Consider the following 71,139-nt stretch of genomic DNA (forward strand, 5'->3'; position numbering starts at 1 on the left):
GGTAGAGTACTTGCCTTGCATGCATGAGGCCCTGTGTTCGATTCCTCAGCACCACATAAGCAGGAAAAAAAAGTCAGAAGTGGTGCTGTGGCTCAAGTGGTAGAGCGCTAGCCTTGAGCTAAAGAGCTGAGGGACAGTGCCCAGGCCCTTAGTTCAGGCCCCACGACTGGACCCCCCCCCCCCCAAAATAAAAAAGTCTCATGGACTTTCCTGCCTAGGTTAGCTTTGAACCATGATTCTTAGGCCTCAGCTTCCTTAGGAGCTAGGATTACAAGTATGAGCCATCAGCACCTGGCTCACAGGGTTCTTTTTAGAACTGCCTGCCTCAAGGTCTATTTCCATTTTGCTAATAGATTACTCATTGCTATCCATCTACTTTCTAGAGTTCTTTTGCTATAGCTGGGGCAACATCCTAACTGTTGTCCTCAAGAATCGAGGAGCATCTGGAATACCACATCTACTGGTAACAGCTCCCATATCTTATCCCTAAAGCTGATCTCAGGAGGTAAAAGTGACTTTAAGGATTTTTAAACAGGGAAACCATCCTGGGCATTTGGGTGAGTACCACATAACCACAAGGATCCTTATAAGTGAAAGAGGGAGGTAAGAGATCAGAGTTAAAGAAATTTGAAGATGTAACTCTGTTGCTTTGAAGATGGCAGAAGGGGCAAAGAAACAAAAGGATAGAGTACCTCCAGAAACTGCAAAAGGCAAGGGCCTGTACTCCTCCACAGTCTCCAGAAGGAAGACTGTCCTACCCACACCTCAGCTGTCCTGACACCCATTTGAAGTAGTGGAAACAAAACAGGATCTGCCAAGTGTTTACATGCTCAAGGGTGCTTTAAGGGAGAAAATTCTATTTATTTTCCTCTTCTCATATTATTCACCAGCATTTTCCCTCGAAGAGCATATAAGGACAAGTAAACAAGCAACAAAAGATGTTTCTGTGAAGGTGGTAAAGAGTTTTACTAGAAGGAAGGGAGTGACAAATAAGCCTAACTAAAATTTAAAACAAAATTATTGTAAAGGTGATGTACTGAGGGGTTACAGTTACATAAGTCAAGTAGTGAGTACATTTCTTTTTTTAACAGTATCACCCCTCCCTCATTTTCTCCCAGTTTTTTTTTTCCTTCACTCCAAGTTGTATAGTTCATTTCCAACATAGTGTCTAGTGAGTATCACTGCTGAATTAGTTCATCCTTTGCCCTACTGTTTCTGTACTCCCTTCCCCAAATCAGATAAACTTAAATACAAGACAAAGGGTACAGAAATCAAAACCAGTGACAAAAGGAAATAAACTGAAGGCAAAAAAAGAAAAAAATGGGGGAGGACTGCAAATAGTATGATTTAAAAAAAAAAAACCCTCCTGTTTCCATTTCTTGGAGTTCATTGTGATAAGTATCACTTTATTCACTGTACCAATCTCCAGATAAACGCAAGGATTATAAAGAGAAGAAAACAGGCGAGGAGAGAAGAGGCTGGTTATATTAGGAGCTAGAAACTGGTTCACATGTTTATGGAGGCTAAGAATTCTCAGGATCTGTAGCCAGCCAGCTGGAGAACCAGGAGATGGGATGGTGTTAAGTTCTACTTTCTGCTGAAGTCTAAATATAAGGCAGAAAAGGAATGATGTCCCATCTCAGTCAGGCAGAGTGAGCTCCCTTTTCTCTGACTTCCTTGAATGACTGGATGAGGCCCAACCACTTTGAGGGTCCTATTGTTTTACCCAATCTACTGGTTCAAAAGTGATGTTTGGGGGCTGGGAAGGTGGCTCAGTAGTAGAGTGCTTGCCTTGCATGCATGAGGCACTGGGTTTGATTCCTCGGCACCATATAAGCAAAAAGAAAAAAAGCTGGAAGTGGCGCTGTAGCTCAAGTGGTAGAGTGCTAGCCTTGAGCTGAAGAGCTGAGGGACAGCACCCAGGCCCAGAGTTCAGGCCCCACCACTGGACCCAAAAACAAAACAAAAAAAGTGATGCTTGGTTAAGTATCTGGTCACTCAATGATTGGTTCCTTGATGACTACAGACCCTTTAGGCACAGTACAAAGGACTGGTGTGCAGTATCTGAGAACCAAACCTACTCTGATGGATGTAGGGGGAAACTTTTGTTATTCATTAAAAAGAACAAAGTGAGTGCTGAGGGAGAAAATTCTTTTAAGATACTTCAGTGAGCAAAGCAAGTCTCAGAATAATTATGTGGGATACCACGCCACCTGTTGTTGGTTGTGGGGCCTGAATTATGGGCCTGGGCGCTGTCCCTCGGCTCTTCAGCTCAAGGCTGGCGCTCTACCACTTGAGCCAAGCACCACTTCCAGCTTTTTCTGTTTATGTGGTGCTGAGGAATCGAACCCAGGGCTTTGTGCATACGAGGCAAGCACTCCACCGCGGAGCCACCTTCCCAGTCTGCCTGCACCTTATGTTGGAATTACATGTATTTGTAATTATGCACCCATGCGAAGTTCAGAGAGGAAGCACGAGATGCACCGCTGCACATACGTCGTGTTGAGAAGACGAGGCGGGGAACTTGCCCGCCTCCTCCGTTGTTGGAGTAGCGGGTGTTCGTGGGGAAGCCCAGGATTTAGATCTACACTATGTGAATGATTTTACAGGTATATCAAATGAAGAGAAGCAGTCGAAAACTTGGCTTAAAGCATGCTTTGTCTGTCCCAAGAAAAATGCACACTTTGATCTGCACCTGATCCATAAGAAGAGTGGGGGGGGGGGGTCGTGTAAGACACGCCCCCAGAGGCTTGCCCAGTCAGACCTGAGCGCGCAGCCCAGGGCGGCCGCGGCCCGCGGAGCGCGAGGGGCGCCCTTCGCGGAGCCGCCGCCCCTGCGGGCCAGGCCTTTATACTGGCAGCGGTCACATTTACTTTAAAAGAGAAAACGTGCGTGCAACGAAGACAGCGCAGAAGGAAGCGTGCCTGACACGGGCTCCTGCCGGCTCGCGGCCCAGGTACCCGGCTCGCACGCGGCGGCGCCTGCGCGCACAGGCCTGCGCCTCCTCCTCCCCCCCCGCCCCCCCCGCCGACGCGTTTTCGGGCACTTCCGGGGCGGAGCTCTAGGGAGCGGAAGTGCCGTGTGGCGGCGCGGCGGGGGCGGGAGGCGGCCGCGGCGGGCGCGGATCTTCGGCCGCCGGAGGAGCGCGGGCTGGCCGTGGAGTTTAGCGTACGCGGGCGTTCGGTTCGTCTCGCGGCCATGAACCTGGAGCCTCTGCGGAAGCGCGTCCGGCAGTATCTGGATCAGGTGCGTGGCAGACCTGGCGCGGGGTGGTCACGTCCAGCGAGCAGCTGCGAGTCCCTGAAGGGAGGCCCCCAGGTGGGGATCCGGAGACGTGGGATGCGGGTTAGCGTGGGGGCCCGGGGACGTGGAGGTCCGGGGACGTGGGGTGCGAGTCAGCGTGGGGGGCCAGGGACTTGGGGTTCCGGGGACGTGGGGTGCGGGTCAGCGTGGGGGACCAGGGGCTTGGGGATCCGGAGATGTGGGGTGCGGGTCAGTGAAGGGGGCCAGGGACTTGGGGGTCCTGGGACGTCGGGTGCGGGTCAGTGTGGGGGGCCAGGGACTTGGGGGTCTGGGACGCGGGGTGCAGGTCAGCGTGGGGTTCGAGGACATGGGGTGAGGGTCAGTGTGGGGGCCCGGGGATTTGCTGGACGGGGCCGGGTGTGGGCCCCGGAGACTATGGGACGGGTCAGGGAGGACGGGGGGGGGGACGGGGGGGTGGGCAGCCCGGAGTGTACGGGAGGGGGTGGCATGTTCAGGAACGCCGGAGAGAGCTGGGGGCCGGGGCCTCACGGGGGACCTGGGGACTGCGGAGGAGGGGGGCGGGGCCGGGGACCGCGGGGGCTGGGGCCTCGCGGAGGATCCGGGAATGTGCAGGGGGGCCGGGGCCTCACAGGGGACCTGGGACTGCGGGGGGTGGGGGGAAGCCGGGGACTGCGGGGCCTCACGGGGGACTCGGGGATGTGCGGGGGGCGGGGACCGCGGGGGCCGGGGCCTCACTGGGGACCCGGGGATGGACAGGGGGCTGGGGCCTCACAGGGAGGCGGGAAGGGGATGGGCGGGGGACCGGGGCCTCACTGGGGACTCAGGGATGTGCGGGAGGGGGGGTGGCAGGTCCAGGCGCACAGGCGAGCCCGAACTGCTCCCTCTGGTGGGCCCCACGGAGGCCACGTTGGGGAGCAGCGCTGGCTGCAGCCTTGGAATCTGCCTGGACGAACGCTTCCAAGAGATGAGGCTGTGGCTTTTATTAGCCAAATGCAGAGAATGAACTTGTCGGTACTCTGGGAGGACAGCAAGGAGGACTTCAGACAGTCACCACGGTCCAGTGTGATCCCATTTTCTCCAATCATTGAGAGTTAGAGTAGGGAGGGGAACACACAAAACAAAATGACAGATATTGGAATCAATGCCAGGTGACGTGACCAGGTGTTTGCAGCACTCTGATTTGAGGGTACTCACCAGAAGGCGCTTCACTGTTAGTTCTGAGTCTTTCTTTGACACTAAGCTGTGGAGAGACATCATGAGCTTGTTTGCCACCATCCTGGCACTTACTTGCTCTGAACGGATTTATGTGCCTATAAGCATTCCTCCGGTTCATCTGTGTGTCAGCCCTGTTCTGGGAAACGAGACAGAACTCATAGAAAGAACCCAATGTATGAACCCCAGACTGACACTGTCTGAGACCAACTTAAGAATGACTTTCATTGTCCTCTGCCTTTTTGTTGAAGTGGCTAGAGTAGGTAGCTTTCCCCTGGTCAGTGACAGTTAATAGTTGTGTACATTTTTGAGTGTTATGGAAGTTACAAGGAAGGTATTTGTTCTCCTATTAAGCAGATCTACATTGGCATGTATTAACAACTTATTGAAGGTGTCATATAAATGCCAGCACAGGAAGTGTTAATGATTAGAATTGCAAAATACTGCAAAATAATTTAAATTATCTATTGTTCAAACCCCACAACTAACCCCTAAAAAAGCTGTCTTCAAGAGTGGTACATATAAAGATCTTAGTAATTTTTTATCCTTGTGCTAAAACTTATCCAGCTGAGCTGTAAGATAAGAGATGATTAATAGACCCCCTATTACACAAAGAGGACTTATAAGGAAATGTGAAACAAAGGCAATTACCCCTTCTTTTTTTTTTTGATACAGCAACAGTATCAAAGTGCTCTTTTTTGGGCAGACAAAGTAGCTTCGCTCTCTCATGGTAAGTGATAAATGTCAATTTTTTTCCTAATCTTTAAAAATCTTTATTTCAATTTACACCTTTGACCACTTGTATAATTTTATCCTTTAGAGGAGCCCCAGGATGTTTATTGGTTGGCTCAGTGTCTCTACCTAACAGCGCAATATCACAGAGCAGCCCATGCACTTCGGTCTCGAAAATTAGACAAAGTAAGTACGGTAATTGTGTAAACTTAAGGGTATTCAATGTTGTGTGAAGAAAAAAAGTCATTAGGTTGGTATTTTAGGTGTGTGTCCTATTTATGTCAGGTTTTAAATAATTCAATTTTGGGGGGCTGGAAAGGTGGTTCAGTGATAGAGTGCTTGCCTTCCATGCATGAGGCCCTGGGTTTGAGTCCTTAGTACCACATAAACAGAAAAAAGCCTCAAGTGGTGCTGGAGCTCAAATGGTAGAAGACTAGCCTTGAGCTGAAGAGCTGAGGGACATATCTAGGCTAAGAGTTCAGGTACCACAACCAACAAAAAAAAATTCAATTTTTCTTGAATGTGAAGAGAAATTTCTTTTTTTTTTTTTTTTGGCTGGGTCTGGGGGTTGAACTCAGGGCCTGGACGCTCTCCCTGAGCTCTTTTTTTTTTGCTCAAGGCTAGCATTCTACCACTTGATCCACAGCGCCACTTCTGGCTTTTTTCTGGGTAGTTTATTGTAGATAAGAGTTCCACAGATTTTCCTACCTAAGCTGGCTTTAAACCTCAATCCTTAGATCAGGATTATAGGCAGGAGCCACTGGTGCCCAGCTGGGAAAATTTCTTTCTTATTCCTAATCTTAGTCATTTGTTTTCCTTCACTTTCTCCATCCCATCTTGTTACTAAGTTGTGGTAATTTTTTTTCTGTTGTTAGTATTTGTTTACTTGTTTCGAGATCAGATCTCACTACCTTGCATAGGATAGTCATGACTTCTGGGGCTTAAGAGATCCGGTCTGCCTCAGCTTCCTGAATAGCTGGGATTACAGGTGCCCACAACCATACCTGACTTGAAAATTCTGTGTAGCTCCAAAATTTTGGGCATTCTTTTACATTCCTTACGACTAATGCAAGCCAGGCCTTCAATCTGTCTTTTCTGTTAGAGCCTATCTCCTTGTTTCCTCTTCTCCAGTAATTTTTTCTTACTAACTTATACCCAGTTCCATCTTATTAACTATCAAAGGACTAGTTTCCTAAAACAGAGTTTTGATTATATCTACAAAATTATTCAGTGATTTAATTCTCCCTACAGGGTAATAGACACCTGAGACCCATACTGCCATTGATAGATACAGCACACGTTTCTAGTCATGTTGTACTCTAATTCCTGGACATGCAGCAAGTATTTTCACTGCAATGTCTGTCCAGCTCTGCACTGATCTGCAGATGCTTCCTTTAGCTGGCTAGTATACTACTGCTGATGCTCTTCTTTCATGATGTGTTGTGCTGTTTGTGTCTCCCCTTGCTGTGACTTGAGGCAGGTTCTTACTCCTTTTTGAGTCCTTGATGTTTGGTAAACAGTAAGTTCATGAGAATATGGACTAAAAAGAGTAGGATTTTATAGTTTTCTTTTAAAGTAAAAGTACATATTATACTAACTACTTTTTAAATAACCTCTTTCTTAGTTGTATGAAGCTTGTCGTTACCTTGCAGCTAGATGCCATGTAAGTATAATACTCACTTTTCTTTTTATTTGGCTTATGTTAGATTAACTAAATCTTGTGAATCCCTCATGTCTATGACAGGTTCTTTAGTATCATTTTGCTCTAAAAAAAATCAATTCTTGCCAGGCGCTGGCAGCTCATGACTGTAATCCTAGCTACTCAGGAGGCTGAGATCTGAGGATCACAGTTCAAAGCCAGCCTGGGCTTTGAAAACCAGAAGTGGCTCTGTGGCTCAAGTGATAGAGTGCCAGCCTTGAGCTGAAGAGCTGAGGGGACAGCGCACAGGCCCATAGTTTAAGCCACAGGATCGACAAAAAAAAAATCAATTCTTCTGACGTGCAGAAATTTGTACCTTAGATACGTAAATTTAAGAATTGGCTGTAATTGTTATTGTCACTCTATTTTTTGGTCAGGTCCTGGGGCCTGAACTCTGGGCCTGGGCGCTGTCCCTCAGCTCTTCAAGGCTAGCACTCTACCTCTTGAGCCACAGCACCACTTCTGGTTATCTGAGTGATTTATTGGAGATAAGAGTCTCATGGACTTTCCGTCCTGGGCTGGCTTTGAACTGAGATCTTTAGCTCTCAGCCTCCTAAGTAGCTAGGATTATAGGCATGAGCCACTGACGCCTGGCTAATTGTTACCTTTTTAAAATCTATAAGTCACAGGTAATGGATGCTATTTCTCTATTTTCTTCTACGTAGTATGCTGCAAAAGAACACCAGCAGGCTCTTGATATTCTTGATATGGAGGAACCAATTAACAAAAGACTTTTTGAGAAATACTTGAAGGATGAAAGTGGCTTGAAAGACCCCTCCAATGACTGGGAAATGTCACCATCCTCAGTGAGTGATGTTAGTTTGCCTCAGTAATTCAGCAGTGGGAAATGCCAAAATACATAGCAAAGACAAATTACCTTTTGTGTGTATGTTCATTAAAACAGTTATGGTTGCCATCTTATTCATCTTTCTCTCCAAGAACCAAACTGAGACATTTCTTTTTTTTTTTTTTTAATTTAATTTTATTATTATTTTTTTTGTGAACATACTGTACAGAGGGGTTACAATTACAAGGGCAGGATAATGCGTACATTTCTTATCAAGCATTGCAGCCTCCTCCTTTGTTTACCCTTCACATCCCTTCCCTACCTCCCCCCTACCACCCAATCCTCCCCTCCCCCCCCCCTCCCCCAAACTGAGACATTTCTAAGTATGCATAAGTTGTAACCTCTAAAGCTAACCTCTGAAACTGCATCACAATAGACTGATCCATGACCTTGTTTCCCAGGTTCCATGTCCCACAGATGGAACCATCTTTCTTTTTTTCTGTGTTCCTGTAGTATTCAGCCCTACCCAAAGAAACTTTGGTTAGCTTAAATTGTTTCTGGGAAATGGTCTGGTGTTACTGTTTACTAGATAGTGCATTGTTGTGTTATTTAAATGAATATACTTCATATCTCCATGAAGCTGCATTGTGTGTGTGTGTGTGTGTGTGTGTGTGTGTGTGTGTGTGTGTGTGTGTGTGTGTGTGTATGTGTATGTAACTTTATGGATTCTAAGTGTTCCTTTCCTCCTTTTCCTTCTTATTACCAATTAACTTACATACCTAAGATACACATTAATTTTTCTATTAAATGCATATTGAGTTGATGGTTCACATCAGTAGTCCTAGCTACTCAGGAGACTTGAGATTGGAAAGATAGCAGGAAAATTCTTGAGACTCCATTTCCAAAATAATCAGAAAAACCTGGACTGGACACATGGCTGAAGTGAGAGTATAAGCTGAGCAAGCAAACATGGCCCTGAGTTTAAACCCCAGTGCTAGTCAAAAAAGAAAAACAAAAATGCATCTGTGGGGAGTTTTGGTATTATTTTTTTGGACCTTTTATCCATTAACTCCATGCTATGAAATGACATAATTTACTTATTTTGCCTTGTTTGTAAATTACTAAGATTCTCATAATGTCCATTAATATATTTTATTCTGTGTGTGTGTGTAAGAGAGAGAGGGAGAGAGAGACAGAGACAGATGGAGAATTGAAGTCAGGGCCTTGTACTTATTATAAATTCTCCATTACTTGAACCATCACCTGTCATCCTGATTTTCAGGTAAGATTTCTTTTTCCCAGACTGGCATCCCAACTGCAATCCTCCTCCTTTGTCTTGAATACATGGGACTACAGGCATTTGCCACACATTTAGCTCATTTTTGAGATAGGCTCTCACATAATTTTTCTCTGTTTTATTGGTTTTGCTTCCTAGTAGCTGGGATTTTAGGTGTGCCCCACCAAGTCTTGCCAAGTTTGCAATTTTCAATTTATGAATTTTCCTTGTTTCTGTCTTAGTTTTAGCTGCCCACTCTTGAATCATCTTTGAACTTCGTTCTGGTTTCCTGAGGTTTGGGGGCTGGAATGTGTGTTGGACTCTATGTCCTGTTAGTGGTGATAGTTGGCCAGTAAGAGGTACTCAAGTTCCTGTCCTATAAGCAAGATTTAATTCCCATTTTCCAAGTGAGAAAAGGAGACTGAAGCTAAAACAGATTAAATCATCCAGAGTCACACATAAGCCTCAGGGCTGGAATTAAATTTCGGGTGTTGAGTACTAGCAGACCTTGACCCTGACCTGTGACTTAAGGCTGACTCAGACTCACTGTCAGTCTCTGTCATTGTGTTTCCTGTTATACACTCTCTTACATTTGATTTTACATAACGTGGCCTCTTGTCTCATAAGGCATTACCCTATTGTGGGCAAAATAATTAGTGTACCTAGGTGCCATTGACTTGTATACTTTCTGGAAAAGAGTGGTCAGAGTTCATTAAGAAACTTCTGCTTAGTGGGTGCTGGTGGCTCATGCCTGTAATCCTAGCTACTCAGGAGGCTGAGATCTGAGGTTGAGGTTCAAAGCCACCCTGGGCAGGAAAGTCCTTGATACTCTTATCTCTAATTAACCACCAGAAAACTAGAAATGGCGCTGTGGCTCAAGTGGTAAAGCACTCGCCTTGAAGAGCTGAGGGACAGCACCCAGGCCCAGAGTTCAAGCCCCATAACTGACCAAAAAAAAAAAAAGGGAACTTCTGCTTTACTTTAGTGTCTCTGCTAATTTATACTAAGCTTAGTTTAATAATAGTTTTATGTATACTAAAATAGTTTAATAGCAGTAAAAACTCATTTTAATAATATATAGCTTTTTTGGGGGGGGGGGGGGTCCGGTCGTGGGGCCTGAACTCTGGGCCTGGGTGCTGTCCCTCAGCTCTTCAGCTCAAGGCTAGCCCTCTACCACTTGAGCCACAGCGCCACTTCCGGCTTTTTTCTTATGTGGTGCTGAGGATTTGAACCCAGGGCCTCAGGCTTGCAAGGCAAGCACTCTATCACTGAGCCACCTTCCCAGCCCAATATATAGCTTTTAATCAAAAATTTGTTTTGACATTATATATGGTTCTCATTTTTCCAACAGATAAAGAGTTCCATTTGTCTTCTGCGAGGGAAGATATATGATGCTCTAGATAACCGAACCCTAGCTACCTACAGTTATAAAGAAGCTTTGAAGCTTGATGTCTACTGTTTTGAAGCATTTGATCTTTTAACATCACACCACATGTTAACAGCACAAGAAGGTATTTTTACATTAGCATAATTAATATTATTTGTTTTCCTGTGGAATATGTATGTATAATCAAAAGCAGGCTATCTAGAGATTTAAATAGAATTTACTTTCTATTTCTTTTCTTTTTTTTTTGGCCAGTCTTGGGGCTCAAACGCTGGGCCTAGCTTACTGTCTCTGAGTTCTGTTTTGCACAGGCTAGTGCTTTATCACTTGAGCTTCAGTGATACTTCTGGCTTTTTCTGTGATTAATTGCAGATAAAGAGTCTCATAAGGCTTTCCTGCCCAGGCTGTCTTGTAACTGCAGTCCTGAGATCTCAGTCTCCTGAGTACCTAGGATTACAACTAACCTCAGTGTTTTCAAATGTGAAACAATGTTGCAAAATACAAATTGTGTTGTGCCTTTTGCTCTCATAATCTTTAGGATTTGTGATTTCATGAAATTATCTCTGAGCTATGATTTAAACATCTGAGTTAGGGTTCAGTCTAACTATACTTTAAGTCACCAAGGTCTTAAAGTCTAGAACCCAACTTGAGATTGGTTCTGTCAGAATCTCAGGAAGCAGGACTCTAATAACAAATGATTGAAAGCCCCCAAATGATTCTCATATACAATAAGAACTAAGTGTCACTGACTACTAGGTATGGTAGTAGCAAGGTGAAGTGAGTTATCAAGAGAATAGCAGGAACTGGGCTTGTTGAATGATACTCAAAACTATTTTAACCTCCTGTAGTAGTTCTGGACCACGTGGTTATTGTCAGTATCTGGAGACTTTGGTTGTCGTAACTTTAGGGTGGAAAAGAAGGATGGGAATTTGCTGCTTTCATATAGCAGGTAGAGGTAGAAGGTACTCCTAAATACTGCTATGTGCCCAGGACACTCCAGCCTATACAGCATTGGTGCATACATCATCAGTGTTGAGGACCATGGTTTTCAGTATGGCTGATGACAGGGACCTGGAAGTTTTTCTTGACTCAATCCTCCCACTGGTAGCCACAGTATCAGCTTTTCCTAGTACATTTTCATGTCTTATTTCCTTTTGAATAGATTTGTTTTGACCAAGAACTATTAAAGAAGTATTTTCAGTTGCTGGTTTTTCTCATAAATAAGACTTTCTTTTCTCACCATTTTTAAGAAAAAGAACTTCTTGAGTCACTTCCTCTTAGCAAGCTTTGTACTGAAGAACAGGAATTACTACGATTTCTATTTGAGAACAAGCTTAAAAAGGTAAGGAGAAACTTTTTTCTTTATGTAAATATTTCTTCCATTAAATTTGGTCCTTATTTGTTTATTAGATTGGGTTTGGGGTTTTTATTTTTTTAACTTAATGAAGATCGAACTCAGTGGCTTTTTTCTTGTTAGACAGGCTTTCTACCACTTGAGCCATGGCTCCAGCCCCCTTTTACCTTTGTTTTCTTATTTTCTGTTTTTTGTTTTAGACATTAGACTTTTTACTCTACATACCTAAGGATTTCGGCCTAAGGTGGGTCAACAAATAGTTCTGAAACAGTAGATCTTTAATTTACCTACCCAGGCTGGTAGATTATGTCCTAGAGGTACCTTGGTTATTTTCAAGGTAGAGTCTCACCATATGTCGGCTTGGTCAGAGCTATAATCCTACTTAGGGTATTTCCTGTGGCTCTGAGGATAACAAGTACACACTAATGTGCCAGTTATTGTGCTTCCTCTATAGCTGGAATACCAGATATTTGCCAGCAGGCCCTGCTATTGATGAGGTCTTATAAACATTTATGGTTGGGCTGGCCTTGAACACAATCTGCCTCCTGAGTAACTAGGATAACAGTTTGATTCACTGAGCCCAGCTTACTAAGTTAAAAACAAAATAATTTAGTATGTTTGCAAGAATATATTACTTAAAATTTATGGTAAGATTCCTAAAAAGGTTCCCAAGAACTCCTAATGGTAAAAAGTTTATTCTTAGATAAGCAGGTTGACATTGCATGAAAATGAGGGTTTTACTTTGTTTTTTATATACATCCTTCTTGTGAAAGAACTTCCTGCTTTGGAATTTTGTGATGAAATTGAAATGACAGTTAAATTTGAAAAGAGTATTGATGGAATTGGAAGTAAAGCAAGTTTTCAGGGACTTACATATGCCCTATGAGCTCCTGAGACTTGGTATACATTGAGTCTACCTTTTGATTTGCCCATTGAGTTTATGTTTAAATTTTTCTGTTTCAGTATAATAAGCCTAGTGAAACTGTCATCCCTGAGTCTGTAAATGGCTTGCAAGAAAATCTGGATATGGTAGTGTCTTTAGCTGAAAGACACTATTATAATTGTGATTTTAAGATGTGCTACAAACTTACTTCTGCGTAAGTATAATCATTGTTTTTTCTGTAGTCAGGTCAAACCTGTGAGATTCACGGATATATTCTCTGAGTAATCTTTAGCTGGTGATAGTTTAAGTTACTTTTACCATTGACAGATCATCAGACTAGTCAGCTATATTAGGCAGTTTACAGGCACATGTACTCACATATATAGGGTTACTGATTTGAGAGGGATATATATCCCTCTTCCCAGTCGAGATAATTTTGAGAATTTGAAAATACTGTTTTGGCACTATTTTATAAAATTCAGCATTTATTTTATTGATTGATCCATTTGTGTGTATGTGTCGATATTGGGCTTTGAACTCAAGGCCTTATGTTCTTGTTCAGCTTTTTTGCTTATGGCTGGTACTTTACCATCTGAACCACATCTGTCACTTCCAGTTTTTTCTGATCAATTGAAGCTACAAATATCTTGCATTTGTTTACCTAGCCTGGCTTCAGACCACACTTCTCAGATCTCAGCCTCCCGAGTAGTCAGGACTATAGATGTAAGTCACTGGCACCTGCCAAAATTTATCTTTTTTTTTTTTTTGAGGTCCGGTCGTGGGGCCTAAATTCTGGGCCTGGGCACTGTCCCTCAGCTCTTCAGCTCAAGGCTAGCGCTCTACCACTTGAGCCACAGCACCACTTCCGGCTTTTTTCTTTTTGTGTATGTGGTGCTAAGGAATCGAACCCAGGGCCTCATGCATGCAAGGCAAGCGCTCTACCACTGAGCCACCTTCCCAGCCCCATAATTTATCATTTTTTAATGTGGAAAATAATATAGTCCTGGGGACTCTGGATGCTTGGTCTGGCATACCCATTAGTATCTTCTGGATACTTCATCAAAGTATGGTGCCGGGGTCGGGAGGATAGGGGGTGGAAGAGAGTCTTGGTCATTAAAAATGTTTGAAATCACAAAAATTTAACAGGCAAGTACTTAATGACCTATTTAATATTTTATCCTTTTAAATAGGCTATTTTATGTATTAAAATTGTTTTGATTTAAAGTTAAGTTACAAAAAAAACCTAGTGCTTACTTTTTATTCCTTCCAAATAAGCAAATTTCCTCATCCTTTATTTTGTTGCTTTTTAACTGAAAGTAGTTATATTGTGTGTATAGCTGGCTGTCATGTGTGTTATCTTCTGTTGCTTTTAGGTGGTAATATGTTGCTTTCATTTTCAGTGTAATGGAAAAAGATCCTTTCCATGCAAATTGTTTGCCTGTACATATAGGGACCCTTGTGGAATTGAATAAGGCAAATGGTAAGAATTTCTTATAAAACAATTTATAAGACAAAAAGAAAATTCCATAACTTTGTTATAGTAATTCTGAAACTTTGTTCCCTAAGTCCTAGATAGGACTTGAAATTGCAGTTAACAGCATGATAGAGCTCTGTATTGCAAGTAACAGCTAGGGAAGGAAAGTTTCATCAAAGAACCAGCAACCTATATCCCGACAGATAGCATATTTCTGTAGCCCTGCTTCCTGTTTCCTTTTCTTAAGTGTAATTTGTAGATCAAATGTGTGAGCTTTAGCTGGGTGCCGGTGGCGCACACCTATGATCCTAGTTACTCAGGAAGCTGAGATCTGAGGATCACTGTTCAAAACCAGACCAGGCAAGGAAGTCCATGAGACTCTTATCTCCAGTAAAACACCAGAAAACTGGAAGTGGCACTGTGGTTCAAGTGGTAGAGCACTAGCCTTGAGTTGAAGAGCTGAGGCCAAGTTCAAGCCCCATGACCTATAAAAAAAAAAAAGAAAATAGAAAAAGGATGTGAACTTTAGTGACTGTCAGTTTTTAACCTATCCCTCTACCCATTTGTAAATCCCTTAGGAAAGTGGATATATCAGGTGTCACACTATTTGAAGATTTTTAAGGAAACAGTTTGATGATCTTGTTGTTTTGTGCCAGCTTTCGGGCTTGAACTCAAGGCCTGGGCACTGTCCCTGAGCTTTTTTGTTCAAAGCTAGCACACTGCCACTTGGAACAACAATTGCATTTCCAGCTATTTGGTAGTTAATTGGAGTAAGGGTCTCACCGAGTTTCCTGCCTGGATTGGCTTTTTGTTGTTGTTGGTCAGTTGTAGGGCTTGAACTCTGGGGCTGGGCCCTGTCCCTCAGCTCTTCAGCTAAAGGCAAGTGCTCTACCACTTGAGCCACAGTTCCCCTTCCTGTTTTCTGAGTGGTTTATTGGAGATAAGAGTCTCTTGGACTTTCCTGCCTGAGCTGGCTTTGAACCGTGATCCTCACATATTAGCCTTCTGAGTAGGATTACCGATCTGAGCCACCGTCAGCTTTCTGGATTGGCTTTGAACCATGATTCTCATATTTTAGCCTTCTGAGAAGCTAGGATTACATACATGAGCCACTGGTGCCTAGTTAGGAACAGATTTTTTAAAGAACTACTGCTCCACATCTTAACATTTCATAACATTTAGTTGTACCCTTCAATCTTTAAAAACCCGAACAGTAAGTTCTGTCATGGAGGGGAGAAAATCCAAATACCCCAACTCCAGATTCCTGCTTCTCCCTGGTCTGAATCATCAGCATTGGGACTCTTAGAAGATTGGTGGAAATGTAGACTCTCCACTGAATCCAGTGTCTATATGTAGGACATGTGCTCATGAAATGCTAGAGCTTACATAGTTCCTTTTTATTTTTTATTTTATTTTTTATGTGGTACTGAGGAATTGAACCCAAGGCCTCATGCATGCTAGGCAAGCACTCTACCACTAAGCCACATTCCTCCTTTACATATTGCTTAAGAAGAAATAATCTCACTCACTTGATTAACTGGAAGTACTTTGGCTAGTTTGGTAGTGAGTAACTAAAAAGCTACATTCCTAGCCCTTTACATATTGCTTAAGAAGAAATAAATCTTCTTGATAAACTGGAAGTACTTTGGCTAGTTTGGTAGTGAGTGACTAAAATGCTTTAGTCCTTGCCTGTGGCATAAGAGACATGAAATTTATAGATTGGTACTTAGCGAGAATATTTGTTGCACCTTAAGTACTCCGTTGGGGTCATTTCTTCCCATGTGGCCTACCACATGCCCTTCATTCAGTTTTCTAGTTACTCACAAAATGCTTAGAGCCACTATTAGTCTAGGGAGAAGTGTCTGCCAGGTAAGATTTCTTTATTTCATGAAGTAAATGAGTTTTGTACCTAGAAGGGAAAGAATGTATTGGATTATTGCCATGAGAAAAATTTTGCTTGATTGAATAGAGTTATAACTAGCTCAGACTTTAAATTGCATTTGATAAGAATATTTTTTCTTTTTTCCCTAATACAGAACTTTTCTATCTTTCTCACAAACTGGTGGATTTATATCCTAGTAATCCTGTAAGTAATAAAATCTTTTTTCTTAGGTAAACTTTAAGAAAAGCCTTAGTGTTTAGACAGTTTATGTTTAAGTTCAAGCAAATAAGATTTTATTTGAGGGGCTGGGAAGGTGGCTCAGTGGTAGAGTGCTTGCCTTGTATGCATGAGGCCCTGGGTTCGATTCCTCAGCACCACATAAGCAGAAAAAAGCCAGAAGTGGTGCTGTGGCTCAAGTGGTAGAGCACTAGCCTTGAGCCGAAGAGCTGAGGGACAGCGCCCAGGCCCAGAGTTCAGCCCCCACAACTGGCAAAAAAAAAAAAGAAGATTTTATTTGAAAGTATTGGGGCAAAAATTTCCTAGTGCTTAAGATTATAGAAAACAGCATTTTTTTTTCATTACATTATGATAGTTTTTTATTGTGCCAAAGTAATAACACAGACAAAATCTTTTTATGATTACAGATATTATTCATGCTTTTTATTTTAAAATACTTAATGTATAGAAATACAAAATTCTGAATAAAATTCTCACTATGACAGTCACATGCCAATCTCTCCTAAAGAATGTAATTATTGAGTAGGCTCTTGGGTGGCCTGTGTAAGACCCTATGAAATTGTACATTGACTGGACCAATGGATTTTCCAAACTGCTAGATAAGAATGGACAACTCAGAATGGACAGGAAGATTGAGGACTATGTTTTCAAAGACAGAAGCTATGAAATGGGATCTACATCGCAGACAAGACAAAAGTCTGACCCTATCTCAACTAGAAACTAGTTTAAGAGAGCTAGCTGAGAATCAGAAACTGGGTACAGAGAGGGTCAAGCTGAGATCACAGGCAAGGTATACTTAGGAATCTTACCTTCTGTGGAAACCACCTTGAGAAAGAGCCAAGAAAGATTTATTTTTATTTTGGACCTTACTAGGTAGACTTTCTCAGAGAAAATTCTCTAATCTGAACTAAAATCTATACCTGGGAACACCTGGTCCACGTAGTCTAAGCCTAGATTGTTAGAGATTCCATTCAAGGTTAAATATCTCTAGTGCTGATAAAATACTCAATTTTTTAGGTGTCTTGGTTTGCAGTGGGATGTTACTATCTCATGGTTGGTCATAAAAATGAACATGCCAGAAGATATCTCAGGTATGAATTTACTTTTCTGCTTCTGTGGTGAAACTCTATGGAAAGAGATTTGTTGCTTGTAAGTAGTAAATGCAGTAAGTAGTAAATAGTTTGAAAGTGTGAAAGAATAAATACTTTTAACAGATTCAGTTAAAGGTGCATTATCTATGTACCTGACTATAAATGAAAACAAGTAGTAAGTAGAATATTGTTTTTGAAAGGTCCATTTACAGAGCTATTATTATTAACCTTTACCTTGAGGACTTTTACTAATAGCTATTAAGTTACACCAGACTTAAGTCACTTGGTATGTCTGTTAAACAGAGTTTGTGACAGACCGATTCATTTTCTGTACAGAGATGTTGATTTTTAGGTTGTCTTGCAAGTTAGGATGAGATAATAAACCTAAATTGTCCAGCATGGTTCCTAGCATAGAATAAGCTTTCATCAGATGGCCACTGCTGGTACTACTGTTACTTCTGGGGTCACTCTGTGGATTCCTGGGCTAATAGTATTTGTAAGTTTTATGTAAAATGCTGATGGGTTTGGCCTAAGAGTTAAGACCTGTTTTTACCTAGGAATTACAATCCTTTTTCTTAAAATTTACTCATTGATTATTTTTCAGCATTTGAGGGTTTAAATTCAGGGCCTTCTCATGCTTAGTAGGCTGGTGTGATACCACTGAGCTTTACCAGTAAAATTTGTTAAAATTAGTTACTGTTTTAATTCAGATGCATAAATGTAAATGTCACATTAGTGTTCAATATTGGTAATTCATTTATCTATTAATGTCTTTGAGGTCATCTACTAATTTAAAATGAATAGTTTAAATATATCACTTGAATGAATGTTTTATTTCAGCAAAGCTACTACACTTGAGAAGACCTATGGGCCTGCCTGGATAGCCTATGGACATTCATTTGCTGTTGAGAGCGAGCATGACCAAGCAATGGCTGCTTACTTCACAGCAGCACAGCTGATGAAAGGGTACGATAGCAGAACAAACCGGTAAAACTCTGGAATGGAGACTTTTGCAAACAGAATGAGATGAAACTTCTGTTATAGCGATTGATACCATTTTGCCACTAAACAGAAACATGTTTTCTTAGCTACTAGCATGTGATTGTAAAATAAGTATTGAAATGGCAAGGTGCTAATGGTCATGCCTATAATCCTAACTACTCAGGGGGCTCAGATCTCAACCCCCTGAGGATCATTATTTGAAGCCAGCCTGGGCAGGAAAGTCCCTGAGACTTTTATCTCCAATAAAGTACTCAAGAAAATGCTGTAAGTGGCACTGTGGCTCAAGTGGTAGAGCACTGTCCTTGAGTACAAAGAAGCTCAGGAACAGTGCCCAGGCCCTAAATTCAAGCCCCAGAACCAGCAAAAAAAGACTTAGATGCTTATGGCTCATGCTTGTAATCCTAGCTACTTAGGAGGCTGAGATCTGAAGATCATGGTTCGAAGCCAGCCTGGATAGCAATGTCTGACTTTTGTCTCCAATCAACCACCAGAAAACCAGAAGTAGAGCTGTGGCTCAAAGTGGTAGAGTGCTAGCCTTGAGCAAAAGAGCTCAGGGACAGCACCTAGTCCGTGAGTTCAAGCCCGTGACCCATAAAAAAGGGTTTTGGTGTCTAATACATAAAAATTTCCAATGTTTTTAGGTGTCATTTGCCAATGCTGTATATTGGATTAGAATATGGTTTGACCAATAACTCCAAACTTGCTGAAAGATTCTTTGGCCAAGCTCTGAGCATCGCACCAGAAGACCCCTTTGTCATACATGAGGTTGGGGTAGTTGCATTTCAGAACGGCGAGTAAGTATTGGAAGGCCTTAGTCTTGGGAGTTCAACTGGCCGGACTAAGTGATCAATGTATTTTTGCTTCTAGATGTACTTTCTTAGGAGACAGTGGTTGACAGTTAAGGAAAGAAAGTAGAAACTTTCTATGGAAAAGCTTGGGTTTCTGTGTAATACCACATCCATATTTTGATTCTCCTTTGATCTGAACTGCCATAAATTCTGGTGTCCACAGTATATTCTGAAGGATCTCTACAGGATTCTTAGTCATCTGTGTCAGAGTTTGGTTTCACACATTTGAGACAGTCTTTCCATAATGTTTGAAACACAAATGTTTTCTGTTGTTACTAACAAATTTAAAATGTTTAGAACGGCTCAATCTCTAGTTTCCTGGTTAATTGAGGCTTTTCTGTAGCGTTGGCTATTTGTAGAATAAATGAATTTATGTCATAATCTGCATAAGATTATATATAAATTTTAAAGCAGTAGAGCTTCAGAGTTGTTGGTGATGTTTCTCTTTTAAAAGTTGAATTACCGGGCTGGGAAGGTGGCTCAGTGGTAGAGAGCTTGACTTGCATGCTCGAGGCCCTGGGTTCGATTCCTCAGCAACACATAAGCAAAAAGAAAAAAGCCGGAAGTGGCTCTGTGGCTCAAGTGGTAGAGCGCTAGTCTTGAGCTGAAGAGCTGAAGGACAGTGCCCAAGCCCAGAGTTCAGGCCCCATGACCGGACCCCCCCCCCCCCAACAAAAAAAAAAAAAAGTTGAATTACCTATATATTTAAAAGAATATTTGAAGCTTTTAAAATGCATACACATTTTAATTTAGTACAATCCATTCCCAGAATTTATGAAAATTTACATATAACCCCAAACTAGTAAGTGAACTACTTTCAGTCTTCTGAAACACACAATGTGGGGAAAGACTGACATGCTAAAACTCAGTACTCAGCTGGTCTTGCGAAAGACCATGTTGAGTTCATACTCTAAAAAAGTGATCCTCTTCTGTGGTCTGTTTAATGCCAGGGTTTTCACATTTTTTTGCCTTTTTTTGTGATTTTCTGTTTAAAATAATCCCCAAACTTGGTGCTGCCTGTGGTTGAAGCAAAAGAAGCCATGGTGTGCCTCACAGGAGAATTCATGCCTGAATGATAGTACTATTAGCCATGAATTCTGGGTTGTAGGCCAGTGTGAGTTGGGCAAGGTTAGCCATTTTGATCTGTTGATAAAATGTTGTTACCAGTGGTTTTCAGGAGCCTAAAGATGACAAATCATGAGAATTGAATGTGTCTCCCAAACTTGAGTTTATGATAATAATGCTGAAAGATTAACCGTTGACTTAAATTTTAATTTGAAATGTTTATTTCCAGCAGTTTACCCCATTTCATTTTAGGGGTACTCAAATATACTTATTTTATACTTTCTAATTTTAACCTCCAACTTTTTCCTCTCTATTTTAGATGGAAAACTGCAGAAAAATGGTTTCTTGATGCCTTGGAAAAAATAAAAGCAATTGGGAATGAGGTATTCTTTTTAACATCTGCCCATGCACACACAAACATACACAGTCCTGAGCACAATTTACTATGGAATGAAGAAAATACAGACACCAGTCCTCTTCCTAGAAGAGAAAGTAGCCCAACATGTTATAACAAATAATTTGGTAATGTTAGGGTTGTCAGTTGAGTGTTTCAAGGGAAGAAGTTGAATATTTGCCTCCTATCTGTGACAGGAGATAGCAACCAGAATATATGAGATGACTGTTTGGAACAGGATTGTGTGTATGTGTGCTGGTTTGGGGGCTTGAATTTAAGACCTTGCGCACTCTCTCTCTCTTTGAGCTTTTTTTTTTTTTTTTTTGGGTCCGGTCGTGGGGCCTGAACTCTAGGCCTGGGCGCTGTCCCTCAGCTCTTCAGCTCAAAGCTAGCGCTCTACCACTTGAGCCACAGTGCCACTTCCGGCTTTTTTCTTTTTGCTTATGTGGTGCTGAGGAATCGAACCCATGGCCTCAGGCATGCAAGGCAAGCACTCTACCACTGAGCCACCTTCCCAGCACCTCTTTGAGCTTTTTTTTTTTGCCAGTGCTGGGGCTTGAATTGAGAGCCTGTACACTATCCCTGAGCTGCTTTGTTCAAGGCTAGCATTCTACCACTTGAGCTACAGCGCACTTCTGACTTTTTCTACTTATGTGGTTCTGAGAAATTGAACCCAGGACTTCATATATGCTAGGCAAGCACTTTACCACTAAGCCAAATTCCCAGCCACTGAGCTGCTGCTTCTTTTTGTTTTGTTTGTTTGTTTTTTAATGCTCAAGGCTAGCAGTCTACCTAACACTTGAGGCACAACTTCACTTTAGGCTTTTTGGAGTTAATTCCCTGCTCTGTGCTGGCTTGGAGTGCCTGCAGTCCTCAGATCTCAGCTTCCTGAATAGCTGGGATTACAGGTATGAGCCACCAGCACCTAGTTCTGAAACAGGGTTTTTTCTTTTTCGGTTGTGGAGCTTGAACTCTGGGCCTGGGCTCTGTCCCTTAGCTCTTCAGCTTGAGGGTAGCATTCAACCACTTGAGCCACAGTGCCACTTCCAGTTTTCTGGTGGCTTATTGGAGATAAGAGTCTCATGGACTTTCCTGTCCAGGCTGGCTTTCAACTGTGGTCCTCAGATCTTAGCCTTCTGAGTAGCTAGGATTACAAGTGTAAGCCACTGGCACTGGCTGAAATGGGATTTTTGATGATTAAAGACACTGTGAGGGCTGGGAATGTGGCATAGTGGTAGAGTGCTTGCCTAGCATGCATGAAGCCCTGGGTTCGATTCCTCAGTGCCACATAAACAGAAAAGGCCAGAAGTGGTGCTGTGGCTCAAGTGGTAGAGTCCTAGGCTTGAGCAAAAGAAGCTCAGGAACATTGCCCAGGCCCTGAGTTCAAGCCCCAAGACTGGCCAAAAAAGAAAAAAGAACAACTGTGAAGCATTGTAACATCTAGCAGACAGTGCTCCTCTAGAGTGTGAGAGAGGCTGGCCTTTAACTGTAGGAACATAGGTTAGCAGCAGATCCATTTCTATAGGATTAGGTACCATTGAAATTCAGATCTTTGTAATGTTTCTTTTTATTTAGACCTTTGAATATTTGAAATATTTGACTAAGTTCTAGTGTGTGAAAGATATATATCATGAATTGGTATTAGTCAACGAATGCTCCCAACTAGCAAGGATACTGTGATAATTAAAAGTAGTAACAATAGCCAGGTGCTGGTGGCTCCCACCTGTAATCCTAGCTACTCGGGAGGCTGAGATCTGAGGATTGTGGTTCAAAGCCAGCCCAGGCAGGAAAGTCCATGAGACTCTTCTCTCCAATTAGACACAGAAAAAGCTAGAAATGGTGCTTTGGATCAAGTGTTAAAGTGCTAGTCTTGAGGAAAAGGAAATCAGGGACAGCACCTAGACTCTGAATTGAACCAACAAAAATAAATAAAAGTAGTAACAGTTCTAGATGTTAAGACACCTACTGATTTCTAGTTGTTTTAATCATACCTATCTTACTTTGTTCTGAGTCTTCCATCTCAGTTTTATTCTGTTTGTGCTTATATGTATGTATCAAGGGTCCTCTCTCCCTTATATTTGCTCCTGTCTCCTGTGACATACACAGCCCACAGGACTACAGTAGCAGTCTGCCTATCCCCATAGACTCAGTTTTACTTATTTTGGTCTTATATTGCCATCTGAATTTACAAATTTATATTGTATTTCTGTTTGTTATCTGTGTATAGCATGTATGTATATTTATGTCTACATATAAGCAGGCTTTTCTTCAGCTGAGTTTTGGGTGGTTCTGGAAATCCTACTGTGTTTAAATAGGGTTGTCATTCAACACAGTGAAATTTTCAAAGAATTGAACATCTTGCTATTCAGACTGGCCTGCCTGGAAGCCGGCAGCCACAAGTACAGAATTTCATGTTTACTGACTCAAAATTGCAATTTAGCAATATCCCCATATGATTTTCATTCACAAAAAGGTTTGAAAAGTGTGTTCCAGAGCAACACATAAAGTTGCAACTATTTTTATTTCAGAGATACTTCACAGTCTTAAACATCATGCTTTCTGTGTAAAAGCACAATTAACGTATCAGAGTGCCCATTAAAAGTTATATAAAGGAGGGCTGGGAATATGGCTCAGTGGTAGAGTGCTTGCCTAGCATGAATGAAGCCCTGGGTCCGATTCCTCAATACCACATACATAGAAAAAGCTGGAAGTGGTGCTGTGGCTCAAATGGTACCATGCTAGCCTTGAGCAAAAGCAACTCAGGGACAACACCCAGGCCCTGAGTTCACAAGACCCAAGACTGGCAAAACAAAAACAAAAAAAGTTACATAAAGGAGGACTGGTAATGTGACTTACTGGTAGAGTGATTGTCTAGCATGCATGAAGCCCTGGGTTCAATTCCTCAGTACTATATACACAGAAAAAGCCAGAAATGGTGCTGTGGCTCACTTGGTAGTGTGCTAGCCTTGAGCAAAAGAAGCTTAGAGACTGCCCAGGCCCTGAGTTCAAGCCCCAGGACTGACAAAAAAAAAAAGTTACATAAAGGACCACCAGGTGCTGGTGGCTCACACCTGTACTCCTAGCTACTCAGGCTAAGTCTGAGGATTATGGACTGAAGCCAGTCCAAACAGGAAAGTCTATGAGACTCTTACCTCTAATAAATTACTCAGAAAAAGCCAGAAGTGGTGCTGTGGCTCAAGTTGTAGAGCACTAGCCTTGAGCAAAAGAAGCTTGGGACAGCACTGAGGCCCAGAATTTAAGCCCCAGGACTGGCAAAAAAAAAAAAAAAGGGGGGGGGGAGTGAGAAAATACTGTTTGCCTTTAGTTATAAACCATACCAAATGTTAAGTGGGTTAAGAAGTGCTCATGTAAGACATTTGTTCACAGCAATAGAAACCCTTTTTTTAGGTGACACATGCTTACTGAGTGCCAGCCATTCTAGGGTCTAAGCTAGGCATTGGATATAGCAGGAACTAGTTTGATATTTTCTGCTCTCAGCTCTATTGGGGAATACAAGTTAATGTTGGCTACAGTGATGTTATATTATTAAGAAAATGCAGGTACCATTTAGGTTAGTTTACTCAGACATGAGGGTCATCAAGAAGGGCTTGGGGTACACTGAACACTTCATTCCTGAGTGATTACGTATCACCAAGGCAAAAGCAAGGAAGAACTAAATATTTAAGATGTAGAAAATCACTTGTGCAAAGGTGGAAACTGATTTGATATGCTTTCGGTTTTAACTTCATGAAAAAATGGCAAAAAATGAGGAGGGAAAGTTAAGTGTGGGTCATTAAGGACTCTGAAAACCATATTAGGGAATTTGAACTTATCCTGGAGAGGGAAGAGAGGGATTGTATGTAGTCATATGGCTTCTAAGGTGGAGGTCCAGAACATACTTCTGTTAATTGGAAGTGGAGGGTTACACTGTTAGACTTATGTCTAAGAGGTAGAATGAGCAAACCCTAGAGTTTTAGTGGGGTTAGGATGACTTGTTCCTGTTGACTGGCTGGTAGGGCACTCAGATGATGAGTTTAGGGAGTTGGAATGACTAAAAAGAGCTATATTGAATTAAAGTGCTATAACATTTCCAAGTAGAAATATTTTTAGTAGGCTGGCTGATAAGGAAGATGCGCTGTTTCAGAAAGGGTTCTGGGCTGCAGGCACACAATTACTCCTTTAGCATTGCATGGACTCTTGACACATTGTGCTAAATAAGTACATAGAATATTTAGCAGGTGTCATCTAGTGGGGAGGAAATGAGGGTAAGCCAGCAGATTCCCTGCTTCTGCTGTGCAGAAGCACATTACCAGCAGAGAGCCCAGCTTGCTGTTTTCAGGACATGAAAAGACTCAGGCAAACAAAGTGAACAATTATGTGTGTAACTCATGGGTTTGATGTTGCTATGTTTTAGGTAACAGTTGACAAATGGGAACCTTTGTTGAACAATTTGGGACATGTCTGCAGAAAACTTAAGTAAGTGCAATGGAGCATTTTCAGAAATAACTTTGACTAAAAGTTAACTTGAACTGAAAAAAAAAATACCAGGGTTTGAACTCAGGGCTTTGTACTTGTTAAGCAAGTATTCTTAACCACTTGAGCATGTCTCCAACATAGTTTACATGAGTGGTCTTTTTGTATTTTTATTTCATCACATTCTTCAGCCTTCTTGTACTTGATTGCTTAGAGAGAAGCAGCATCAAATTCATTGTTTTATTGTTTATCTCTGGGTACTTTTAGAAACTTTGAGAATTGTAACAGTGGCTCCCTTTTTAAGTTAAAAAATTCAGTGTTGAAAGGTGATTTAGAAAATCTTGGATAATAGGATCTAATTAAAGCTATGTTCCTATTTAGCTATTTTCCCCCCAGAGATTCCATTGTACGGTAAGCAGATAACATCTGAAGATCGTCCTGTGTGTCTTGGAAACTAGGTTAATCAAGATTTAACATGTTTAGGGGCAGAGAAAGCCTTTGTATATAGTACAAGAAGGGAATAGTTTTAAAATCATTGAATTGTATTTTCAAAAGGAAAACAATTTTTGTTGTAGGATTTCTTTGATCTTTACTATGTGTTATGAACTATAGTAATTGCTAGACTTTGAATATAATTTTTTTCCCCCATAGAAGATTTCACAGAACAAGTACTCTACAGAACTTTGGGGAATGCTGGTCTAAGTTATTTTGGGATCTTAAAACAAAACTTCTTGGCTGCTTTCACCTGTCCTGATGTAGGAGAATTATGTCATAGGAGAAGGTGGCAAGTGATGAAGCTCAGGCAGGGAGCTGGGAACAAGCTTCTGGTTGGGTCTTCTCAAAAAAAAGAATATAGCAGATCTGAGTGAGAGTGCCCACAGCTGGCTGAAGGTACATACCAGAAAAATACATTTCTTAGTGTTGTACATCCATAAAATAAGTATGGAAATAGTTACCAGTCTAGACTGCTACTCTAACAGAAAGTTTCCTCCATGTTTATATAGATGATATGCACCCTAAACCTAGAAATGTAGTACTTTTATTGTGTCCAATAATGATTTTCTCTACCCCTTTCCTTACCCTTGTCTCTATCCTTCATTTCCCTTCCCCACCCTGTCTTCTCTCAACAGAAAATATGCAGAGGCGTTGGATTACCACCGGCAAGCATTGGTATTAATTCCTCAAAATGCATCCACCTATTCTGCCATAGGATATATCCATAGCCTAATGGGCAACTTTGAAAATGCTGTGGACTATTTCCACACAGTATGTCTTCTATTTATACTCAGTTTTGAATGTGATTAATATTCGCCCTTCTTTTGAAAAGATATTTTCTAAGCAAGATTTTCTTTTTTTATAGCATTAAACTTCTTCAGGCAACATCATTCTTTTATTTGCAGAGAAAAGTATATACATGTTATGTAGTATTTGTCAATTTAGAAAGAAATGTGATGAAACTGGTCAGTATGCAGTGAGATGAGCAAGTACCCAGTGGTACTTGTCATTCAACTCTATTGGGTATCTTGTCCAGGCAGGGAGCACAGAAAAATGCATTCCCAGCTGGGCGCTGGTAGCTCATGCCTGTAATCCTAACTACTCTGGTGGCTGAGATCTGAGAATTACAGTTCAAAGCCAGTCCATGCAGGAAGTTTATGAGACTCTTATCTCCATTTAACCACCAGAAAACCAGAAGTAGTGCTGTAGCTCAAGTAGTAGAACACTGGCCTCCAGCAAAACGAGGACAAGGACAGCGCCCAGGCCTGGAGTTAAAGCCCCAGGACGGACAGAATAAAACAAACACCCACCATTCCCAGTGATGGCCTTTGGGAACTGTCTTTGTACTCAAGACTCTTAGAATTAACTTACTAAATCACTTTTATAGAATAATCTTTTCATTCATTACGAGGAAAGAATCTTTCCTTAGTCCTGAAACATATTTCATCAAAGCCAAGACACCACAAATCAGTACCAGTACCGGGACCATAAAGAAAAAGATACCACCAGTTAAAATCCAACATAATTAGCTCGGTGCTGGTGGCTCACGCCTGTAATTCTAGCTACTCAGGAGGCTGAGATCCTGAGGATCATGGTTCAAACCCAGTCTGGGCAGGAAAGTCTATAAATAGATTCTTACCTCCAATAAACCACCAGAAAATCGGAAGTGGTGCTGTGGCTCAAGTGGTAGAGCGCTGGCCTTGAGCTAAAGAGCTGAGGGACAGCACCCAGGCCAGGAGTTCAAGCCCCATGACTGACAAAAAAATAAAATAAATCCAACATAATTACTTTTCTGTCATTTAATTTTTTTTGCACTTAGAGAAAATACTCTTATATAGACATAGATTTTTTTTTTTAAACTGGGGATCACTGTAATATATCAGAAGAAAATATAAGTGAATAAATGGTTTCAGTTTTCAAGCCACAGTCAGTGTTCCTGTCTTCCCAAGAGAGTGTCTTAGTGTCACATGTCCATTATTGAGTTTGGGTCTCTTCTCAACAGTAGATTCCTGCTTTGCACATTGCTCTGAAACCCCTCTCAGCCTATTAAGGGAGGGTTTTGGACAATTACCATAATTCACATATCTCTACTTGTGTCATCTGACCACCAGGCCAACCATGCAGGAGGAAGACCCTGTTTCACAGCTGTGGCTGGTGACAGCAGCAATAAAAAGCGATTAGTTGTAAGGTATTCCAGGTTCAGAAATACAAGAATTTGAGGGAAAATATGGGCCAGAGAATCAATTAACTCATGTAGTTGCGAAGATAAAAAATATGGTACTATAATAGTTCCAAAGTAAATCATCAGTGATATGCTCATAAATCATTTTCAAGGACTAATTAGAGATTTTCAGGCTACATGGAATCTTTTAAAAAACTTAAGTGGTTGTACAAACAAGGTTTCAATTCCACAGGTCACATGATAAGTACAGTGCATCTTGATCAGTATTACTTCTTCCATTGTTCTCCCCATCTTCATTCCATCCCTAACCTCGTTACATACTTCTGTTTTTACATAATGTACATTGAATATAATGACTGTATTTGCTCACTCTTTTTCCCTCTGTACATAGAGTCTTAAAGGTGTCCCTGTGAGTATCTTGAGCTATGACAATGCAAGTTTTCTTGTCTTATATCTTTCAACTATGTATATTTTGAGTATCATATAATTTACTAAGTGTCAGAGTATACACTTGGTGGAAACACAGCATTTTAAGCTCTTGAATAGAATTCAAGTTTGCCAATGGAATAGTATGATGAACCTCTTTGACCATCACCCCCTCTCATCAATCTCAGTCTTACAGCTGTATCCCCATCAATACTGTCATCATCCCACCCTGGATCCCCTGAAATACTTTGAAATGAATCTGCGTGGGAGTATTTTTAAAGAGGAGAGAATGTACTACGTTTTTGATAATCATGCTCAATCTCTCTTGGCAGGCCCTTGGTCTTAGGCGAGATGATACCTTTTCTGTTACAATGCTTGGTCATTGCATTGAAATGTACATTGGTGATTCTGAAGCTTATATTGGTAAGATAATAATCACTCTTACTGGCATTGTATTCTTCATTTTCAATTACTGTATATCTGTTTGAGATTCTTAAGTTTTAATCCAAGATTCTAGATTTATCATTCCAACATTCTAACAGTGATGTCAAGAGGTTCTGGGTTTTCTCAGATAGCTGTCATTGGCAGATGCTCATTTGGGTTGATGATCTGTTATAGACTCACTTGTGCTAGGATGGCAGATCCTCCCATTGTAGGGCTTTCAACCCTGCCTTCTTCATATTCTGGTATACTCAGGATCATAGAGGACAAGAGCCAACGCTTCTAGAACCTTCCTGGAATCAGGTTGCATTCTTTGTTGGGGAAGTGTTAATGGAAGCTAGTGACTCATTTCATGTTGAGAACTTGGTGCACACAGAACGCTGTTAACAGAGTGTGTGTGACTCATTGTGATACAGAGGAGTTAGTCTACTTAAATAGTAAACCAATCTTGAAGATATTTTCTAAGCCAGGCGCCAGTGGCTCATATTGGTCATCCTGGCTACTCAGGAGACTTAGATCTGAGGATTGTGATTCAAAGCCAGCCCAGGTAGGAACATCTGTAAGACTCTAATCTCCAATTAACCACCTGAAACCTGGAAGTGGCACTGTGGCTCAAGTGGTAGAGCACTTGCCTTGAGCTGAAGAGCTCAGGGACAGCGCCCAGGCCCAGAGTTCAAGCCCCACAACCAACAAAAAATAGATACTTTCTAGTAAGTGAAGGGTTCTGGCCTTCCTATTTTGTAATATGTGGCACAAAATAATAGTAATCTTGACATTAGGTGCCTTGAATTTACTTTCAGTGGCATATAACCCTTATTTTTGTAACAATAATAGGGTAGGTTTGAATAGATTTGATGTATTTGTGGAGTTTCTTAAGATTCAAAAGGGCACATTGAGATGAAATCTTGAGATCTAGTGTAGGCAAAGATTTAAGAATGTAAAATATGTTCAGTGGGAAAAATGACCAATTGATATTTAATATCACTAAGAACTTTCGTTAACTAAAAATTCTGTTATAAGACATGGCATTGACAGGGAGACGTGGCTCAGGACACAGGGGATTCATGTCTGGGACACCGAATCATAGAGGTTGCTTAGAAAAGATGGAACAAAGTACCTCAGCCAGGCCAGGTGCCAGTGGCTTACCCTTGTAATCCTCTCATCATGGTTCAAAGCCAACCCAGGCAGGAAAGTCCATGATTCTTACTTTGAATTGACTGCCCCCCAAAACAAAAGTGGGACTGTGGCTCCAGTGATAGAGCAATTGCCTTGAGAAAAAGCTCAGTGATAGTGCCCATGCCCAGAGTTCAAACCCCAAGACTGGCACCAAAAAAACAACTGGCTCTGTAGCTCAGAAGGCTAAATTCTGAGGATTGTGGTTTGCAGGAAAATCCTTGAGACTTACCTCTAATTAACCACCAAAACAGCTGGAAATGGAGCTGTGGCTCAAGTGGTAGGGTGCTAGCATTGAGTAAAAGAGCTCAGAGACAACACCCAGGTCCTAAGCGCAGGAATAGTGCATGTGTGCACATGTACATGCAAGCATGCGTGTGCTTGAAGAGGAGCTTTACAAAGAGGGCATCTGATTATAGAGCATAAAGGCACTCAGCAGCAGCATTTACTTGTTTGGGAATGGAGTTGGCATTCTAGTGACAAATTGCCACACATCCTTCAGAATGCCTGAATCATACTTTGTGACAATACTTAGCATTGGGTTAACGTAGAACAACTGGAGATTCTGTGTGATTTAAGGGGCTATAAATGGGTACAATTTCACAAACACTGTTTAGCATACTACTAAAGTTATCCATTACAGTTGCTTCTTACATAACAACTCTAAAAATGTGGCTTCAAACAACAATGTGTAGTGTTTGGGTCATTGGGAGTGCTCTGCTGGTCTCTTTGGAATTTGTTTTGATTATCCATGGGGCTCTCAGGGCCAGAGCAGTTACATGTGCTGGCCAGGAAGTAGAGTGGATGTCTGAACTCCTGGCTTTTTTTCTTCTCCCTTTTATTCCATCTAGGCCCCCAGCCTATAGTGTTACTAACTTAAGTTGGTTCTTACCTAGTTAATCCTCTCTAAATCCCCTCACAAACACTTCCAGAGGTGTGCTTTACTAATCAGCCAGGCACTTCCCAGTCCAAATTATCTGTCAAGATCAGCTATCACAAGTTCCTCATTTGTTCTGGGAGACCTGTTGGGCTCAAATGTGAAGCTAAGCCAGGGCTGGAAATGCCTCCTGGAGCGGAATAGTTTTTCTCTGTCCTTGAGGAAGTGGTCCCAGATTGCCAGGTTATTGTTCACTGCGTGTTTTGCCTTCAGGAGGTTTGTAGTCATTATCTGTCAAAAGTACCTCATCCTGAAAGGATAAGTACCTCAAACCTACTAAGGTGTATTGCATGAAATTCTCAGGTAATGTCAGAAATCATTGGATGCAATGTATTGGTTCTGACCTGTCCAGAAGGTTGGCATGTGGGAAATGTATTGTGGCTTCCATGAGCAGTAGAACAGTACCATTCCAAACAGACATAGAGAGTCTTGTACTTGCTCATGTCTTCCTTGCTGATGGCTCATACATACTCTACCACTTGAGCTGGTAAGAGGTCTCAGCCTCCTGAGGATTACAGGCATGAACTACTAGAATCCAGCTCCACAGATGGTTCTTGCTTGGGACAGGGAGGAAAAGTTGCCTACATGCTTCATCCAGTATTCAGGGGGCTTTGTAAACAGGTAGCTGTGAAGCCACTTGAGAACCACACCTGCATGTGCTTCCTTTAAAATAGTAGCAAATAGCTGGGTGGTGGTGGCTCACACTGTGATCCTAGCTATTCAGGAGAATGAGATCTGAGGATTGTGGTTCAGAGCCAGCCCAGGCAGTAAAGTCCATGAGACACTTACCTCCCGTTCACCACCAGAAAACCAGAAGTGGAGTTGTGGCTGAAGTGGTAGAGTACTAGCCTTAAGCAGAAATGCTCAGGGATAGCATCAGGCCCTGAGTTTAAGCCCCATGACGGGGTTGGGAGAATGACAAAAATAGTAGCAAATGAAAGAAATGGGCATTCTTTTCCTTCTCTCTTGTAGAGAGTCCTTTTATCTACCTTAAAAGTAGTTTAAGGCCAGGCGCCGGTGGCTCGCGTCTGTAATCCTAGCTACTCAGGTGGCTGAGATCTAAGGATTGCAGTTCAAAGCCAGCCAAGGCAGGAAAGTCCGAGAGACTCTTAGCTCCAATAAACCACTAGAAAACTGGAAGTGGCACTGTGGCTCAAGTGGTAGACTACTCACTTGAGCTGAAGGACCTCAGGGACAGTGCCTAGGCCCAGAGTTCAAGCCCCATGACTGACCAAAAAAGAAAAAAAAGTAGTTTGATTTAAATGGTATAATGATGGAAATGTTAGTTCAATGATGGAATTTCTTACTTCAATTCTTTTTAGGAGCAGACATTAAAGACAAATTAAAGTGTTATGACTTTGATGTACATACAATGAAGACACTGAAAAACATTATTTCACCTCCGTGGGATTTCAGAGAATTTGAAGTAGAAAAACAGACTACAGAAGAAACAGGACTTGCACCACTGGAAAACTCCAGGAAAACTCCAGATTCCAGACCTTCCTTGGAAGAAACCTTTGAAATTGAAATGAATGAAAGTGACATGATGTTAGAGACATCTATGTCAGATCATAGCACGTGACCCAGGTACTAGTCCCGGGCTTTCACGTGCTGTGTCAGTTTTTCCTCATGTCCTTGCCACATCCCAAGGATTTCCTGCTTTTTAACGTGAATCCAAACTATATCTCCACATTTAGGACCAGGGGCCTTGCCTTAAGAGACAGGATCTACAGCAGGTGTGTTCTGATTTTTGGTTATATGTAGCTGAATAAAGAGGTAAACTGTCCATTATGTCTTTTTCTCTCCTAACCTGTATCTATTTTGGAATAATTTTGGATTTATAGAAAACATGCCTTGTTTCTCCATTAATATCTTTTGTTATAGTGATAAGTTGTTATGGCTAAGAGATTGACATTGGTATGTTGCTAACAAAACTCCATTTTTCCCCCAGATCCTTTTTTTTTTTGTCTCACTTGATTTTTTTATTATACTTTTTTTGGTACTTTTTCTTATGCTTCCTTGCACATTTTTAGGTTTTTCTTGATGGTTACCTTGTAGGGTATAACACCTTAACCTAAGTCAATTTAGTTTCAGTATTGTAAAAACTTTCTGCTGCTATTCAGATCCCTGCTATTCAGATCCCTGCCTCTACCTTTAACATGTCATGATCAAAGAGGACTTCCTGTGTGTACATTGTTTGCCCTTAACAATTATAATTGCTGTCTTATCACTTGCCTTTTAAGTCTTACAGGAAAATAGTACAGCCGGGCACCAGTGGCTCATGCCTATAATCCTACCTACCCAGGAGGCAGAGAGATCTGAGGATCGAGGTTTGAAGCCAGCCTATCTCCAATTCATCACAGAAAAAGCTGGAAGTGGCACTGTGGATCAAGGGGTAGAATGCTGGCCTTGAGCAAAAATGAGCTAAGGGACCGCATCCAAGCCTAGAGTTTGAGCTGCAGGGTTCACCGTCCACCCTCACTCCCCCTCCCCCAAAAAAGAGTACAAACCAAAAGCATACTTGTTTTCAAATTTACCTGCACAGTTACCTTTACCATTGTCCTCATATGACTCTGAATTTCTGCCTAGTAACCTTGTGTTTTATGTGAAGGAGTTGCTTTCGCATTATTTCTTTCCCTCCCCTTTTCAGTGCTGGAAATGGAGCCCAGGATCTCCCACATGGGGCAGGCACTGCAAATGAGCTGACCTCTTACCACCACCCCAGTAGTATTTCTTATTCTTGCAGAATAGGACACCTTCTTCTCTTTATCTGAGAATGGCTAATTTTGTTTTCATTCATGGTTAATTTCACTGAATATAGAATTCTCACCTGATTTTTTTTTTTTTCTTTTTATCAGCCGCTTAAATGACAGCCAGCTCTGGCCTGGCCTCCATGGCATCTGAAAAGTCAGCGCCAAATTACTGAGGATCCTTTCACACGTGAGCTGTTGCTTCTCTTATTTTAAGGTTCCTGATTTGTCTTTTGAAAATTTAAGTAACATTATTCAGTGTGGACCTTTTTTTTTTGCAGAGCCTCATACTAGTAGGCAAGCACCTCTACCTCTTGATCCTATGCCCCTGATCAATTTTTTTGTCTTAATTTTTCAGATAAGTTCTCACGTATTTGCTTGGGACCAGCTTTAGACCTAGACCTAGGGTTTCTGCATACTTGGGAACACAGGCACAAACTACCACATCTAGCTGAGATGGTATCCCACTTTTTTTTTTTGAGCTGCCTTCAGACTTCTTGATAGCTGCCTCCTTACCACAGGTGTAAGCCATCACACCTGGAAATCAGTGTGGAACTCTTCGTCTTGTTTACCCTGCTTGCAGTTGGGATTCTTGAATGTCTTTATTATATTTGGGTAGTTTTCAGCCATTATTTCTTTACATATTTTTTTCTGCCTTATCTTTCTCTTGAGATCAGTGCATTGTATATGTTGGTAAGTTTAAGGGTGTCACATGGATCTGTTTTATTTTTCCTCATTTCTACTTCTCACACTGAGTAACTTCAGTTGTCTTCATGTTTGTGGGTTCTGTTTTGTCTTCTCATTCTGCTGCTGAACTCCTCCTGTGGTTTTTATGCTTTTTAGTTCCAGAACTTGTGATGGATGAAGAGAACATAGGAACTGAAAATGAAAAGCAATTTCTATTTATATCCCACTCTTCTGGTGCCCTGAATTGTCTATGGTTTCCATGGTTTCCATAGTTTCCATGTGTATATGCCAGTTCTGGGCTTGAACTTAGGGCCTGGTCACTGTTTCTGAGCTTTTGTGCTCAAGGGTATCACTCTTACATTTGAGCCACAGCTCTACATTTGGCTTTTTGGGGTGGTTAATTGGAGATAAGAGTCTCACTGACTTTTCTAGCCTGGGATGGCTTTGAACCACAATCTTCAGATCTCTGCCATCTTAGTAGCTAGGATTACAGGCAAGAGCCACAGACTCGGGGCTTCATATCCTTATAAGTATACCTAAACTTGTAATTACAATTTCTGGCTTTCCTCAGTAATATTTTGTGTCAATTGTGTGTGTGTGTGTGTGTGTGTGTGTGTGTGTGTGTGTGTATGTGTATGTGCCAGCCATATTTCTCAGTTTGTAAGCTTTGTAGTTTTGAGATAGTCATTTTGAATATTTTATTGTAATAACTGGATACCAAATCCCCTCCTTAGGGATTTCTGCTTTTGTTATTTGTGAAGAGCTACAGTCACCCAATTAATTTCCAGATTGTTTTTGCAAAATCCATATTCTTTATGTATTTACTGAATTGCTGTTATATTATCTCTGACCAGCCTATGACCTGCCAGCTTACCTTAAATGTCTGTATCTTAAAAAAAAATGTGTGTGTGTGTGACTCAATATCCTCACAGCTATTGCTGGAAAAACCACCATTGCTTGGGGGGTTACAATTAAGTCCTGCATGTGCGATGGTCCCTTGGAACCAGTAGGGCAGGACATGGTTTCAGTTTGCTTTCTTGTTGCTGTGACAAATTACCAGAGAAAACTTGAGGGAGAAATTTTGTTTTGGTCAGTCATGGGGCTTGAACTCAGGGCCTGTATACTGTCCCTGAGCTCTTTTGCTCAAGGCTGGTACTCTGCCACTTTGAGCCACAGCTCCACTTCCGGTTTTAGAGTGGTTTAATTGGAGATAAGAGTTTCATAGGGAATTTTCTGCCTGGTCTGGCTTTGAACTGTGACCTCAGCTCTAGCCTCCTGAGCAGCTAGGATTACAGATGTGAGCCACTAGTGCCTGGCTGAGAAATTACTTCTTTTGGCTGTTTTAATGGTTTCAGTCCATTATGGCAAGGAGGGCTTGGTGGAGCATATGATGCAATGCCAGGATGCAGAGAATAAGGGTCTTGGGACCAGGCACAACCTTCAAAGGTATATTTCTAGTGACCTACTTTTCATCTCCTAAATTACCTATCTCCCCCAATGAAGGTCATTGGGTAGACCTACATTTCATAGTCAGACCATAACATGCATGGTCGGTACCAGTTGGGCAGGTATCGTGCTCACCACAGCTGCACCATCACTAGAGCTGTAGAACCACATCTGTCCAACAAAATTACAAAAGCAGGTGGTTTTGGGGGGGAAAGGAAGGGTGTTTAATTTTTAAGTTAGAAAATGCCATTTGGAATCAATCTGAGGCATTATTGAGCAATAAGCAGATTTCAAGTGGCTAAAACAAAGTTTAAACCAAAATATTTCTAGTACAAGTCCAGAAGTACCAGAAAATACTGTATAAGTACTTGGATAATATAGTTGTAGTAGTGTAACTTTAAAGTACATGTTCTTTACTGTCTGTAGTCCACATACAATTGCAGGTCTACAAACCAACCACATACTGACAGTTCCTTAAAAGAATACTTTTGAGTTTAACCAACCACATCTGTTATGCAGGAGGGTCCCTCACCTCTTCAGCTCAAGGCAAGCACTCTACCACTTGAGCCACAGCACCACTTCTGGTTTTCAGATGGTTAATTGGAAATGAGTCTCTCACCGACTTTTCTGCTCAGGCTGGCTTTGAACCGTGATCCTTAGATCTCAGCCTCCTGAATAGCTAGGATTATAGGCGTGGGCCGCTGGCACTCAGCTTCAAACAAGGTTTTTTTTGTAGTGTTTTTCACTGTGCTGTTATTTGTACAACTCTTCATAGTGTACTGGACCATTATCAGTAGCTGCTTCATTGATCATTCTCACCTCTTCTTGTGAACTATTAACACGTGATGAAGTGCAGAGCCACTAATAGTACTATTGCTACTGCTTTATCAAACACAGAGTGCTTCAATTTCTTCACTTTATTTCATTTTCTGCCATCATTGTTGAAGATTGTCTTTTATTTATTTTAGTGGCTTTTTTGGATCACAGACATCATACATGCTTTTATTTAGAGTAATCAAATAATTACACTAAAAAAAATGTTAATAGTTAAGATGAACTTATTCTATATTGTCTGCCTGAGCAATTTTCTTCATTGAGCACCTGTTATTACAGGCTTTATCACAAGCATGTTTTTAGCTATCTAATCTAGCTCAAGGGTAGAACCACTTAGGTGCTGTTTTCACCCTAACATTTTGTGTGCTTTACTGCTTTAGGTTAAAATTCTGTGCTTACGTAATACAAACCATTTGGAACAGGCTGGGTAGTAAGTGGGAAAGTAGGTCATCTATATTACACAGGATTTTTTTCTTTTTTTTGTGTGCCGGTTGTAGGGTGTGAACTCTGGGCCTAGGCACTGTCCCTCAGCTCTTTAGCTCAAGGCTAGTGTTCTATCACTTGAGCCACAGTGCCACTTCGGCTTTTTCTGTTTATGTGGTGCTGAGGAATCAAACCAAGGGCCTCATGCACGTAAGGCAAGCACTCTACCACTGAGCCACCTTCCCAGTCCTATGTTAACAGTTTTTATGTGAAGTCATAAGCATTATTAGGAGCATTTGCTGAATCTTGAAATTAAAGTTTTAAGGAATTATCATCTGAATTCTAAAATTTTATGTTTAATGGTGTGTATGTGTGTGTGTTTGCCAGCCAGTCCTGGGGCTTGAACTCAGGGCCTGGCACTGTCCCTGAGTTTCTTTTGCTTAAGGTTAGCACTACCTACCAGTTGAGTCACAGCACCACTTGCAGGTTTTTCTGTTTATGTGAGGAATTGAACCTGGGGCTTCATGCCACGCTACCACTAAAGCCACATTCCCAGTCCCCTAAAATTCATTTGTATGAAATCACTTTTCAGAACTGTTCCTTGCAGTAATCTGAAGAACTACAAATATCTTAAAACATTGCCTATTGGGGTAGCTAACTAGGCATTTTTCTGGTTTACCTCAACAAGAAATATGCATCCTATCATGCCCTTGAGCTGAGGGTGGAGGTGGTCCCAAACGAGAGACAGAACAACTTGGTTTCCAAAAGGAGAGCAGGAGATACTAGGTGACATACCTTCACAGTGGTGTGGCTAATAAAGACTGGGGACGCTATTCTTCTCTCCATTTGGTAATTTGGGAATATCTTGGCTGATTATTTAATAAAGGAATCTTTTGTTGCAAAAATGTTTCAGTGGATGTGAGATAAAGGTATCAGAATTCCACTTCCCAATCTAGAAACATTGGAACTAAAAAAATCCTGCTTCAGATTGTTCAACTTAAGTAATGGTTGGAAACTGGAAAGAGAAGGTATGCACCGTATGTACAAAAGGTGTGTACGTGTCCCATGTCTAAACACTGCTAAAACATTCCATTAAATCTAGCTTATGTTTTTATCAGGCTCAACTGCCCTTATCTCTGTCCTCGATCATGTATTAGATTTTATCTGGCAACTCCATTTTCTTTTCAAATAGATAATAAGCAATCAGAGCTTTTGTACATATGTTTTGTTTTTATCAGGCTCAACTGCCCTTATCTCTGTCCTCGATCATGTATTAGATTTTATCTGGCAACTCCATTTTCTTTTCAAATAGATAATAAGCAATCAGAGCTTTTGTACATAACTGATCACTCTGAAGTAGTGAGCTCATATAAACTGGATATTTCTACTAGCTTCCTAACAATAACTGGACACCTTTCTGAGATTTTAGAGAATCTGCTGTTGGGTCATTTGAGAATTGGCTTTGATTCTTTCAGCTCATTTAAAATGTCACATTTCAACTGCAAGGATGAACACTGATGGAGCTATCAAGCCTGGATTTCCAGATTATGAGTCTCTTAAGGCCTCAGTTATTTCTAGTTTCTTTTGTGCTTAAGAGCTCATAGGAGCTGAGTGTTGGTGGCTCAAGCCTGTAAACTTAGCCACTTAGAAGGCTGAGATATGAGGACTGCAGTTTGAAGCCAGTACAGGCAGGAAATCCAAGACACTACTATTTTCCAGTTAACAAAAAAAAAAAAACAGGCTGAGATGGTCACCGATGGCTCATTTCCTATAATTTTAGCTACTCAGGAGGCTGAGATCTGAGGATGGTGGTTTGAAGCTAGCTAGGGCAGGAAAGTGGGAGATACTATCTCCATTTAATGACAGAAGTGGAGCTGTGGCTGAAGTGGGTACAAAAGCTCAAGGCCAGAGCCCGGGACCTGAGTTCAGGCTCCAGGACCAGCAGGAGAAATTTTGTGCCAATACTGGCATGAAAAGAATCCTGGGAGAATGTGGATAAAGTGAGGAAAATAGGAAAGGGGGCATTATAGACAAACATTGCACAAAAACAGGTCTGAAGGCCAATGGAATAGACTAGAAGACGCAGAAATAGTCATCTGCTACTTGATAAGGGAGCAAAAAACATATTTGAGAAAAGAGCCTCTTGAGTAATTGTTGGGAAAACTGGATGTCCATTTGTAGAAAACTAAAATTGGGTCTCTGTTACCATGTACAGAAAACTCAAAAGTGGATTAGAGACTTCAACATTAGACCTAAAACTTTGAAAGTACTACGAGATGGAGTAGGAAAAACAGAACTTAAAAGCATAAGCAGAAACTGTTTTTGAAAAGAGTTCCAGGGGCACAGCAAATAGGAGAGACTCGGCAAATGGAATTACTTCAAGCTAAAAAGTTTCTGCATAGCAAAGGATGTAGTTACTAATCTAAAAAGATAGCCAACAGACTGGGGGAAGATCTTTACCAACTACATATCCAACAAGAGCATTATATCCAAATTATACAAGGAACTCAGGAAATTAACCCTCTCCAGAATTAATAACACAACTGATAAATGGGCAAAGAAACTAAATAAAAACTCAGAAGAAAAAGAACAGCCAATAAAACACATGAGGAAATGGTCAACAATCCATAGCCATAAAGGAAACATCATCATCTTGCTCTAGTAAGATTTGCCAGCATCAAGAATTGGATCACAAATACTTGCAGGGATGTGGGAGGGATGCGGAGGGGGGCTGGGGCTACCGCATTGTTGGTGAGAATGTGAACTTCTACAACCACTCTGGAAGGCAGTTTGGAGACTCCTCAAAAAACAAACGGAATTACCCTATGATCCAGCCATACCATTCTTAGGCATTTACCTAGAATATTACAAGTCAGGATGTGGGCTAAAAGGAACCCTATTGTACTCTTGGTGAAAATATAACAGTACAACCACTCTGGAAGGTGGTTTGGAGATTGATCAGAAAAGTAATAAAAAAAAAAAAAACTACCCTATGGTGGGGCACTGGTAGCTCACGCCTATAACCCTAGCCACTAAGGAGGCTGAGATCTGAGGATCATGGTTCAAAGCCAGCTTGGGCAGGAAAGTCCCGGTGACTTTCATCTCCAATTACCCACCTGAGAACTGGAAGTGGCACTATGGCTCAAGTGGTAGAGCACTCCCCTTGAGCTGAAGAGCTGAGGGACAGCGCCCAGGCCCAGAGTTCAAGCCCCATGACCGAGAGAAAACCAAAAACTACCCTATGATCCAGTCATACCATACTCTCGGGCATTACAAGTTAGGATATGGCAAAGACACTTGCATGTCCATGTTCATTGCTGCAGTATTCACAACAGCTGAGCTATGAAAACAGCCTAGATGTCCTACAGTAGATGAGTGGATCGAGAAAACATGGAACATATCCTTATGCGTTTTATCCATTGGGAAAATGGATGGACTAACAACCGAGAATGTTAAGTCAGACTCCTATGAGGGCGCGGGTCTTCTCGACTGGGCTTGGACACAGACAACTCACGGACACACGGACTGACTGGAGGAGGCTGCAGATAGGGAGCAACACAAGGGCGTAACTCCTCGGTATCAAAGCCCATGCCGGGATATGGAGTGGGGGCAAGTGAGGAAAGGAAGGGCCGTCGTATCCGACATCGCGCTGGGTGGGACGGCGAGTGAAGCCCGACCTCCGGAGCGGCCCCTCTGCACAGCTCCAATGGTAACGGGCGAGGCCGCGCCTCCACCGCGGACTGACAGCACCGCTGCCCACCATGTTCCCAGTCCACCGGGTCCGCTCTTCCTCAGGACCCTCCTGGACGTCTAGTCTGAGGCCAGGCCAGCGCGGGCCGGCCTAGGCACCCCGTCCCCCCGCCCAGCCTGGACCGACGAGAGCACCCCCTCCAGCACCGAGAGCAGGGAGGACTGGACCGCTGCTGGCACACGATTACTCCGAGGTGGTCGCCGCGGCGGAAGGGGCGGTGCTGGGAGGGGCGTGGCGTGGAGGCCGAGTTCTCGCGAGGTTTCGTTCCCGCGCGGCTGCTGCTGGTGCGCCGCGGAGCTGCGAGATGCGCTCGGAGAAGGAGCGGACTGGTGGCTTGGCCGCGACAGCTACCGCGCGGGGTCCAAGTGGAAGAGAGAAGTTGCTGGCCGCGGAGGCTCAGTTGCCCCGTGAGTCGCCGCGGCGGGAGCCTGAAACACCTCCGCCCTCGTCGTCTGGCTGTGGGAGCGGAGCCGGCAAACCTCGCGAGGAGAAGAGGACGACTTTGAGCAAGGTGGGGGACCGGGCGGGAACACTTGGTGCGGGGAGGGTGACCCAAAACAAACGGGGTGGGGCGGGAGGCCGGCCTGGAGCGACTTGGGGAGTGGGGAAAACAGGCCCACCTCGGGAGGAGGGCGGGGCCCAGGGTGGGGGCGGGGCTGGCTCGGGGCTATCCCGGGGTTGGGCCGGCTCGGGGCGGGGCTGGAAGGCGTGGAGGCCGGCCTTGGGCAACTTGGGGAGTTGGGGGGAAACGGGCTCACCTAGGGAGGAGCGGGCGGGGCCCAGGGACGGGGCGGGGCAATCCCAGGGCGGGGTCGGCTCCGGGGCGGGGCCGCGGCGGTGACGCCCACCCGCGGGCGCGGAGTACGCTGCCCGGTGTGGGCGCTCTGGAGCCCCGGGCCTGGCGGTTCTCTAGGCCCCTCCGCATAGGGCGCGCGTGACTGGCCCGCGCCGCCCCAGGTTGTCCTCCGTCGGCTGCCCCCCGGCCTCACCAAGGAGCGACTGGAGGAGCTGCTGCGGCCGCTGCCGGCACACGATTACTTCGAGGTGGTCGCCGCGGACGTCAGGTGAGGGCTGGAAGACAGTGGCGGTAGAGAGGGACGGGCCGAACCGGCCCCCAGCCCTGGCCCCGCCGCTCCTGGGGCCGTGCGCCCCTTTCCGTGGGTGGCTTCGTCCCGAGCTGCATGGAGTGTGGAGTGCTTGTCACCAGCCCCTCCACCCGGCCTTTCCTTCCATTCTTGGCAAAAGTGTTCAAGCGTCATACCCAACACCTGTCTTAACACTGCACAGAGGGAAGGCTCTGGACGAGCAGGTGACAGACCCCAAGACCCTGGCCGAGCAGGTGACTGACCCCAAGGTCCTAGAAGAGCAGGTGACAGACTCCAGGGCCCTGGACGAGTGGGTGACATACCCCAAGGCCTTGCACGAGCAGATAACAGACCTAAGGCCCTGGACAAGTAGGTGACAGACCCCAGAACCTGCATGAACGGGTGACAGACCCAAGGCCTTGGACGAGCAGGGCCTCAAGGCCCTGGATGAGCGGGTGATAGACCCAAGGCCCTGGCCAAGTGGGTGACAGACCCAAGGCCTTGGACAAGCAGGTAACAGTCCCCAAGGCCCTGGGAAGAGCAGGTGGCAGACCCCAGGCCCTGGCCGAGTGGGTGACAGACCCCCAAGGCCCTGAACAAGCGGGTGATAGATCCCAAGGCCCTGGCTGAGTGGGTGACAGACCCCGAGACCCTGCATGAGCAGGTGACAGACCCCAGGTCCTGCAAGAGCAGGTGACAGACCCAAGGCCCAGGATGAGCAGGTGACAGCCCAAGGCCCTGGACAAGTGGGTGACAGACCCCAAAGCCCTGGCCAAATGGGTGATAGACCCCAAGGTCCTGGATGAGCAGGTGACAGGCCCCAGGACCCTGCAGGAGTGGGTGACAGACCCAAGGCCCTGATCGAGCAGGTGATAGACCCCAAGGCCCTGGGAGGAGCAGGTGACAGACCCCAGGCCCTGGCCAAGCGGGTGACAGACCCCAAGGACCTGGCTGAGTGGGTGACAGACCCCAGGGCCCTGCAGGAGCAGGTGACAGACCCCAAAGCCCTGGGACGAGCGGGTGACAGACCCCAAGGCCCTGGATGAGCAAGTGACAGACCCCAGGGCCCTGCATGAGCGGGTGACAGACCCAAGTCCCAGGATGAGCAGGTGACAGACCCAAGGTCTTGGAGGAGCAGATGACAGACCCCAAGGCCCTGGAAAAGTGGGTGACAGACCCCAAGGCCCAAGATGAGCAAGTAACAGACCCTAGGGCCCTGCACGAGTAGGTGAGAGACCGCAAAGCCCTGGCTGAGCAGGTGATAGACCCCAAGGCTCTGGCCGAGCAGATGACAGACCCCAGGGCCCTGCTTTCAGCTCTTCCCGATCCCTCTAGTTAGGGTAGTTGTAAAGCACGATGTGGAAGGTGGTAACACAGCCAGAGTATACTGATTTCGATTTTCACTCATGGCAATCCTAGATTTTCCTTTGGACTGTAGCAATAATGTCTATTCAAAGAAAAGTAATTGTTGACTGGTGCCAGTGGCTCACGCCTGTAATCCTAGCTACTCAGGAGGCTGAGGTCTGAGGATCTCAGTTCAAAGCCAGCCCAGGCAGAAAAGTCTGTGAGACTCTTATCCCCAATAAATCACTAGAGAACCGGAAGTGGCGCTGTGGCTCAAGTGGTAGAGCGCTTGCCTTGAGCTGAAGAGTGCTGGGACAGCACCCAAGCCCAGAGTTCAAGCCCCATGACTGACAAAAAAAAAAAAGAAAAGAAAAGTAATTGTTAAACATAGATGCCGTTTTAAAAAGATACAGATAACTTTGAGATGACTGAAGTTCAGAAACAGAAGAGGACTTTTACTACACCCTCAGTAAATACCCATTTTCTGAGCTTTTCTGTGAAATCTACTGAATGTTGCTGCCTGTGAAAGGAATGGCTCTTCTGATGTAGAGGAGGATTCATTTTTCCTGTAGTCCCACACTACCCGTGAAGCACCTGATAGTGATCTAAATCAGAATCTCCCACAGGGAACATTCTTATGATGAGTAAGTTCAATCACATATCATTCTAGTCCTGATGCACCAGGAATGACCTCTGAATTATCTGGCCTTTGTCCAGATGTGAAGTCTGGCTCTGTACAGTGAGGAACCTGACCTAAATTGTCTCTTTTGAATAAACAAAAATACTAGTTAATGGTTTGCTTATGTTTATTTTCACTTTTGTTTTTGCTGAAGAATATGGAAATTGTTATAATTAACTGAGAGATGATTGTTTAGCAATAATGTTTTGTCTGAAGAGTTTGCTGTAGCCAGAAAAGGCAAGACTGGTAAAATTAAAGCCCTACATTTTTCTAATCATTTTTTACTGCTATCTCAAATTTCAGTCTTTATCCTCATCTCTACTCAAGAGCATACATTAATTTTAGAAATCCTGATGACATTCTTCTGTTCAGAGACCGTTTTGATGGATATATCTTCATTGGCAATAAAGGTTAGATTATTGGTTATTAATTTCTTTATCATAATCTGTATCTATTGAAGTTAGGCTAGAATATTTGTGGATTTTAACTAAGAAGCTCTAGTCTGTTTCTGGTGGCTCACACCTGTAATCCTACCTACTAAGGAGGCTGAGATCTGAGGACCCAGGTTCAAATCTAGCCTAGGCAGCAAAATCCATGAGACTCTTATCTCCAATCAACCACCAGAAAACTGGAAGTGGCACTGTGGCTCTAGTGGTAGAATGCTCGCTTTGAGCTGAAGAGCTCAGGGACAGCACTGAAGCCCAGAGTTCAAGCCCATAACCAACAAAAAAGAAAAAAGTTCTTAGACACATTTAAGTATCATAAATTTTTATTCTTACTGTGCCATATATTTACATTAGAAATAAAGTTATAAAATTTCCATAAATATTGTGTTGCATCATTGTGGAATGTGAATTTTTTAAGTGAGTTTTCTGAATAAATGAACCTTTTGTATTCTAAATCTGAACTATTTTACTCATGATTGATAAAAATATTCTGAAGTGTGCTCAATACTTAATCTACCCTTGTAATGTAAAGAGTACTCTTCAAGGTTGTACACTTTTTAATAATGTTTTGGAAATGGTTGAGGTCATGAACATTAGTCATCATGAGCATTAAGCAGTCTTCCCTATAGGGAAACAGGTACACTTCCCTATATATTCTGGGTCTGCTTTGATGATTTTCGGACTGTCCTATGATGTAGTCTCTGCTGTCAAGTTTGTAGACCTTTTACAACAAGCTATTTTCTGTCTCTGATGCCCAGCCAACCTCTTCCCATTACCACCTCCATAACCTAGCAGTGTTTCTCCTTCTTCCACGAAGGGGTTACAAACTTGAAAAGATTGTTAGAGTGATTAACTAAAAGCTAAGAAATAGAGTTTGAGAATAGTGAAGAGTAGCAAGTTTAATGCGGAAACGATTTGATTTTCCTGTTAATTGCTCAGTACCTACCTTTCCTTTATCTTTTTTAAAGTATTGGTAAAATACTCATAGCAAAATATGTTATCTTTTCCTTTTTAAAAATTTCTCTTTTGTGTGTGTGTGTGTGTGTGTGTGGTGGTACTATGGACTCATGCTTGTTAACTAAGTGCTCTGTTACTTGGCCTGTGCTCACAACCCCGTTTTTTCTTTGTGTTAATGAATAGTTAACTGTACTTGACACTACTTATGTTGACTATATATATATATATATATATCTCCTACAACCAATAACCAAGACTTACTTGCATCTTGCAAAGCTAACCCAGTACCAATTTAACACTAATTCCCCATTCTCTTCTTCCAGCTCCCTGTAATTCCATTGTACTTTTTAGTTCTATTGTATGAAGTTGAATTTTTTTTTTATTTTTTATTTTTTTTGGTCATGGGGCTTGAACTCTGGGCCTTTAGCTCAAGACGAGAGCTCTACCACTTGAGCCACAGTACCACTTCCAGTTTTCTGGTGGTGAATTGGAGATAAGAGTCTGGAGGACTTTTCTGCCTGGACTGGCTTTGAACCATGATCCTCACAGATCTCAACCTCCTGAGTAGCTGAGATTACAGGCATGAACCACCATCGCCCAGCTTGAAATTGATTGTTCTATATACCTTATGTTAATGGAATCACACATGTTTGTCTTTGGGACTGGCTCATTGCATTTAGCATAATGTCTTCCAGGTTCATCTGTGTCATAGCATATTATAGCATTTCCTTCCTTTTCAGTGCTGACTAGTATTCTGTTGTATGATGGAAACTCATTTTTTGTGTGCTTACACATCTTTGTCCCTTCCTTCCTTCCTTCCTTCCTTCCTTCTTCCTTCCTTCCTTCCTTCCTTCCTTCCTTCCTTCCTTTCTTTCTTTCGTTCTTTCTTTCTTTCCTTTTTGTTTGTGAGACTTGAACTCAGGGCCTGGGCACTGTCCCTCAGCTCTTTGCTACCAGTTTGAGCTACTGCCACTTCTGGTTTTTGAGTGGTTATTTGGAGATAAGAGTCTCACAGGGACTTTTCTGCCTGGGCTGGCTTTGAATCACGATCCTCAGATCTCAGCCTCCTGAGTAGCTAGGATTACAGGCATAAGCTACCAGTGCCCAGCTTGTCCATTTCTTAATAGAATTGCTTATTTTCTTATTGTTGAATTACAGGGATTCCTCATATCCTGGATATTGAACTCTTAACGGATGTATTTTTTGCAAATACCTTCTCCCATAGGTTACCTTTTTATTCTATTGATTATATCTTTATTTTTTTCAGCATTAGAGATTGAAGTCAGGGACTTTTGCTCACTATGAAAATTCCATACCACTTTAGATATATCCTCAGACCTTTTATTTTTATTTGTTTTTGAGATAGGGTCTTGCTAAATTTGCCTAGGCTGGCCTGCATCTTTATTTTTTTATTTTTTTTAATTTTTTTTGTCAGTTATGGGGCCTGAACTCTGGGCCTGAGCACTGTCCCTCAGTTCTTCAGCTCAAGGCTAGCGCCCTACCACTTGAGCCAAAGCGCCACTTCCAGCTTTTTCTGCTTATGTGGTGCTGAGGAATCAAACCCAGGGCCTCATGCATGCAAGGCACGCACTCTACCACTGAGCCATCTTCCCAGCCCCTGGCCTGCATCTTTAAATCCTCCTGCCTGTGTCTCCTAAGTAGCTGAGATTAATGGGCATGTGTCACTACACTCAATGTAGTTGTGTCTTTTGATGCATGGGAGTTATCTTGACATAGTAAAGTTTGTTGTTACATTTGTGAAAAGTTTGGCAAATGTAAAGTTATAGGGCTTTTCCTTGTTCTTTTTTTTCCGTGCTCTTTTTTTTTCCCTAAGAGTTTATTGTTCTTTTAATTGATTTTTGTGTTAATAGATAAGGATCCAACTTCCTCCTCTTGTATTGTAGATGTCGTTTTCTCAGCACAATTCGTTTGAAATATCGTTCCCTATTGATGGCCCTGGCATTTTGCTGAAAATCATTTAACCATTTATTAAAGGAGTTTTCTGGACCCTCTGTTGTATTTCCTTTGTGTGTGTTTCTGTGTCTGTATTATTTGAATTTTTGTACTTTGTAATCAGGTTTTGAAATGAGGGACTGTCAACTGCCATGTCATTGGTATTTACCTATTTATCATGTACTGACACTGTGGGCATCTAGAAAGGAATTGGCTTTGTCCCTGCCAATAGAATGCCTTTATCTTTCTCATTCTCATTATTCTGGATAGTTGAAATTAACTACAAAATGTATTCTATATGAGAATTGTCAGAATCTTCTGAATATTACTGACATGATTGAAAATGACTGCTCAGTGGGTTTGTCACTGAGGTGGAAATATTCCACACATTGATGAAGAGTATAATAGATTGTCACAGTGAACATTCTCTGTGTGTCCTCCCCACCATCATAACAACAAAGACCTTTTTCATTTTTTAAATTAAAATAGATATTGTAAAAAGCATGAGATATATACTCTTCTCAGTTTTTCTCATGCTTGTAAGTGCAGTCATTTCCTTGAGCGTATATAACAGATTGATACTAGAATTAACCTTTTAAAATAAAGAATATTTAAGAATAACTTCAAGTATTCCTTTGATAAGTTGTTTGGGCCTATTGAGGTGTAAGACATACCCCTATAAAAATGAGAAGTTTGATGTTTTCAATGTGTCCAGGCATGTCATAACTTCATGATAAGTCATTTGATTTAATAAACATTACTCCTCCTATAGTTTGTCTTATCACCATCCTTTAATAAGTTAGATGTCATTTTCCAAGTGAACATAGTAGAGTTTCAGATTAATGAGTGTTTGGAATGTGTCTTGGTTCAAGGCCTGGAGTATCCTGCAGTGGTGGAGTTTGCTCCCTTCCAGAAGATAGCCAAAAAGAAGCTGAAGAAGAAGGATACCAAGACTGGAAGTATCGAAGACGGTGAGCCTTTTTCCATGCTGGATTGAGAGCCACCACGTTTAATGCCTTGATCAAATATTCCACTCATGTAGTTGGGGAGAAATATGTTTATAGCTGGGCACCGGTGGCTCACGCCTGTAATCCTAGCTACTCAAGAGGCTGAGATCTGAGGATCAAGGTTCAAAGCCAGCCCGGGCAAGGAAAGTCGTGAGACTCTTGTCTCCAATAAACCACTAGAAAACTGGAAGTGGCGCTTTGGCTCAAGCGGTAGAGCGCTTGCCTTGAGCTGAAGAGCTGAGGGATAGCTCCTAAGCCCAGAGTTCAAGTCCCACAACCGACCAAAAAAAAATGTTTGTTTTTTTTCATTTTTTTCTTTTTCATACTTACAGATCCAGATTATAAACAGTTTTTGGAAATGTACAGTGTGGAGGAAGAGAAAACCAGTGCCAATCCTGAGACACTTCTAGGGGAGATAGAGGCAAAGACAAGAGAACTCTTTGGTCTGTTTTTCTCATACTTTTTTCTTTATTTACTGAGATGCTTGGTTATGGAGAATGAACTTAATTTTTCTTTTATTTTAAAAAAATTTTTAAATTTATTTTTGTTGCTGGTTGTAGGGCTTGAACTCAGGGCCTGAGCATTGTCCCCCTGCCTCTTTGTGCTCAAGGCTAGCACTCTACCATTTGAGCCACAGCACTACTTTGGTTTTTGAGTGGTTAATTGGAGATAAGAGTCTCATGAGCTGACTTTAAACCAAGAGCCTCAGGCCTCAGCATTCTGAGTAGGTAGGATTACAGGTGTGAGCCACTGGTGCCTAATTTTCCTTTTTATGACAATAGTAAAATCTCAGTTTGTTGCAGGCTTGGCAGAAATGTATTTTCTAATTTTAACAAAAGGATGTCAGCTTAGGACACTACTTCTGAGTCTTTGTTGATGGAATGTCTTGAGTTTCCAGTGATCACTTTGTTTTAGGCAACAGTACTTCTGATGAACACGTATATGTGCTTTCTGGTATCAGGAGGGGTTTGTGTCACAGAGCTGAGTCAGGGGTTTTTGGAAAGAGCAGTTGTGGTTAAGTATTAGGATCCCATAGAGATGAAATGCTTTCTTCACATAAGAAGCCACCTTCAGCTAGGCGCTGTTGGCCCACGCCTGTAATCCTAGCTACTCAGGAGGCTTAGATCTGAGGACTGCAGCTCAAAGCCAGCCCAGGTAGGAAAGTGCATGAGACTCTTATCTCCAGTAAACCACCAGAAAACCAGAAGTAGCGCTGTGGCTCAAGTGGTAGAGTGCTTGTCTTGAGCTGAAGAGCTGAGGGACAGTGCCAGCCCCAGAGTTCAAGCCCCATGACAGACAAAAAGAAAAAGAAAAGAAGAAGGAGCTACCTTCCTGCCATTCAAAAGAATATCAACCCCATCAGTTGCAAAACAAACCAACATTACAACCTAGCAGGACCATAGAATCTGGTTTGAATTCAATCTTTGGTCTCCAGCTATACCACTGTGAATGTACTAGATCGCGTCTGAATCCAACCTTTTGCTCTTCTCCCAAAAGTCGTGTGTTTTAGAAATTTTTATGTCCTATTACAGTCGCCAGAACTCCCCTGCGTAGATGTAGAGCATTTTCATTCATCACCAGGCTTGATGCCTTCATCCCACATGGGGTCTGCCTTCTCTATTGATTGTGTGTTCCACCACAAGGCTCTACCTCCTGCCTCACAGCTAGATCCTGCTCACCCTTCAACAGTCACACTGTTGACAGCATTCGATCTCGCTGCTCCATGCATCTCCCCACTTTGCCCAGCAGAACCACGTTTTCATCTTCATAGTCACAGGATTGAGAAGCTTAGGAACCAAGTATTTGTTAAATAAACAAGCAGGCCTGAAGCTGGAGCTTTGTAGGAGTAGCAAGTAAGCTTACATGGTTGGAGCAGGATGGGGAACACTAGTATTGGCCTGGTGTCTGGGCAGAGGGGTTGGGATTCCTTTTGGGGAGTGGCATGGGCTGATTTATTCATTCTGCCAAGAGCAACGCTGGGAGGTTCTTGCTCCCCAGGATGAGTTGCTCATACTAGACTGACAGATGTAGCATTTGTTTTGGAAGTTAAATAGACTTCCAGTAGATGATGGATGGATTGGTTGTAGGAGATAGGGGAGAGAAAGCACTAAAGATGCTAGTGATTTGGTTTGAACAGATTAGCTAATGGTGGACTTGGGGAAGGTGGAGAGAAATAGTGTTAGGAGCATGGCAAATTTTTTTTTTTTTTTGGTTGGTCATGGGGCTTGAATTCTGGGCCTGGGCGCTGTCCCTCAGCTCTTTAGCTCAAGGCGAGTGCTCTACCACTTGAGCCACAGCACCACTTCCAGTTTTCTGGTGGTTTATTGGAAATAAGAGTCTCACGGATTTTCCTGCTCTGGCTGGCTTTGAACCGCAATCCTCAGATCTCAGCCTCCTGATTACAGGCGTGAGCCACCAGCACCCAGCTGAGGATCATGGCAATTAAGAAGAGTTAGCAAAAGCAATTTAGATATTGTTTTTAGAACTCACCTCCTGTGCTCTTCTGTGTTTTACTCCATTTAAGTATTCTTTTGGATGGGGTCTGTCACTATGGGGTGGTTTTGAGACAAACCATTTGCTGCATTCCTGTGGAGGGCCTTTGCCCTCTTCTGTCAGCTTCAGCATCTTGCTTAGTATATGTTGCACAGGTAATACTAGTTAAATGAAGTGCCAGGGACTCAAGTTCACTAGTTGTTAGGTTAGCATTTACTTTATTACAGGCTAGGCTATGGAGCCCGTTTCTGTGGTTCCTGTTTCTTCCCATTGCATTAGAATTTTTATCAAGCAGTTCATAGCAGTTGCCCATTTTTTGTTTGTTTTTCACTTAGCTTCTGGCCTTCAGTGAAGTCTCAAGAACAAGTCTAATGAGTAAGAGTTAAATGGAATTGTAACAAGCTTATATTGACAGAAGCTGATGTATTCAGGGTCTTTGGAGTAGACAGATCGGAGAACAGCTGTAAAACTTGGTATGAACTGCCTTCTGGAACTTCATAGGTTTTCATGAGATACCAAGTGTAAAAACACTCAGTATAGTGCCTGTATGTAGCAGTATGCTCTAGGTGATAATGCTTATTATGTTTGTTGAGTTAGTGTTAGTTATATGGTTGTTCATATTCTGTGTACAAGGTTCTCATCTACCCTTCATAAGATACAAAATTTTTGATGCCTCCAAAAACTACTTGAATTAAAGTAATGGGATAACAGCTCCCCATATAGGTGCTGGATAGATTTGCATAAATACAAATAAAGTCTTCCCCTAATTATTCTAAAGATTAACTTGAAAGCAAGTATTGAAAATAAATCTCGCTGGGCACTGGTGGCTCACACCTGTAATCCTAGCTACTCAAGAGGCTGAGATCATGGTTCAAAGCCAGCCTGAGCTGAAAAGTCCCCATGAGACTCTTATCTCCAATTAACCACTCAAAAACGAAGTGGTGCTGTGGCTCAAAGTAGTAGAGCACTAGTCTTGAGTAAAAGAGCTCAGGGACGGTGCCCAGGCTGAGTTCAAGCCCCACAACTGACAATAAATAAGTAAATAAACAAAATACCTCATTTTAGAAGTTACATGTGATACATTATATTTTTTGTGTGTGTTTTAGCTAGAAGAACCACACCTCTTTTGGAATATATTAAGAATAGAAAATTAGAAAAGCAGGTAGGTATGACATTTTACATGGTGACTGACCTTCTGTGTCTGAATTTCCAACCAGAATATTTATCCATGTATTTGCCTATACATTTAGAGAATTCGAGAAGAAAAGAGAGAAGAACGGAGGAGGAGGGAATTAGAAAAAAAACGCTTGCGGGAGGAAGAAAAAAGAAAAAGAAGGGAAGAAGAAAGATATAAAAGAAAAGAAGCAGATAAGCAAAAGAAAACTGAGAAAGAAGTAAGGATTAAGGTAATTTTGATGAAGCCCTTCACTTTTCCTTTCTCAACAGTAGTTCTGCTATGCTATATGGACAAGCTATGTGGACCAATGTGAGTAGAAGGCACGGGTAATGGGTGTATCACTTCCAAAATTTCCTGACTGTAGCCACCAGCTCAGCCTTTTTATGTATGGTTTCAGTCCTGGGACTCAGCATTCTTTGGCTGCAGAAGCCTTAGGTTTTATTCTCTTGACAAGCTTCTCCTGTGGCCGACCATTCATTCACACAGGTTGAAGGAATTTTATTCTGCATAACACATATTGGCCAGAATTGGAATGAGTCCTTGTCTTCTTACTACCTTATTAAGACTTCAGCCTAGTACAGTTTCACCTCACAACACAATCAATCTAATACAGGAGTTCAATAAGATTATACTGTGTTAGGAAAAGAAGTAAAATGTTAAGACACTAGGAAAGAGAAACTTGTGCCACATGTATGTCCAGAATGGGAGACCTGATTAGAAACATACTTCTTTGTTTCTGTGAGGAGAAAATATAATGGCTTCTTGAGGAAACAAAGCTTCCTCTGAGACTTTGTTCTGAAATATTCTTTCCCATAGGGCCACTGATGGAGAGTACAGTTTCTATATAATATCCCACAGAATCACAGGACCAGACTGGAAGCTGGTCAGATACTAAGACTGGCAGTGTATGCTGCAGTAACTAGTGGTCCAAAAATCTCATTGGCTCAGCCTGACCAAAGTACATTGCTTGTCATGTGTAGTCTTTCCCTTGACAAGTGGCCTGTTGCTCATGATGGATTTTCAGAGACCTCAGCTGACAGAGGTCCTATCTTGACGAACCTACACCATCTTTAGGGTGGGGAAATAATGTACAATGAGGTAAATTACATATAAGTTCTTCAGGTTTACACATGGAGTGATGAATTTTACCCTGCACACATCTCTGGCCAGAACAAGTTCTATAGCTACCTTCTCAGAAGGAAAGCGCAAACATCTGATGAACAGCACCAATGACCACAGCGTAGCTCCTGAAGGGGCATTTGTGCAAAAGTATATTTCTTGGAGCCTGTGAGATACAAGTCCCACAGTGGGGCTCAGTCCTACCTATTTCAAAGATAAAAGTAGGTCACAAGGTGACCAGTATAGCCATGAGACCCCAAACACCACCCACAGTAGTTCTTTTTCACTGACTCGAATCAGAATTTAGGTGCAGGTGTACATTAATGTGTGTGTGTCTCATAGGGCTTGAGTCACAGCACCACTTCCAGTTTTCTCATGGTTAATTGGGGATAAGAGTCTCATGGGCTTTCCTGCCCAGGCTGGCTTTGAACCATGATCAGATCTCAGCCTCCTGAGTAACTAGGATTACAGGCATGAACCACCAGCACTCAGCTACATTGATTATTTTAAACTTTGATAGCATTGATGAAGTTGAGAAACCCAACCAAGTCTGTAAGAACACAGAGGTAAGAGGGAAACAGGTCTTCCTTGGGAAACTGCTCAGATCAGTGTGTTTGCTCGTTTGAGAGGTAAATAAGCATCACTCTCCATAGCACAGCTTTTATTTCCTGTAACAGTCTCCTGGATGAAAGCTAGTGAAATGGGACCTTAATGTTATGGAAGTTCTTGTCATTATAGAAATATGACTCTGAGCCAAGCATAATGGTGCATGCCTATAATCCCAGCACTTGGGAGGCAGAGGAACAGAGGATTTCAACTCTTACTTCATAAACAGGGAAAAATCGGAATACATTTTGTAAATCTTATGGCCATAGGTTTGCAAATACTAGCTAACTCATTGTCTGTTTTACATTCTCAAAGTCATTTTTGTCAAAAGTGTTCTTCTGCAAGTTATTTAGAAAAGCCATTAAAACCTCTATAATGTCAGCTAAAATATTTTAAAGGCCTATAAACTGTTGTAAAAATTATCAGTGTAAACCTTTAATTTTTTTTTCTTGTTACAAAATACTTATTCTGGAGGAACTGGAATCCACAGATGAAAGTCAGTTCTGCCTCTTAAAGATGAACTAGTCCATGTGTTGTAGTGTCCTCAGATGGATTCAGTGTGCTTGTGCTTGTGTGGGTACTTTGACTGCCGTATGATGACTATATTTGTTACTTTTATTGTTGTTGGTTTTTCTTTTTTGGTCAGTCGTGGGGCCTGAACTCTGGGCGCTGTCCCTGAGATCTTTAGCTCAAGGCTAGCGCTCTACCACTTGAGCTACAATGCCACTTCCAGCTTTTTCTGCTAATATGGTGCTGAGGAATCGAACCCAGGTCTTCATGCATGCAAGGCAAGCACTCTACTACTGAGCCACCTTCCGAGCCATGTTGTTGTTATTTTTTGCCAGTCCTGGGGCTTGAACTTTGAGGCTGGGCTCATTCCCTGAGCTTTTATGCTCAAGACTAGCACCCTACCACTTGAGCTACAGCTCCACTTCTGTCTTTTTTTGGTAGTTTAGTGGAGATAAGAGTCTCACGGACTTTGCTACCTTGACTGGCTTCAAACTGTGATCCTTAGATTTCAGCCTCCTAAGTAGCTAGGATTACAGGTGTGAGCCACAGATATCCAACTGTATTAATTACTTTTGCAGCACTGTAAACAAAATATCTGAGAAAACAAATGATAGAAGGATTTATCTGCCTTACAGTTTCAGAGATTTCAGTTCAGTCTTTGACTGTTGATTCTGGGCCTGTCTGTCATGAGGCAAGACATCATAGTGTCACCAGCATACTGCTTTTTATTTATTCTAAAATGTAAAATACATTCACACATGAGCACTTCCTTGGAAACTCTGACCCTTGGATAGCATATTAAATTCCTGAATTAAAGGTATCATATGTTTTTAAAAATCCTGGTGGTAAGAGTATGTAATAAAGCCTACAAAACTACTCATCTCATGGCAAACAGAACAGAATTCAGGAAGAGCCAGGTCAAGATTCAGCCTCCAAGGACCCACCCCAGTGGTCTATTTCCTCCACAAACAGTACCAGCAGGAACAAGTGCCCAACACACGAACCTGTGAACTATCAACAGGGATGTGAGATTACCTCCTCTAATAACTTTGTGTAAAGGCACTCACCTTGGCACAAGGATGAAATCACCTAATTGTGTTTTTCAGAGTATAGCCCCATTTAGCATTGTATATGTGGAGACTGACATGTAAATCAAAATCAAATGATAGTGCACATTTTATTTTGTAATCCTCTATTATTGCTATAAATACCATAACATTAATAGACCTACATACTTTTCATAACTATAAATATGTCCTTGATTAACTGCATATCAAAAAACTTGGTTTCTCAAGCAACTCATGGGTGGAGGTGGAAGGGAGAGAATGAGACACTGAGGGTACAGGTGACACTAGGCAAAAGAAAAGAAATGTAGTTATCACCTATGTATATAAAGGTCAACCCTCTGTACATCACCTCTAAAAACAATAATAAATAATTTAAAAAATATTTTGAACTTACAAATTAAATTATGTTGTTATTCAAACATTTAGGCTCATATTTTTAACCATTTAGGCAAGTTATTTTTGTAACATGCTCTTGACTAATATTTTACCAATGTTAAAATTTCTCAGCTTCTTAAGAAACCAGAAAAGGGAGAGGAACCAACCACAGAGAAACCAAAACAAAAAGGTGAAGAAATGTGTACTGGAGATGAAAAACAGGAGACATATACCCCCTGTACAACCTTGAAAGTCAAGCCCCTGGAGAACCCACCAGAAGTGCCCAGGGAGAAGTGAGCATGCCTCATTTCTACGACCTTCATCATGAAGTCACATCATCAGTGAGTGTATAGACCTCACTTTAGACTTGGGATCTGGAAGCATTGTCAGGATATGATAGCAGTTGTTTCCCATTAGTCATGCCAAGATCTTTGTAAATGTTGACTGTACAATCACATCTACCTTTAAATCAAGAAGTTTCTCTATTCTTCAACTGTTGCCTGTGTGAACTCTTCTTTCACCCATTAGCTTTTCCTCTCCTAGCTCCTCATCTGCACTGAGGTCTTTATCTGCTCTCCCAGTCTCTCTTCCTGCATAGGTTTTTACAGGTCTGTTGTTTTCCCCTGTTTTGAAATTTTTGTACCTATTTGTTCTTCCAGTCACCTACAGTTATCTGTTATTTAAAAATTCAGTTATCTAGAATTGTATATTTCAATCTCTTTCAGGGATATCCAGTTCTTAAGTGCTATGATTTTTCTCTGTGGACCTGCTTCCTCCTGGTCTTGTCTCTTTCCCTGCTCATAGGTGACTCCATGGGGTGAACTTATTGGTGCAAAGAGCAGATAAGGCCCCTTGCCACAACATTCCATCTGCAACTCACAGCCAAGCTTGCCCAACCCAGGGCTCTTGCCCCTCACTCCATTACCACTTCCATGATCTTGTACCCTGAGGTTTGTACACAGTGTTTTTGTGTCATTGTTTACAGTACAGCAGCACTTGATGCCATCTCTGGCATGGCGTCCTCGTGGTCTCGCCTGATGCCCACGCTTGATGACAAGCCCCAGATGGAGTGTATGGACTTGTAGGTCAAGTAGGCAAAGACTTCAAGAACCAAACAGCTAATTATTTACTGTTAATTAATATTTAGGTATGTGTTTAAAGCTATCTGACATTATTAAACTTCAGTGAACTTGGCTATATTTGGAGCAGACAGGACTCCATCTTAGTACACATGTATCTGGGCTCCAAGGAATGTCTCATTAAGTTCATCTGCACTTATTTTGGAGGGCTATTTAGAAGACTGTGTATAGTACCTTAGAGTCTTACTTACTCCTTGTCTGTCACTCAAGCATAATGACATAAATCAGTATTGCAGTTTGTTCATCTTTTCAGTGGTTTGTAGTGTATTTGTTATGTGACCACTGCTGCCAGACGCAGCAGTGTGGTGGTGAACTCAGCTCCTACAGCCCCTATGTGGAGCGTAGAAGAAGACTGACAATGAGTAACTCTCTCACGTGGATATTCCTGCCAGGTCACTGGTCATTGGATGGCAGTGATAAAGAGGGACTTGGGGAATTGTCAGAGAAAGAACCTGAAACACTGAGATGCCCTCTGGATGGTTGGAAGCACAACACTCACACCAAGCCCACCAGGTTCTCCAGGAATGAAGATGAACCAGCACAGGGGAAAGGATTCACTTAATACAAGAGGGAAGAAGGGGAACCAGTGAGCACATTCTTCTGCGGAGATAGCAGAGAGGACAAGAACAACAGATGCAGACGGGGTGACAGCTTGGCACTCAGAGTTCACCTGGGCCCGGCCTCACCATCAGTCTGCACCAGGAGTGTACATCTGTGCTTTAAAGTTGCACAGCTGCTTTTACCAATCTGAAATATTTTATTAAATCAAGAATAGCCTGCCTGAGTTTGTAGAGGTCCAGGGTTGTACTCTGCCTTTGTAGGTCTCATGTGACATAGCCTCACTTTTTGTCTTATTATTTTTTATTCTTTGCCAGTTCTGGGGCTTGAACTCAGGGCCTGGGAACTGTCCCTGAGTTTCTTTTGCTCAAGGCTAGCACTCTACCACTTGAGCCACAGCACTCCTTCTGGCTTTTTCTGTGTATGTGGTACTAAGGAATTGAACTCAGGGCTTCATACATGCTAGGCAAGCATTCTACCACTAAGCCACATTCCCAGCCCTCCCCTTACTTTTTTTTTTTTTTTTAAGTTAACAGTGATTTAATGAGAGCAGGACAGGGAAGATTCACTTGATCCCTCTTCAGATGAACCCTGAGCCATGGGAAGACTAACTCACTCAGTGAGACTTTCATCCATATTTAGAGGCTCAGGAAAACACCAGAATGAGTATAAGGGATATCTTTTGGAGGGATGAAAGGGAGAAGGATTATAACTCTGACAGCATGCTAATTTCAAGGTCAAGTGGCCACATGGGATTTATGGAGGAGAAAGCTCCGCATCTGGCAATCGGCTCTTCAAGGGCGTGGCTGCAGGCATTACTTCTGCTTTGTCTTCTGCTGAGCTGGTGCTGGAGTGACTGTTGAGGGGCAAGGCTCAGGCACCTTGGAGTGGCAGGGCTCAGGTACCTTGCAGTGGCAGGGCTCAGGAACAACAGGGTTGCATGGCTCCTGGGGTGGAGGCTGGCAAGGCTGTTTCACCTGTTGCTGCTGCAGCTGAGGAGGTTCAGTGCAGGGCTGTTTCTGCTGCTGGGAGCTCAACAATGGCTGGTTCTAGTACACAGAGAAGAACAGTCTGCCTGGTTGCTCGGGTCTGATGTGAAGGCAAGGTCCTGCTTGGCTTTTATAAGATGAACAACTCCAGGAAATAGACCTGCCCCAGCCACTATGTTTTCATTTCTACCTGTCACACATGACTCCCCTCCATCACCCTTTGAGTTAGCTTTTGTGATGAAAACCACCCAGCTGATACAATGACATTAGCAATCTAACCATGATGTCATCTGGGTCCCATTCCTCCCCTTACTTTTTGAAGGTCAGAGTCTTCTACAGCTTTTTTTGTGGGGGAGGGAGGGGTGGAAGGGTGCCATCCTGGGGCTTGAATTTGGGACCTGGGCACTGTCCTTGAGCTTTTGTTTACTCAAGGCTAGTATTCTACCATTTGAGACACAGCTCCACTTACATCTTTTTGGTTGTTTATTGGAGATAAAAGTCTCAGAGACTTTCCTACCTGTGCTGGTTTTGAACTCTGATTCTCAGCTCTCAGCCTCCTGAGTAGCTAGGATTACAGGCATGAGTCACTGGTGCCCAGCTTTTCTAAAGCATTCTTACTCCCCTAGTGCACACCAAAACCTGGAAGTAAACCCAGGATGAAATCTGCTCCCTCCTCCTCTCAGATAACAAACTTGCTTTTCACCAGGAAAAGGATTTTGCTTACTGTAAAACGTGGGCTTTAGCTGGGTGCTACATCTGGCTGTGCAGGTGCATCTGGAGACCTTAGTGACTTCTGGACCTCTGGAACACTGGAGAGGTTGTTTGTCAGCTCCTCTGGGCTACCTGACCTTTTTTGTGGCACCACTTCAGTGAGTGGCTCAGGATGCTTACCTGTGTGTCCCCTGGAGGGTGTGCATTGGCCCTGCATTCCTGTCTCTGCTTCAGGGATTCCAACCAGGGCCCCTGAACCTTCTCTACTTTTATTATTAGCTGGACTTCTCACAAGGGAAAGAAGCTGCCTATAAGTATCTGGCCGAAAGGATGAGTAGGAAGCCTACTCCTAGGTTGTAAATTTCCAGGCTGTCCTGTCCAGAGATTTCTCTGTCCCACTGTTGCTAGTTGAGTCTCAGTTCTGGCTGTTGATCTTCATATCCTTAATTTAGTCATTGTTTTTGTCCTACTTCCAATATAGTAAAGTAATAGGTAGTATTTATAGGTGGTGTTTATGAAGGGGCACTGCCAGATTCAAGGTAGGAATCATTGCTCCTCCATGCCAGGATCCACAGGTATCAAAGTTTGGTGCTTAAGTGCATTATGTACAATCTGCATGGGACTCCCACACACCTTCCTGTATAGAATTTTAACATTTCTGGATTACTTACACAATGCGAACACTGTAAGTAGTCTCTCCTTGTATTGTTCAGGGAATAATAAAAATGAAAACTAGGTTTTTGGTACAGGTGCAGTTTTCTTCCCCAAATAGTTTCAATCTGCAGTTAGTTGAACCTGCAGATGTGGAACCTCCTGATACCAAGGGTCAGCTGTTTATTACCAGAAGCTGGTTTTGTTCTTAGATCTAAAACTCAGTCCCTTCAGGTCTGGGTGTTGTGCCTTTCAAGTGCTAAATAATCTGTCTTCAGACTTCTGAGGTCTAGGTTCTGTCCCATTTCATGTCCTCATGCTTCGTCCATAGAGTTCATGGCTTGAGTAGTGGCATTTTCACATATTCTAACTTCTGTTTCCCATCAAGTTATTTAAAATACCAGCAGTCTTCCTCTTCCTGGCCTTTGCCTCAGAAAGCAGTGAAAGGGGATGATTTTCTGACAGAAAAGGATTGATGTTTAGCCACAGAACTGATTCTCCTTGGCAGACTATATCATAGGCTATAGCAGTATATGTTAGCTCACTTGTATTGCGATCCCTGGGGAGTGTGACTTGCCTTTTTGTCCTGCAGGAGTACTGATGGGCCTCCAAACTTGCTTGTGGTAGGCCCCACTAAGGGGCTGAAGCCTGAGCAGCTTGAAGGTGAACCATCACCAGGGGCTGGCCTTGAAAAGAAGGAATGGCACAGTGACTGCTCTCAGCCTGTAGGCTGGCACAGGGACAGGAGTCCATAGGAATGAATGTTTCTCGTGTGACTTCAATAAATGCTAGAGAGACATGCCAACTGCAAGTCCGAATTTTTATAGATTTGCCCTCACTGGTACTTATGATTTAGCCAAAACAGAAAGTGATATCCATTGGAAGGTAGAAAATACAAATATGAGAAAATTCATACTGCGTCCGTGAATTCTAAGCCCTTTTTAGTGTATTGTCAGAATAACATCCACTCTGGGATTTATGTGTCCACAAGCAGATGGTATGTGGGGCTGCATCTCCCTGACACCCTCCTCCCTCTACTTACTCCCTCCTTACTCTACTTACCTCTACCTCATGGTCTTTGGACCATTGCCACAGCAGCTGAGCCTGCCACATCTGCATGCTTAGCCGTTCTGACAGTCCTTACTCGATGTAGAACCCACAGTTGCTGCTGCTCCTCCATGCACAGTGTGGCCATTGCCTAGATGAAAATAGTTCCACTCCCTTGGACAAATGTGCTGTGGTCTGTAACCATGGTGTTTACTGGCGGACAAGATGACCTAGGTACAGGATATGGGGCTATCTTTGGGTCATTGTCACTCTTAACTAAATGTACCCCTCAGAAACAGTTCTAAGATATAGGTGAGGTCAAATGGTAGTGACTATTGTGTGAAATTTCAGTTTCAATCTTCATCTTTTTATCTTGCCCCTTCAGTTAAGCTCAGAAAAATGCTGATTGCCTTCTCTTGCCATGTTTATGCTGGGTTGCATTTTGGTGGAAAGCTAGAAGCTTCTTGAATGTAACTACCCCAATCTTCTTAGTGTCAACAATTTGCTTCCCATGTAAAGTTTCTAAATTTCTCCCAGAACTCTTCACTATTACATATCTAAAAGGAAGACACACATGTAAATAAGCCTTGTATCACAAAAGAGACAGAGGTCTCTGTGAATTGTAACATAGCTAATCCACCCTTAGAAAAATAGCATAGCCATGATACATCTTAGTAATCCTTTTGTGTGTGTGTGTATGTGTGTATGTGTGTGTGTGTGTGTGTGTTCGCGCGCGCGTGTGCACGCGCGTCAGTCTTGAGGCTTGAACTCAGGGCCCGGGTGCTGTCTCTGAGCTTTTATGCTTAAGGGTAGCACTCTATTTGAGCTACAGCTCCAATTCTGGCTTTTTGGTAGTTAACTGTAGAGAAGAGACTTACGGACTTTAAACCACAAATCTCAGATCTCAGCCTTCTGAGTAGCTAAGATTACAGGTATGAGCCACCAGTGTCTGCCATTTTAGTCATCTTTAATTATTCTCATGCAGAAAAGTTGCTATAAACAGACAGGTAGGGCTATGTTCCAATAAAGTTATGAACAAGCCTTGTTTAGCCTGAGGGGTAGAGTTTAGTAGGCTCTGAGTGGAACCCTTGAAGGTTAGGTGCTCATGTCTACCAGGTCTGCTCCAGAGACTTCCAGAACAAAGGATCTAGAACCAGTCAAGAACAATCTGCTAAGTGTGATTGTCCGCAGTCAAGAATGGCCATCACATAGGTCCATAATTCCCAGAATCAAAAACATGGAATGACAGGTTTCACAGGAGGTTGTGTCAACCTAGGTATAGAGGTTGGGCCTGTCTTAGATTGAATTATGCCCTCATTCCAAACTGCATATATGTCACTCTTACCTCAGTGAGGGCTCATCTGGGAAACTGATTCATGTTACCTGTGGCCAGGATGGTAGGTCCTAGTGTCACAGACTCATGTTCTTAGAAGAGATCAAAGCACCTCTTTACCCTGTGAGGACACAGTGAAAAGATATCTGCCGGCCAGGAGATTCTTGCTAGGAACCAGATTGTCTGGCACCCAGACTTCCAGGCCCCACAACTGTGTACTTGAAGCCCTGTGTGTGGCAGGTTGTGTCGATCTGAGCAGAGGTGGGCAGTCTCAGGGAGCTGGGTAGGAAGGTCCTGGCCTTTACCCTTTCTTCTCTTGGACCATTTCTGCTGGCATTAAAAGGAGATATGAATGTCCATGTCTACCCAAATGCAAATGGGGATGTTCTTCACCTCTAACCCTACATCCTACAGATAGACCTGCTCAGACAGAAAAGTAATCATCACAGTCTTGCTGTAAAGAAGAAAGGGCAGAAACAACCTAAATTGTCCATCAATGGAATGGTTAAGCTGTACTAATTCCACATCATGGAATTGTGACATTCAAGTGTCCACATGTAAGAGGAAGTTCAAAGTGCAGAGCAAGCTTGCAGTCTGAACTTTCAGGGTGTATAGACACATACATGCATGTGTATTATAGAAAATCTATGGGAAGATGTAGACCCAAGCACACAAGCTGGTTGCATATACTGGATCCTGAGAGTAGCAGTTTTCCTTTTGTTGCAGTTTTCAAGTTTGTTGCCTCAGACTTCCTTGCGGTGTAATCTTCCAGCATGTGCCCTCTCCTTTTCCATTCATGTGGACCCTAGGAGTTGGTTTTCCCACAGTCTCCCTCTGCCCCACAGTTTGTCCTCTGGGGGTAGTCTTAGTCCTCTTATAAGTGTTCCTGTTCACACCGAACAGCAGTCAGTGACAGCTTCCCTGTCTTAACATCCCTTCCCAGGTGGCACTACATCTTCCAGTGGCCTGAGCCAGCATCTCCAGTTGTGTTCTCAGCAACCATGTTATCTTCTGACCTCTGCATCTGTCCACGCATCTCTTCACTCTGTTGCTGTACATATGTCTAAAGGTAATGAGGCAACTTTCCTTGCAGATGCTCAGGCCACAGGAACAAAAGCAGTGGTACCTGCCATCCTTCTTTCTGTGTAGTACCCTTTTCCCCTTTAGAGCTCACATAGGAATCGTCCAGGTTGGGGTCTTTCCTAGGGTCTGAGCCTACCATGTTTTCAGCCTCCTTTCACTACCAGTGCCTCCATTTACACTCTGGCCAGCTGCTCCCATCACAGCACTCTCAAGAAGGCCGCTTCTGTCCCTGGCTAGGTCAGGCACCCTTCCATAACACTTTTCCCCATTTATGTGGAGTTTGGGCTAGTCTGCCCGCTGGTAAACTTCGTGAAGCCGGGAAGTGAGTCTGTCAATTACTGGTTATGCCCGAGATATGCCCTGTGGTAGGGACTCTTGCCCAATGACGGAGGAAGGAGTGAGAAAGCACCTTGCAATTTACCGGTTCTTTTTTTTTTTTTTTTGGTCGGTTGTGGGGCTTGAACTCTGGGCCTGAGCGAGCATTCTAACCGCTTGAGCCACAGCGCCACTTCCAGTTTTCAAGTAGTTTATTGGAGATAAGAATCTCATGGACTTTCCTGCCTGGGCTGGCTTTGAACCGAGATCCTCAGATCTCAGCCTCCTAAGTAGCTAGGATTACAGGCGTGAGCCACCAGCGCCCGGCAAACTTACCGGTTCTTAAACAAGAAAACTTACCATAAACCACTGTTTATCTTACAAATAAAGTATTTTGTGGCAAACGGTTGAATATTAGCTGTGTAATTTAGCAGTTAAGTCACTTAACACTCAATGAAGTTTTTGTTTAATATTTAAGCTTTTAAGAAAAGTATACCAAAGCACTAAATGAGGAATGATTATTTTTAGCCTTTTAATTGTGTTGTCTTTCAAATCTGAAGCAAGTTGGGTATAAAAAGATAACTATTCTATTTCCGAATGAATTCACAACCTAGGTACCAAATGAGGACATATGTCTGAAATAAGTATACTATAAGGAACCCGAGAGGCTATTCTTCCCCCAGACTTCCCTAATACTCTCTTACCACAGCTCCGTTGAAGGATGGGGGAAATCTGCATTTGGAATTCCTGGTGGCTTTTCTCTTTTACTTTTTTTGGTGGTGGTATTGGGGTTTGAACTCATGGCCTTGTATTTGACATTCTACCACCTGAGCCATACCTAGCCCTTTTGGCTGTGTGTGTGTGTGTGTTTGTGTGTGTGTGTGTGTACATGCATAAGTGCATAGCTGGAGTGACAAGCATATGCTACCATGTAATTATTTATCTATGTATTTTGGCTAAGATGAACATTTTATTGGTTGTGAACCTTATGCCCAGAAGGCCCTCTCACCACTATCCTCAAGATCTCTACCTCTTAAATAGCCAGCCACCTCAGGCCCAGTTTTTATTTATTTTCAACATCCAGGTTATTTTGAAATTCAGGATAATAGGCTTGTTGTTGCTAAAAGTAATATTTTTTTCTTCTCATATTAACTTTGTGTTTTACAAATGGCCAGGTTTTTATTTGTTCTTTAAGTAAAAATAAATCCACAGTGCTATTTCATTCTACTAATTTTTCTTCATAAAAATTAATAAGGGAGCTGGGTGCTGGTGGCCCACACCTGTAAACCTAGCTACTCAGAAGGCTGAGATCTAAGGGTTGAGGTTCAAAGCCAGCCTGGATAGGAAAAAGCCAAGAAACTCTTGTCTCCAATAAACCACCAGAAAACCAGAAATGGTGCTATGGCTCAAGTGGTAGAGGGCTAGCTTTGAGCTGAAGAGCTGAGGGACAGTGTTCAGGTCCAGAGTTCAAGTCCTATAACTGACAAGAAAAATTAATCGGGGCCTGGGAAGGTGGCTCAGTGGTAGAGTGCCCTGGGTTTGATGCACCACATAAACAGAAAAAGCCGGAAGTGGCACAGTGGCTCAAGTGGTAGAGCACTAGCCTTAAGCTGAAGAGTTGAGGGACAGTGACCAGGCCCAGAGTTCAGGCCTCACAACCAACAGGGGAAAAAAAAAATCAGTCTTTTTGGTTATGTGTTTAAAATTTGTCATATGAAATTAAATTTTTTGCTCTTTTTTTTTTTTTTTTTTTGGTCAGTTATGGGTCTTGAACTCTGGGCCTAGGCCATGTCCCTGTGCTCTTCAACTCAAGTCTAGTGCTCTACCACTTGAGCCACAGCACCACTTCTGATTTTCTGGTGGTTAATTGGAGATAAGAGTCTCAGGAACGAGCCGGGCACTGGTAGCTCACGCCTGTAATCCTAGCTACTCAGGAGGCTGAGACTGAAGATCGCAGTTCAAAGCCAGCCCGGGCAGGAGAGACCGTGAGACTCCTATCTCCAATACACCACCAGAAAACCGGAAGTGGCGCTGTAGCCCAAGTGGTAGAGCACTTGCCTTGAGCTGAAGAGCTGAGGGACAGCGCCCAGGCCCAGAGTGCAAGCCTCACAGCCGACCAAAAAAAAAAAAAAAAAGAGTCTCAGGAACGTTCCTGCCTGGGCTAGCTTCAAACCACGATCATCAGATCTCAGCCTCCTAAGTAGGATTACAGGTGTGAGCCACTGGTGCCCAGCTCCAATTTTTAAAACTTATTTTACTCTTATTTTTACTCTTTTCATTGAATTGAGGGCTGTTATACATGCTAAACATACACTACCACCGAGCTGCACTCCTTCCCTAAAGTTAGAGTTTTCTTTTCCTTCTTGAAATTCTAAGTGATACTCACTAATAGAAAACATTTTAAGGGCTTACCTTTTGGAATTCTTGCAGGTTTTTGACAGCTGTCCAACATCATCCAAATCAAGAGGAGAGAATATCTGTATGGTTATGTGGTCAGGCATCCGAACTAACAAATCAAATTTTCCCTGGCACAGATTCAAAGAATAATACTTCTTTACCAAACATTTTCTGTATTTCCCCTAAATTTCAGAGAGACAGACAGACACTATTATGAGGTAAACTCACCCTCACCTGCTCTAAGAAAAAAAAATCAAACTGGAGGCACAATTCAGGCAATAGAACATTTGCCTAGTAGCTATAAGGCCCTGAGTTAGTGTTTCAAAAATAAATAAATAGGCCATATTCCCACTAATAAGACAGTGATTCTTTGAAAACATAGCTCTTGTCCTCACCTTAACTCACTCCTTTATTCTTACCTAAGTACCTGTCCTAGCAGGGAACATACAGCTGTGGGGAACTGGAAAGGCCCTCCTACCACAGAGTTAGTCTCCTTTCACTTCTAAGGAACTCTAAACCCTAAATGGTCAGGGTCACTGGACTCTTTGAATTGGAGTCTTAGCCCAAGTCTATATTGGGGGTGAGTAGTGACATTCTGTGGTCACCTAAGGGTTCTACAAATTAGTATCCACAATATTGTAATAGGATATCATGGAACAGTCTATATTAACTGTTTTCTATGGAACAGTCTATATTAACTTCCATCAGACCTTCAAAGTAGTGATGTTTAAAATGTTAAAACTTATACAGATTGTTAGTCTTTTGTTTAAAGACAAAAGCTATTGGCAAAATAGAGGATATTATGTGTCTAAACTGAGGGCCCTTGCACATGGGGCTGAGATCGCAACTTGCCCATCAGTCTTTAGAGACTTCTGGGGATGGCATACTAGAATAAATTGTGTACTTTCTTTGTTTTTGCTTTTTTTTTTTGGTGCCAGTCATGGGGCATAAACTCGGTCTGAGTGCTGGGTGCTGTCCCTGAGCTTTTTCTGCTTAAGACTAGCACTCTATCACTTTGAGCATCAGCTACCACTTGTGGTTTTCTGGTGGTTAATTGGAGGTAAGAATCTCATGCACTTTTCTGCCTGGGCTAGCTTTGAACCATGATTCTCAGATCTCAGCCTCCTGAGTAGCTAGGATTACAGGCATGAGCCACTGGCACCAGACTCCATTTCTGTTCTTTTAAGTAGCTAAATCTGTGGAGAATTGATGCAGCAGCTTCTGACACTGACACCCTGATTTAAATGGAGAAGGGAAATTTAAGAGTTGACTCAAATCTACCCAGATTAACATAGCCATTAGAATTGCCTGGTTCTGGGATCTTTGGAATTATCTCCAAGTACCTGGGGCAAAATGGATGGACTGCCCACCAGGATCCTGTTTGCTGTGCAAAGCTAAAACCTTGAATGAGCAACTGAACGAGAAGAGGCGTCCTTTCAATTGATTTCTATATTAAAGTAAGTTCACAGACCTAAGCCTTTGAAGATCAGAAAAAGGGGTACATGTGAGGAAGAATGCTCCAAGAACCTGTAGGTGTGCACTGTGAGTTTTCCTTCTTCAACAACCTCATGTTGGCAAAGTGCACAAGTGAAAACTTGCTCTGCTGGCAAGGCTCTGGTGTTGGCGAGCTGCTGGGGAGCATGTGGTCGGAATCTCAGCAGAGAAGACCTGAACAGCTGCACCACTCAGCCATTTCCTCCCAATGACAAAGGCCTGGTGTATCTACTTAAAGGAGGAAAGATTTATTTTGGTTCACAATTTTAGAGAAATCATGCTTTGTTGTCTCAGACCTATGGTGAGGCACATTTGGCAGCAGGAGGATGTGAGAAAGTACTGCTGTTCACCTCTTTGTAGCTGGAAGTTGAGAAGTGGGAAGGCCAGGGACTGGGAGAGGCTGAGAGGCTAGCAGGCCAGAGACAGGGTGTGTCTTTCCAAGGCAGTTTAGGTGATATACTTCCTTCAACTAGGCATATTATTAATTTATCACAGGATCAATTAATTAGGTCAAAGACCTAGGGTCCAAACCTGTCTTAATAGCTCTACTAACTAGGATTTAAGCCTGTGGCTTATAGAACCATGGAATTATATCTTAAGCCATGAGGAACCAGGCCATATGGCAGAACCACCAACCTGCAAGCTGGGCCTAGACATCACCATGCACCCTGGCTCCCTCCACCTTTCTCCTGTTAGCAGTGCCATGCTTTATCACCTCATACACTACATTGCCCTTGACTCAAACAGGAACAGCAGGAACAACTCCAGCCTGATGCTGATGTAGACCATGCAGAGGTGTGTATCTCCTGAAGTCAGGCAGCTCCCTCACCACCCACCCTCCACCATGCCACAAGCAAAGAGGCTTCGCCAGGCCTGGTCTGCCCTTTGGTGGCAGCCTACCTGCAAAACTGTTTCAGACCCAGACTGGTCTGCCTTGCCAGCCACCTTCAGTGCTGGTCACTGTCCCTCTGCCCTGCCATGCTGGGGCACTATTGCAGGCTGCAATAGTTGTTTGTTTTGTTTTGTTTTGTCCTAAGACCTGAAGCCACTCCTGCACTTAGCAGGTGCTCAAGTATGCCAGCTACCTCAGGGCAAGAGCCTAGAGGCTCTCATTGTTCAGTTGGCTCTACCGCTGGGGGCCACTATCCCCTGGTATGCAAACCACAGCTGAATAGCCTGGGCTCCTTTATCTACTCACCACCCTCAGGCATCTAGCACCAGAAGAAAGGGGAGGAAGGAGCAGCCGGGGCTGCCTGTGTGCAGAGAGACTTTGAAGCTGTGCCTCGAGCTTGGTCAGCCAGTCTGTGTTGCCAACCCAATACTTGCTATGCTGTTTCTTGTCCAGTAACAAGTCTCTGTGGTGTCGTCTCGATTCTCTTGGGAGAGTTGTTTCTTGTTCCAAGTGAAGAGAAACCATCCACGACTTCCAGATGATCTGTTCAAACAGTGCACAGTCAATTGTGATGTAGATCCACCTAGAGGGCCAAGGAGAAAGAGCCCAGGAAACAAGTTGAGATAAAGCTTGTTGCCCTGGGGTGCCAAAATCCTCCAGTATAGATAAATAATAATTTAACACCATTTAAAAATTCAAAATTAGCCGGGCACTGGTAGCTCAAGCCTGTAATCCTAGCTACACAAGAGACTGAAATCTGAGGATTGAAGCTTCAAGCCAGCCCAGGCAGAAAAATCCTTAGATTCATTTCCATTTAACTACCAAAAAGGTAAAGTCTCCACTTCCAGCTCAAGTGGTAGAGTGTCAGCCTTAAGTGGAAAAAGCCAAGCAACAGTAAAAGACTCTTGAGTTGAACTCTTGGTACTCCTGCACGTGTGTGTGTGTACATGTACACACACACAGACAAAACTCTCAATGAATGCAAAAATTTCTGACAAAATGTCAACATTTTGGATAAAGACAGGATCTGACTCAACTTTTGGATGGGTGGAACCAGTATGGTAGTGTCTTGAGATGAAGCTTGCGGAGGCATTCTGAGTTGGACCGGTGGGCAAGATCCTCTTCACCCATTGGGGAGCTGAATGACAGCAAAAGCTGTTGGACCCCACTACAGCCCCTAGAATAACACTGCATTTATTGTGTACATTTTATAAGCTACACCAATTTCTTACCTGCCCCAGTTCAGGCCTAGGGCCTGAGTTCAAGCCCCAGGACAAGCAAAAACAAAAACAGAGGTAGAGCTGTGGCTCAAAGTGGTAGAGCACTACTAACCTTTAGCAAAAATTACTCAGGGACAGCACCTAGGTCCTGAGTTTAAGTCTCATGACCAACAACAACAACATAAAATAAAAATTCCACACTGCAGAATTCATACAAAGTAGGAGTTCCTGATGCACCAAAGAAGTCAGTCAAGATGAAATGTGCCAGCACCAAGGAAAGCTGCCTTGTTCCAGCTTGGGGGACAGGAAGGCTTCATGGGCACAAGAGCAGCACTTGCACTGTTTACCTAGGACCCAGGCCTTAACTTCTGTGGTTGCAGCACAAAGGGGAACTATTACCAGACCTGTGGCACACACTACTCCTGTTCACTGGAGGGGACACTAGCATAGGGTCCACCACTAATATTTTCAGGGCGATATAAGTTGCTCTTCATAACACAGGGGTTTGATGAAATCCCCAATGGTCTTAGCTAGGAGAAGAAAAGCCAAATATTCTTGACTTTTTAAAAATTAGCTTATGTTTTCTATTAGCAGTCAATTGGTATCCTTGATCCATGGTTAGTTAGATGGATGTTCGATGCCCTGGGACTGTTCCCTGTGTTAGAATGCTTTATGCTGTCCCGTGCTTGTGACAGAGGTGCCACGAGGATGGTCCCTTCATACACCCCAGTTCACTGGCACACACACCTGCACACAACAGAGAGTGACAGATGAGTCTGACTTCACCTCAAGCTTTAGGCACCTGTGTTTCCCTTAAGCTTTACGACTGTAGGTTCTTAGCTTTGTCTGGCTCACCTCAGTTCAAGTGGTCAAGTGGTGCAAGTCCTTGCAGAGAGTAGGCACCTGGCTACAGACCTCATACAGGATGTCAGGCAGCACGAAGTCATAGTCCCACCAGTTCCTGGCCACCACCCATATCCAGGGACAGCTGGTTTCCAGGCTCACCGCTTTTACTTTGTTGTGACCCTGGGTGGCAGAAGCACAGTGCCCTCTGCTGCCCCTTCAGAAGAGTGCTATTGGAAGGAGGGCTGCCTTTGACCATAAGCTGGTAGTGAAGCTGTCCCTGTGGTCACTTGATCTTCAGGGAGCTCTTCACTCATTAATTCAGCCAGTTCAGTGCTTATTCAGCACCTACCAGATGCTTGAATCCAAACAGAATTAACTATCTTTGTAAAGGGAGATACAAGAGCTAATATAATTATAAAATTATTGTAACAATTTGTAACTATATTTCCTATACTACTTAAGAGGCTAATACATTTAAAACAACAATTCTGAAAAGTAGTAGTAGTCTAACTCTGGTCCATATTTTTCCCCTGCTTGGCTTGCCTGTTCTTTGTTGATGCTCTACAACTTGAGTCACACCCTGTTTATCATTTCACAGAGTCTCAAGAGAAGAATCATACATTCTCTGCTTTCGGTCTCTCAAGTAGCTGGTTGCCAGCTAACATTTGGTTTTATATATAACTTAAGAGACTATGTAGTCCAAAGAATTGTTAGTTTTTGTTTGGGAGCACACAATGTACAAAGATGTAATTTTGTGATCAACACCAAAAGGGGATATGGAGCTGAGCAACGTTTTTTTTTCATTGTTATTACTAAGGGCTTGTACAAAGGGGTTACAATTCCCTGAGTCAGGAAGTGAGTATGATGCTTCTTTAACAAAGGCACAATTTCTTTTGCTTTCCCCCATTTTCCTCCTTCCATCCTTGCCCACAAGTTGATGAGCAGTGTTTTTTAAGGTAAGCTGATAAAAATCCAAGTTACACTGTTACAGCTTTAGGGTGTTAATGGTAATTTTCATGACAACCAGAAAGATATTACCTATAG

General features: G+C 42.8%; 2 protein-coding genes across 3 annotated transcripts; both read left to right on the forward strand.

Moving 5' to 3' along the window:
- Positions 1-3,101: 3,101 nt before the first annotated feature.
- Cdc16 (cell division cycle 16) lies at positions 3,102-33,035 on the forward strand. Its single transcript, XM_042697181.1, has 18 exons — positions 3,102-3,246; positions 5,152-5,206; positions 5,297-5,394; positions 6,833-6,871; positions 7,573-7,713; positions 10,322-10,481; positions 11,605-11,696; positions 12,672-12,805; positions 13,992-14,071; positions 16,102-16,151; positions 17,202-17,275; positions 18,116-18,241; positions 18,919-19,071; positions 20,510-20,573; positions 24,999-25,060; positions 26,188-26,323; positions 28,493-28,583; positions 32,034-33,035. The coding sequence occupies exons 1-18, from the start codon at positions 3,199-3,201 to the stop codon at positions 32,291-32,293; spliced, it is 1,863 nt and encodes a 620-aa protein (XP_042553115.1). The 5' UTR covers positions 3,102-3,198; the 3' UTR covers positions 32,294-33,035.
- Positions 33,036-40,860: 7,825 nt separating this feature from the next.
- Positions 40,861-56,805, forward strand: Upf3a (UPF3A regulator of nonsense mediated mRNA decay). Of its 2 annotated transcripts, XM_042697182.1 has the most exons (8): positions 40,864-41,113; positions 41,560-41,666; positions 44,014-44,120; positions 47,939-48,037; positions 48,406-48,516; positions 51,673-51,728; positions 51,817-51,972; positions 55,553-56,805. In XM_042697182.1, the coding sequence occupies exons 1-8, from the start codon at positions 40,907-40,909 to the stop codon at positions 55,715-55,717; spliced, it is 1,008 nt and encodes a 335-aa protein (XP_042553116.1). In that variant the 5' UTR covers positions 40,864-40,906; the 3' UTR covers positions 55,718-56,805. The 2 variants fall into 2 exon arrangements, 1 of the variants encoding a protein (XP_042553116.1); XR_006150207.1 differs by lacking the exon at positions 51,673-51,728 and having other exon boundaries at positions 40,861-41,113; positions 55,553-55,640.
- Positions 56,806-71,139: the final 14,334 nt, after the last annotated feature.

Source organism: Dipodomys spectabilis, unplaced genomic scaffold (assembly GCF_019054845.1).
Source record: "Dipodomys spectabilis isolate Male_0828 unplaced genomic scaffold, ASM1905484v1 ptg000215l, whole genome shotgun sequence".
NCBI classification, from domain to species: domain Eukaryota; kingdom Metazoa; phylum Chordata; class Mammalia; order Rodentia; family Heteromyidae; genus Dipodomys; species Dipodomys spectabilis.

Coding starts and splice junctions, on each gene's coding strand:
- Cdc16 (XM_042697181.1), top strand. CDS start 3,199: ATGAACCTGGAGCCTCTGCGGAAGCGCGTCCGGCAGTATCTGGATCAG. Junction 16,152..17,201: donor ATTTATATCCTAGTAATCCT/GTAAGTAATAAA, acceptor TCAATTTTTTAG/GTGTCTTGGTTTGCAGTGGG. Junction 26,324..28,492: donor CTGTGGACTATTTCCACACA/GTATGTCTTCTA, acceptor CTCTCTTGGCAG/GCCCTTGGTCTTAGGCGAGA.
- Upf3a (XM_042697182.1), top strand. CDS start 40,907: ATGCGCTCGGAGAAGGAGCGGACTGGTGGCTTGGCCGCGACAGCTACC. Junction 41,114..41,559: donor AGAGGACGACTTTGAGCAAG/GTGGGGGACCGG, acceptor GCGCCGCCCCAG/GTTGTCCTCCGTCGGCTGCC. Junction 41,667..44,013: donor GTGGTCGCCGCGGACGTCAG/GTGAGGGCTGGA, acceptor CTCAAATTTCAG/TCTTTATCCTCATCTCTACT.